Source organism: Bidens hawaiensis, unplaced genomic scaffold, assembly GCF_021521415.1.
Source record: "Bidens hawaiensis isolate Kalapana, Puna unplaced genomic scaffold, B.hawaiensis_p1.1 tig00009577_1, whole genome shotgun sequence".
NCBI lineage: Eukaryota > Viridiplantae > Streptophyta > Magnoliopsida > Asterales > Asteraceae > Bidens > Bidens hawaiensis.
In genome coordinates this window covers 112,426-184,514 of record NW_027491716.1, presented here as the reverse complement: position 1 = coordinate 184,514, position 72,089 = coordinate 112,426, and the positions used below count along the sequence as shown (strand labels likewise).

Genomic DNA, 72,089 nt, shown 5'->3' with positions numbered 1-72,089 from the left:
AACGAAGTTATCAATTTGGCGAACTTGGCCTCAGGCGAAGTTATCGCTTTGAAGGCGAAGTTATCGCTTTGAAGGCGAAGTTGCCCAGTTCGCGGCGAAGTTGCCCAGTCCAGCCGCTGTTTGGTTTCTATCAAGCATTTTGGCGATTTTAACACCCTTGTTATGGTTCAACATCACCCACTACGTTCCCCAACCGTTTTCGGTCGTTTATACACTATAAAGCTTGGATCTTTAAACTTCAAAGATCAAGAATCATACCTTTTTGAGCTTGTTTGGATCTCGTTTAACTTGTTTAATCACAACTAATCGCTCACCCTCTCTCGGATCTTGTTCGTTCCTCTCCTCGGCCGCCGGCGGTGTATGTGGTGTGTGTGTTTTGGGTGTGTGTAAAGATATGGATAAATGGAAGGAATGGAAAGGATTGGGGTTTAAGGGGGTATTTATACTCCCTCAAGCCCATGGACCGAAGGCCCATATTTCCTTTTGGTCCATATCCAAACCCATCTAATTATCCTACTAAGTCTTCATATTACGCTGTTCCACTAACTCGTTTATTTCACCCGACAAAATAATATATTAAATATTACTTAGAAATTTCGGGATGTTACAAGTCTCCCCTCCTTAAAGAGGTTTCGTCCCCGAAACCTAGCTTATTTCTCCAAAAGGAATACCTTTGTAAAAGGAATACCTTTTTCTTTATAATCGCACACTTTATTGAATCACCTTTGCTTTCTGGGTTATCCTTCTTACTCCTGACTTGTAGTCATCTAGCGGTGATCATGTGTTTTAGCTATTAAGGTAGCTTGTCCATGAGGCCCTCAATGTGCCAAGTCTCATCTCACCTTCCCGAGGAACCTTGTTTTATATAACAACGCTAACTCCTAAGGCGACGCTTTACCCTCACACAACTATTTATCATAACCAACACGCATTCAAGATAAATTCATAGGTCGTTCATACAAAATCACAAGAAGTCACAAGTACTTCATAACATAAAAGGAAATCATTCAAGCTTGCTAAACAAACATGGGTTCAACTGTAACATAAAACACTCTTTAACTATTAACATAAAACAACTGTGACATGCCACTTATTCTCCTGCAACCTCCTCAGCAGCTAATAGACCATCCTTTCACGCGTCTCCTCTTCCTTCCCCCACTGCCACGGCTTTTCCACACTCCCTAGCTATGTGACCTGACTTACCACACTTGTAACACTTCTGGTCCTCGGTGCATTCACGGGAGATGTGCCCCTTCCTCCCACATCGGTAGCACTGATTTGGACCAGCCTTGCATTCCCCCAAGTGCATCTTCCCGCACACCTTACATGCTTCCTTTCCTGCCATCTTTTGTGTCTTTCTCCCTGCACGCTCCACGACATCCCTAGCTCTTTTAGTTCCTTTCCCTTCTTCCTCATCTTCCACTTCCACATCATCCGCCGCCAGATCAACATAGACCATCTCCGCCAACTCGACCGCAGACTCAAAGGTAACAGGTTTGTTGGCCCTGACTAACATGCAGACCTTCTGGGGAAGTCCTCTAACGTAGCACTTGATCCGTTTCGCCTCGGTGTTCACCATGTCAGGAACCAGCCTAGACATGCGGTTGAATTCAGTGGTGTACTCACGATGTGTCATCTTGTCCGCCTTCAGATTTAGAAATTTCATCTCGGCCCTCTCAACCTCAGCATCAGCACAGAACCTTTTCATCACTAACTCCTTAAGGTCATCCCACCTCATGGCCTTAATCTCCTCTCGGGTCTTCCTTTGTTCCACAGTTTCCCACCAGTACATGGCCTCATCTTCAAATGACTGGGTGGCATAACCCACTGCTTGGTCGGGACGGCATTCGCTAATTCGGATTTTCTTGTCCATTGTGGTTATCCACTGGAGAGTAGCGATTGCGTCTCCCAGCCCAGTCAGCTTTGGCGGGTCGCATCCTTTGAAGGACTTATAGTTGCACCCATCTTGGCCTCTTTTCCTGTCATCGACCTTCACAGACTTATCCTCACTCGAGGCCTCTCTTTCTCCTTCCCCATCCTTCCTACCATCACCACCCGCCCCTTCAGCAGTTCGTTCGCGGCTTCCAGCAGATCTTTCGGGATTCAGGTTCTTCACAGCAGCAACTACAGCTTGAACGATGGCTGCTTGAACTGCAGGGCTAAGTTGAACCTCTTCGTTGTTGCTCGAGTTTCCTCCAGCTACGCCTCCTTCGTCTCCGGTGTTGGAAGCTTCTTCTACCGAGGGTTGCCGGACAAGACGAGGCCTGCCACGACGTCCAGTGCGACCCCCAGTTCCAACAATTCCTCCAGCTCCAGCCATTAGTATTCTAAAAGGTAAAACACAAACGTCATCACTCTAGGAAATTATTTAGCACATGATTTGTAAAGTAAGTAGTTAATGACGTTGATCAAGTGTAATTAACTATTTGCGTTACTCCTCAGGTTCTACATACTTCCCTTCATGATTTCACTTGTGCTTGTTTATACTCTTAAACAGTTAATCAGTTAAGATCAATTAATCCTATCCCTAACCTGCACTCATTCTTCATTTAGCAAATATGCCAACATTAACATACACCATTTACCATACACTTTACCTTTACTGAGCTTGCTTGAGTGACACATGGCTATCTTGAACTGGCATCTTCTTTCTTTCTCATTTTAAATCTCATTCTCTGTTCGAGTCTAAGCATGTAGGATGCTTAAATATCTCGAACTTATGCTCTGATACCAACTTGTAAGGCCCCGAACCCGGTAGCCCTACTTTAGCGTCGGATTTACTCATAAACACAGTTCTTACAAATCAGAGTTCATTAAAACTTTCGTAGAATATAAAAACTTTCATGAAACGTTACAGCAATTCAAAACTTGCCTTAATTAAACATTCTTGTCTTTCAAAATAAACGTCAATTACATTAAAACATCTTGAGTCTTCAGATGCCAGTCTCCTATTCGCCCACCATGTGCCCGCTCAAGCTAGCTGTCTCATTCTACTCACCTGCGTGCATACTAAAAGTCAGCTACGCTGAGTGAGTTCTAGTTAATCAAGCAACTTATCATACAACCACTACATACAATATATACGTATCCGAAGACACATAGTCCACAGTCTAACATGCCACTGCTTAACCACTTAATTACCCCTATAGCTTAGCCTCTTAATTACCCCTACAGCTTAGCCACTTATGCCACTTTATGCCACTTGATGCCACTTTAATAACGAATATCGTTATGCCACTTTGCCACTTTAATAACGAAGTCACGTATAGGCTTACCCTACCACGTACTATCGTCATGCCACTAACACTCTTACTAGACTCTGCCACTTCTATCACAATCTACCCCTACTTGTCTACAACACACTTTATATCAATACAATATTTACATAATAAGCAAGTCACATCATAGAATACATACACACTAACAACCACTTGACAATCACTATCCTTGGCGATACGTGCAATATCCGAGATCGTTCACGTACCGACAAGCATTACATAATAGCTACTTGTATAACATCTATACACTTACCACTTAAGGTAAGTGTATTCCCACTTTCACATCTAATCTGCTTACCTTACCACTTAGCCTCTTATTTACACCTACCACCTTGCCACTTTGCCACTTTAATAACGTATAACGTTATGCCACTTTGCCACTTTAATAACGTAAAACGTTATGCCACTTTGCCACTTTAATAACGTATAACGTTATGCCACTTTGCCACTTTAATAACGTAAAACGTTATGCCACTTTAATAACGTAAAACGTTATGCCACTTTGCCACTTTAATAACGAAGGCACGTATAGGCTTACCCTACCACGTACTATCGTTATGCCACTAACACTCTTACTAGACTCTTGCCACTTCTAACACGCTCTACCTCTACTTGTCTACAACACGCTTCATATCATTTACATAATAAGCACGTCACATCAACAATCATACACACATAATAACGATGGCACGTACAGGCTTTCCCTATCACGCGCTCACGTTATGCCACTAACACCCTTACTAGACTCTTGCCACTTCTAACACACTCTACCTCTACCTGCCTATATCACACTTCATATCAGTTCAGTATTTACGTAATAAACAAGTCACATCATAACATTCATACACACTATCAACCACTTGGAATTTACTATCCTTGGCGATACGTGCAATATCCGAAGATCGTTCACGTACCGACAAGCATTATAAAATATATACCTCGTATAACATTTATAGCATACACTTACCACTTAAGGTAAGTGTATTCACACTTCACATCGAGTATGCACACAGCCCCGAAAACATAACAAGGAAATGGAGCTAGAAACTCACCTGAACTCTGCTTCTTCCTCCGATAGTTGTAAATCCCTTCTTTAACTGAGCTCGGCTGACTGTATAAGTTACACGTATCAATACTCGTCTGATTTAATGTGGTGGCCTAGTATTAGCTTACTTTTACTTATCGTTTTTAATCTATTTTCTAATCGAACTTGACTTTAGGCGAAGTTAAACCTTAGGCGAACTTGGCTTTAGGCGAAGTTGTCATCAGGCGAACTTAGCTTTAGGCGAAGTTGTCATCAGGCGAACTTAGCTTTAGGCGAAGTTGTCATCAGGCGAACTTAGCTTTAGGCGAAGTTGTCATCAGGCGAACTTAGCTTTAGGCGAAGTTATCAGTTAGGCGAACTTGGCCGTAAGCGAAGTTATCAATTAGGCGAACTTGGCCTCAGGCGAAGTTACCAGTTAGGCGAACTTGGCCGTAAACGAAGTTATCAATTTGGCGAACTTGGCCTCAGGCGAAGTTATCGCTTTGAAGGCGAAGTTATCGCTTTGAAGGCGAAGTTGCCCAGTTCGCGGCGAAGTTGCCCAGTCCAGCCGCTGTTTGGTTTCTATCAAGCATTTTGGCGATTTTAACACCCTTGTTATGGTTCAACATCACCCACTACGTTCCCCAACCGTTTTCGGTCGTTTATACACTATAAAGCTCGGATCTTTAAACTTCAAAGATCAAGAATCATACCTTTTTGAGCTTGTTTGGATCTCGTTTAACTTGTTTAATCACAACTAATCGCTCACCCTCTCTCGGATCTTGTTCGTTCCTCTCCTCGGCCGCCGGCGGTGTATGTGGTGTGTGTGTTTTGGGTGTGTGTAAAGATATGGATAAATGGATGGAATGGAAAGGATTGGGGTTTAAGGGGGTATTTATACTCCCTCAAGCCCATGGACCGAAGGCCCATATTTCCTTTTGGTCCATATCCAAACCCATCTAATTATCCTACTAAGTCTTCATATTACGCTGTTCCACTGACTCGTTTATTTCACCCGACAAAATAATATATTAAATATTACTTAGAAATTTCGGGATGTTACATCATGTCTAAATCAAACTTTACAATAACAATTCGAGTCCGTCAATCAAACAATCCATAAAACTCGTCAAACACTAACAATTAACATCATTCCTAGGTAGAACTAACAAGATTAGCCTATGATCATATTTGGACAGAAGCATATACTCAATAAAAACACCATAAAACTCATACCAATCATCTTAACAATCGTCCAACAATCAATTTTAATAATAAACAATTCAATCTCTCAAGTAATTGCAAAACAATTCAACAATTAAGCAAGAAACTAAAAGTGTATGAACAATGAAAAAGATGTAAGGATATGAGATGTTCCAGGGCTGCTCTCGGCTGTAAAAAACAGTGGTGAATGATCCCGAGGCTTGGTTCTTGCGTCTTCTTCCTTCCCTAGCCGACAAAACCTTCAAACCCTAAGTCGAAAAAAGTTTTTCTCTTTGTTCCTTCCTGCTCCTGCTGCTACGATCGCTAGTAGGCTGCCCAAGTTAGGGGTTTTTTTAATTTTTTTATGTTATAATATCATATGGTCTTGGGCTTTTCCAATATGCAACCAGGCCGGGCCTTGAGCTTTGTCTTGAAATTGTATGTGTAAAGGTCCATTAAGCTCTCCGAAAAGCTCGGTTTTTTCTTCCTTTCCACTCATAACCTACAACATGAATAAAATTATATAAAACCTATCTAAAACGAGTTAAAATACATAACATATAATATAATAACGTGGATAAAAGGTGCGAAAAATGCGTGTGTTTTACAACACATCAATGAGTTTTCCGATGTTAATAGAAAATTTTACTACTAGAAAATGAGGCTGATGCAACTTTTTAAATGCAACATTTTCAATTATGTTGCATTTGAGTCTAGTACAACTTCACTAGACGTAAAGGTTGCATTAGAATATCTAATGCAACATTTTTCATAAAAAGTTGCAAAATTTTATATAAAATTGCAACCTTTTAACTAATACTAATATAAGTTGCAAAATGTTATAAAAATTGGGATATTGAATATTTTATTGCCAAAAGTTCCCGCTCCCTCCCAAGGAAAATATTTTGAATTCCCAACTCCCAAAAAATTAACCTCCTCCACCAGCCCTAATCCCCTCACATACCTCTCCCAAATCCAATCAATCAGTGTGTGCTGCCCTCTCCCCTCCCTAAACCGATCATCAAAAATACGGATTCGGCTTCTCCACTTACTCGTATTTGTACGTAAAGGTTTGTTCAATCTCTACATCTAACCCTAACCTCCTTGCCTCGCTGTCCCACGCACACAAAACCAACCCTTTATCAATTTTTGTTTGACCAGATTGTATTAGTTTGGTCATAAATTTTATTTTGGCAGTGATGTTCCTTTTGGATTTGGTTAAGGAAGGGTTGCCATCGAAAGGGCTTGTTTTATTTGGTGTATTCATGAACAGGTTAGATAGGGTAAATGCAAAATCATGTCTCTCTAATAAAAACTAGTGGTAGATGTTATATTTGATTTAGAAATCAATTGCAGGAATCAAGTGGTTTGACTCACTCCTATCTTAGTTTTAACTGTGTATATATAGGTGGGTATAGAATATGCAAATGGTGGGTTCTGAATGAGAGCAGACACCCAAAACGGAAACTCCAAGAATTGTTAGTTTCTTAATTTATTCTTCAACTTTAATTGGGGGAAAAAATGAATTATAAGACGCCATTTGCAGATTCAGCTTTGCTACAGCATCCAACAACCTTCTCATCTCTTCATGGGATAATGTAAGTAACCATTTTTATTCCAAATTTTATGTTTCTTCTATATACTTAATAATTATTGAATTATGAAATAATTTAAACATAATTCTAGCTTGTATGACAAAGATGGTTCTAAGCTAGATTTGGAACTTTTTGTGGAAGTGGTGCTTATGGATGGTTGTTTCAAGGAAAGGCAGGTACATTTAGTATGGTTTCTCATTGTTCCATAATAAGGTTTGTTTTCAGGTTTACGTTGTGTAATTAAATTGAGTTGACAAACCAATTTTAATCCACAAAATTGATTCCATTTTTTTAAGAATACCCGTTGATTAATGTAATTTCTCAGGTACAGTTTCGATTTATGGAATAATTAAAAGCGAGCCATGAAGTTGAAAAAACACAATTGTTTGAAATGCAAAAAGAAATTGGACAAGAACATCAAGGGAAAAAAAAGTTGAACAAGCAGCTACGTTGATAGATCTTGACAAAGCTTGTGTTTGTGATAAAAAAGCGAGCCTCAATTGAGAAAACACAATTACTTGAAATGCGAAAGTAAGTTTATGAGGAGCATTACAAGGAAAAGGCAGAGCTAAAAGTTATACAAAAATATTTGGACAACGTAAGAACAAACTTTGAAGCTGTGATGTAGAGTAAAATGGCAAAGCTACAGCTGACATACTTCATGATCTTAGAGATAAAAAGGGGGGGGGGGGTTGATACCTTTTATCATTGTACTTGACAAATTTACTTTATTATATTGTTGTTTTGAATTTTGACCTATGTTGAATTGCGATATATCTAATATACTAATGTTTTTATTGTTTTGGTGTAATTGAGATAGTATTCTCTATTAATAGATATTTTGGTACTTGAAACAATGATACGATAGAGTTGCGTTTGGTTATAAAAAAGGATGCATTTGTTGTAACTAGAAAACTAATAAATGTTGCATTTGATGTTAAAAAAAGGTTGCATTTAAATGTAGCAAAGGCTGCATTTGAGGTACCAAAGGTTGCATTTACGCGTTAGAAAAGTTGCATTTATATGGAAAAGAGTTGCATTACCATATAAAAAGAGTTGCATCATAAAAATGTTGCATTTAGATACTTCATGCAACCCTTTTAAAAAAGGTTGCATTATCTACCAAAAAGGTTGCATCAGGTCTAATGCAACTTCACCTAATACAGAATTTGATAAAAGGTTGCAGTAGGCCTAATGCAATTTTTTATCGGGGTTGCAATAGCTCTATTTTCTTGTAGTGTTTTATGGTATGTGATCGCTACACGATCTCATGGCCATATATATATAATCGTGCATGGAGTGGAGTAATTTAGGGCCGAGTTATATAATATTGTGGTATGTGATCTACTCGATCAGTCGATCTCATGGCCATAAACGCACAAGAACATACATAGTAACCAGAATATGTTAAACATAAAATTGTTATATTTCGCTTAAAAAATTATTAAAAGAAAAAAAGAAAGAAAAAAGAAATCCATTACTTGTGACGTTATGGTTCGAATTTTGACTAGAGGGCTGGCCCATATGAAAGTCTCGTGTGATTTTTATCTCATTTTTGAAGATAGACGTTAGGGACATGGGAAATGCCATCACATGCTCTAGAGGCCAACATCGATATATCACATCATGGTTTTATTAAATTCCAAAAGTAACATTGTAGATCTCTAGGCCAATATTGGTACATAAAACGCCATTCTATTTGGCAAGGAATATGTCTCGTGACACCCAAGTTATTGTCCTTAAAAGAAATAGGTTCAAAGCTAAATAAAGGTATATACAATTTACAGCTATTAGGAAGACATTGTTACTATTAGGAAGACATTATTACTAGGCTGGGAACTTGTAAGCGATGCCCATTTTGGTCCGATCTGACCTCATTATTGGTTGGCTCATTAGGGTTAGGCTCCATCCCATTCATATGTAATGGGATACAGCTGCCCTATGAAAGAATTTGACATTTCTCCTATACCCCGGCAACGCACCTGTCTCTTATGACACCCATGGGTGTACTTATCATTCATCATTCAACGTCACATCATTCTTTACTGTCACCACTCAACCTTACCCCATTCTTCACTAAACCACTCATCGCTCTAACATTATGTGAGAGAAATCCTTACGAGCGCCACACTTTCTTGACACGGTGTTCCCTATAAGATCATGCGGCCACATAGGACCACACGCCCCTGCATGAGTTGTTTGTCGCATGGTATGACAAATCTTAAATATATATAAATGAAACCTATTACTCTTTAGTCGCTCCCCGTCTCTTCTTAAGCCACCAGATTATTTCGTTTGTAAATGGAGGCCTCTCATGTGTTTGACCCCGAATTCACGAGTATGGGTCACACAAAACCAGATAGCCCTTAAATGGGGTATAACATTTCATTAAATTCAAAGTTAATCTCACCAAAAATTTGATACGCAAATTCTATAAAACAGGGTTTGGATATACTAAAAATTAATATTCGATTTAAAAAAAATGATATTATTTGTAATTAAGATATAATTTCATGGTAAAAAAATAAGTGGATCATCAGTTTCTTCAAACCCAGATAACTTTTAAATAAGTTATAACATTTTATTTATTTGTAAAACTCTTTCATTATCTAGCCCTAATTTTATTTACAATAGTTGTTTTTTTCTTAAATGAAATGTTTTACAAAATAATATTTAAATTATAACAAATGAACATAAACGAATAAATATAAAATTAAGAAAATTATTAATATAATATTTCATCTAAAAATGAACATAACCTAACATAAATGAACCAAAATAGTTTCACCACTCTCAACTTTCATCTTATTTTCTTCTATCACTCCCTAACTAACGGAACGCTAACTCTGTTAGTTTTTTTGCTTACGCGGATTATTTTTACAAGAGTGGCATGTTTATGTGGAAAATGGCTATTATTATTTTTATATAAAAAAAACCCCAATTACATATACCACCACTCCCTACAAGATTGGTGGCCATATAATTTGAACCTAATTTGAATCGTAATTGGAAGCTAGCTGATAAAAATTCAACATATAATTGTAGAGATAGAAAGTAGAGAGCTTATGATTCAATTTAAGTAATCGATGAATCAATTGATAGTAATTGGTAAATTAGATTGCGAAATTAGATTTAGGTTATTTATGAAACTGCTACTGTGTGAAATTGAAGTTAGACGCTTAATAGGGTCACGTAAATATTACATGATATATATATATATATATATATATATATATATATATATATAGGGTTAGGTTCAAATAAGAAGTTTGATTTTTCTAAGAAGGCTAGGAAGGAGAGTATTTTTGTCTTAACACTTTTATATCCACTTACTTTAATCTCAAAACCCACTTAACTTAATTTCAAAAACCAACTTACATCTTCACTCATCTCCTACATCCACCACCACTCCACCGCCCACCGCCACCACACCCGTCACCCATCGTCACCACCTCACCGGAAAAGTCCGAAAAAACACAATGGAAAACACTATGAAAAATACAATGTAAAAAACACAATAGAAAAAAACACTATGAAAAAAAAAACACAATGATAAAAACACAATAAAAAACACAATTGTATGACATAATGAAAAAAACACAATGAAAAAAAAATACAATGAAAAATACTATTGTATAACACAATTTTGTAAAACACAATTTGTAAAAAACCCATTATTTTTTTTTTAATTTTTATATTACAATATGGTACTCATATTAAAGATAAAAAGACACTCGTTATTATGGTGAATTTGTTTTTCAATAAAAACGTAGTAAAAAAAAAGTTATGAACGTTTTAAAATGATGGGGGAATTTGACATGTGCCTTGCATGTGGAGAGAGAAAGACAACAAATCTGTTATTCCTTTTATACCCTTCCCTTTATGTTCACACTTGATTTCCTCCTAAACTAATCTCAACCCTCCATGTTCAAAATCAATGGACAAGATTACTTTTTATCCTTCCTATAAAAACTATACTTTCTATTATAACCTAACCATATATATATATATATATAGCAAAGTCCTTATGAAACACAAATGAATCATATATGTACGTATGTATGATGGAGTTTTCAGATAAAAACCATTAAATATTTGCATGATAGTTAGAAACCACTATGAACTAAAAATTTATACTCCGTTTTCGAAATTCTGAACTAAAAATTTGTTCTGCATTAAACAATCCTATATGTGTGTGTGTATATTCTGTGGTGAACGATGCGTGTAGATTCGGCATCCAATAAAGTTGGAACTGATACAGTGGATAATCTGATTATAAATCCATTCGTAACGGTAAACTATTGTCCGATTACTTGAAATATGCCATTTTTATGACATAGGATTCTTTTTTATGTGAGTGAAGCTAGGTCACGTGAGCAACACTAAAACTCAGAAAGTACATTCACATGCAAATTCGTTTTTACACACTATGAAATGCTTACAAAAGAACGAGTTTTAACGTTTTTCACAAGATTTTACTATGGTGTAATATTTATTTTTCTGAACTTGTTTTTTAGTGTTAACAGTTGGCATGCAAGCGGTATGGACGGGAATGCCGCAAGCAGTGGCGGACCTACTTCATAAGTAGGGGTAGTATCCGCTACCCCTCAACTTTTTGTCGGCGTTGTAAATTTATTTTTTTTGGGCCGGTTTTCGTATTTCGTTACCCCTGAAAAAAATATTACGTTACCACTATTTGTTTAAAGACCAACCAATTTAAAAGTTCAAATTAAATAAAGCCCAAACAAATTTATAGTTCAAAGCAAATAAAAACAACTAATTTTTTTTCTTTTGTTTGAACGAGAAACATTAAACAGAAACAAACTCAACAGAAACGTCATTTTTTAAAAGTTCAAATCAAATAAAGCCAAAAAAAGTTTATAGCTCAAAGCAAATAGAAACCATTAACCTTTTTTTCTTTTTTTGAACGAGAAACTTCAAACAGAAGCAGGCTCAACATAATCATCATTTTTAGGTTGATATTTTTAATACGGTTTTGGATATACAAATTCAATAACTTGGAAATAAATTTAGTGAGGCCTTAACTATAGTTTGCTTGAAAATATGCCTGGTTTAAATCTTGAGATTCGTTTTCCAAGTTTGACATATCTAAGATAGTGGCATTTTCGGAAATGTATCCGAATAATTTTAGTAATGAAGAAAGATGGTGTATTTCGGGTGATCGTACGACATTTTATCACACTTTAAAGGAAGATAAATTTTTGAAATTGGGTGAATGTGTGACCTTGCTTATGTAATGGTGGAAACCAGGAAGCACATCACCTTTTCTTTTATATTTATCAAATATTGAAGCTAGCGCTGATTCTACTGATTGCAAACGCAACCGTTGAAATATGCTTTTCTAAAATGAAACTTATCAATACAGGTTTGCGTAAGCGAATTGGTGATGAGTATTTGAACAATGCTTTTATGTAGTCGAAAGAGAAACGTTCAATAAAATAAAAGAGCATGGTGTAATGGCTCGATTTCAAGATTTCAAAAACCGAATAAGAGAAATTTGTACCCTATGTATCATGTTTCTATTTTTGTTTCATTTACATTGTAAAAATACGGTTTCAAGCTTTCATAAACAAAATACGGTAAAAAAATATTTTTTGAACGTTACCCCTGAGATTTTTTTCTAAATCCGCCACTGGCCGCAAGACTCTATGTTAGTGGTTTATTTAGTTAAAGCGTTACTTTATTATCATGTAGGCAGTGGACTTTAACTATTAACTAACCAACCTAAATAAACAAATGTAATGATGGAGTTAGTTAATCATGGTGATGGTTGGATAAATAGAAAACCGTTCAGTTACGTAATGATGGTGATATTGGGGTGAGGCAGGTGCCATTATAATTCCGTGAAGCCGAGAAGAGGGGGAGGGGGGTGTTGCCCTCATTCTTGTTAGTGTAATGGTTTGAGGGGTTAAAGTGGATGAGGTGGTAGGGAGTGGCGCCTCATCACCTCTCCACAACACTTGGTCTAAATGAATAAATGGAAAGGTCTTGAAGCATAGAAGGAAAAAAAAAGTGACGGGGTGAAGAGGATGGCCTAGCGACATGAAAAAGTGATTTGACACAAAGGTAGATGCAGGAACACCGTCCTCACATTCGATATCACCCTATCCTTAAAGATGGAGCATTTAAAAACCCTAATTTTATAAACACAAAATGGGGTAGATGACACGCTAATGGAAATGGAGCACCATTTCAACCTAGGCAATGAAGTCAAGCACCTATGGAGCCGAACAAGCTGGGAGCCATTACATTGAAGTTAGCCACCTTTGGAGGCACAATTTGTGCACCATTTCAGCATAGGCATTGAAGTCAGACACCTCTCTAGCTCACCTAGTCGGACACCATTATAGCATAGGCGTTGAAACTAGACACATCTATAGCCCAAATCCTTGGCACCAATATTTCAACCTAAATATTGAATGCCACGCACCAATGGAGCCTAACCATTTTGAGAATCGATCGAGCTTTTAAGGTGTTGAGCGTTAGGCATCAATGGATCCTGAATGGTTAGGCAACTTCGTGGCTTAACCAGCTTTGTCTGGCACCATTGTAGCCTAGCCGTCGTATATGTAGCCGACTTGGAAGATGGGCTTGATATTTAGCTTGCATAGCTTGTATATGACACATGTTATATGATATGCCAACTCATTTTGTTTGTAAAACCTACGAGGCTCCCTTGATGTCCAGTGAAGCCCAAAGAGGCTTAGCGAATGAATATTAGGTGATGGTGCCTAAATTGGTTAGGTTACAAAAGCTTGTTTATTTTATTAATTTCTTAGTCAATTTTGCCTATTTTAATGATTTTCTCTTTTGCTACTAAAATGCCTACATGGATTAGATGTAGCAAGAGGCTATCATCACTTTGGTGGGGTGGTTATGATAGAGGTTTCCTTAATGATTTTCTTTATGGAAAGGTTATGGGCTCGAGTTTTGAAATGGAGATGTTTTAATACTCTTTATAGGATTAGGAGTGTTGGTTGTTAAAAAAAATGATGTAGGCTATAGAAATAATTTTTAGTTCACTTACATGTAATTAAAACTTGTGTTTTATCCGAATCCATGGCAGCGCAATCTAGTTTAATAAAATCACTTAAAAAATAAAAATAAAAATTTGTTTCACTAGAACCCAAAGACAGCCATTTTACTTTTGACAATGAAATTAGTATGACACACATCACTTTCGGAAAACAAAGTTTTTACTTCTCTACCCACCCCCACCCCCTTCATTTTATTAGCTTTACACAATATAGAAGTAAATTTAGAGTATATCACTAAAAGAGAGATCATTTCATCACTATATTCTAGTTTAAGGTATCAATTAATTTGTTTCAACACAAAACCTAAAGTTTCAAAAACATCTCATTTACAGTATTGTGATAAATCTAACTTTTGTGTTCATTTCTACAGCTAAAAAATTCAGCTGGTTAGTAAGATATTATTTTATTTATTTGTTTCTATCAAATTAATTCTTTAATTAGATTTATCAATTATTAGTTGTTTGCCTTATTGAACTCATTTATAATGTCGTTGACACAACTGATCGATGAGTTTTGGCAATTTGTTCTTAGTGGACAAGAGACTACCCTTTCAACATTTAATTTTCAGACGTGACTGATTATGATCAGTATTTAGAAAAGCGAATCGGTTATAATTTTTTTTCTTTTCAAAAAGTCGGTATCTATTTGTTGCTATATACATCACTAGTATTGTTATTCTATAGTGAAGTGGATGTAAATTAGAAATTGGGCTGCTCAAAAACTCGCATATGATTTGATAGATACCACCCGTAGTTGTGGATTTTTTCGGCGTTTTGGGTCAACAATACCGCCCCCCGGGCATTTTGGGTTGGATTTTTTTACCAGCGTTTCCTAGATAACGTTGGTGCATGTGGCACACTTTTTAAAAAACCATACCATTGAACAACAATAATATTAAAAAATACATCTTTTTTATTAATATAAACCACCTACTTCAACATGTTCGTCATCTTTCAATTTCTCGTGCGCCATCATTTTCTACCCACAATACGAATCAATTAAACAATTCTATATTCGGTTTCAGTCAATACTCCCAACAACCCGACTCAAACATTCCTGACCCAAATAATCGACAACCGAGCACCACCCAGCCGACCCCTCAATATCCATACCCGGTCGGTGTTAATAATGACCCGAGCATGAGGGCATACATGCATCTGCTTGGTTCCAGTTTTCCATCACCGAACATGATGGTTGGTTTCCAAAATCCGAGCATGATGGCCGGTTTCGAACAAGATAAAGAAGAGACGGTACCGGAGACACAACCCGATTCGAAGACTCGTGCCGGTTCGAGCCAACGTAAATAAGGCGGAGGCTCACGTGAGAGAAAACACACAAAGAAACCCCTCGGCGAACCTCGGGCTAAAAAAAACTATAGAATGGTTATCGGACGAGTGTGAATACCTTGCACGGGCGTGGCTAGCGGTATTGGAAGATCCTGAATGTTGTAAGTGTTTAATATTATTCTTATTGTTTTATTTATTATTTTTTTGTTGAAAAATAATATTAACTTTGTATTAATATTTATTTAACTATCTTTTGTAGCCAACTATCAAGCGTCCGGCGTTTTTTGGAAAAAAAAATTTGGGGATCTTCAAAGAAATTGGAGGAGACTTGCGTCGCAAAAAAGATTCAACAATGTCAAAATGGACCAACATAAACTCGAGATGTCAACTTTTTCATTCAGTTTACGCCCGGAATAGAAAGTTGTAGGGTACTGGTGTCAGTCAGTGGCGGACCCAGGATTTTTTGTCAATAGGGTCCCATATTTTCGGTGTTCAAATTTTTCGGGTCGGTCGTTGTTCAGGTCGGGTCGAGGCGAAGAACATAATAAAAAACAATATCATAATAAAACTTTCTTTTCAATCATCACTACCTGAACGGGTCAAAATGGGTCGGGTTGACACATAAACACTTTGTTTTCCCTTTCTTAAACATTTTTGAGATAGAACCTAGATCCACCCTTTCATAAGCATGTGTTGAAAACCATTAACTTAAACTAGTGAAAAATAAAACTGATATTTTAAAGTGTTTGAATGTTTCTAAAGAAAACCATGCATAAAGTTGAAAACAATGATATGTATTTTAGAGGTGTTTGAATGTTTCCAAAGTTATCATTGCAACATTAGCAATCAAATGATTGATTAACACTAAAAATTAACACAAAAAACCAAAAACTGAGCCTTGTAAGACTTGAACCCATGACCTTTCAAAGATAAAACAAAGGACTTTCCACCAGACCACATCAACATTAATAGTATGGGTTCCAAGTATTAAATCTTATGGGGTCCTCAAAAAATTTAATATACCACTTCTAATAAATTTTTAAAAAACATTGGTGTCCCGGGACCCCGATCCACACTATGTGGGTCCGCCCCTGGTGTCAGTGATGCAGATATCATTGAAAAGTCTTTGATAGAGTTTCAAAGTAGGTCGGGGACCTTCCACTACATGGGTTGTTGGAATCGTCTGAAGTTTCACCCTAAGTGGTGCCCAGTAACCACCATAGCCTCCGGAAGTCAAAGGCCATCAAAAGGGTCTAAGACCACGTCTTCAGTTGATACAGAGACACCGAGGTCCGATGCTCGTAACAGCTTAAACGATGATGATGATGTCGAGCATGCCGTTGAGAATGCCTTTAAGATTCCTTGACCGACGTGTAGGAGAAGCAAGGCAAGGGGGAAAATTCGGGTCATCGTCAACGAGTGTGTCGATGGCATGACAGTTCGAAGAAATCAACTGTCGACTCCAAGATATGCGCGACCTTGGTTATGAAGGTCTTCAAGTCAATAAAAAGATTGGCCGGCGTTATTTTAGTGAGGCAAATTTTCACCGACCTTAAGGTTTTAAGGAGAGGCCTCCCCAAATCCGACCCGAGAATTTAAACGTCTGGCCGAAAAGAGAAGAAATTAAATTTACAAAAAATACGACCTTGAGTATTTTTTATTTGTTTTAAGCAATTTTATGTTTTTTTTGGTTTTCTTTTGTAGTTTATATTTTTAATTTTAATGTCATTTTTTTATTAATTTATTTTTTTATTAAATTTTAATTATTAAAAAATATAAAAATAAATGGTGGAAAAATTGACTGGGCGCCACATGACGTAAAATGCCTAGAGAGGGGCATTTTGACTACACCCCCTTTTTGCAAAAACTGGAAAAGCTGATTGAACGTCACATAGTGTAAATTGACAACGGAGAGGCATTATGACTATACATGGTCTTATCAGGGTAAGGATATTGATTTGGGTTGCACATAAAAAAATAGGTTAAAAACGGTGTCAAATTGCTCAAGTATCCTAAGGGGGTGTTTGGCCTAGCTTTTTTAACAAAGCTTATAGCTTTTTTAGTTTTTTTTTTACAAAATAAGTTTAATTTGGTGTTTGGTTTGGCTTTTTAAGCTTATGCTTATAAGCTTATATAAGCTAATTTGAAAAATCTTATTTGAAGATGGTTTTTTAGCTAATTTAAAAAAGCTTATTTGTTTTAAGGGTATAAGTTACTTATTTGCCTTCAAATTGTGGTGAATTAATAATTATTGAAACAACTTACTACTCTAACAAATTATTGAATAGTGGATTTAACAAGTTATTAAGAGTTTATCAATTTGTAGAATATAAGCTAATCCAAACACTTATAATAAGCTTATCAAATAATAGAAAATAAACTATAAGCTAATTTAAAATATAAGCATAATTTAAAAAATATAATCTAGGCTAAACACCCCCTAAAACGGTCATTGTTTCTGACACATGCAATCTATTTAATTATTATTTTTTTTAAAGATTTAGGTTAGTATTGTAATTATATTGTTTCTATAAAATTACTATCCGGTCAGTTATACTGGATGGGAAGGATGTGGTGGAGTTGAAAGTGCAACGATAGTGGTTAAAGGAAGTGATGATTATGGATACGGATTCAGATTTCGTATACGGATTTGGATTTTTTTGAACACCCCTAGTGATGATGATAGTGGTCAGTGTTGATCAACAAAGAATGTGGACACTGCCGACAATGCTAGGCGAGGGAAGCGTGAGGGATGTAGAGTGTCGTGTGTGGGAACGTGAATGGGCAATACGGTTTTGTTGTAGGTGTGAAAAGACGATTTTACCTCTCGATTTAACCGTGTTAATAAACCGAGAGACGTACTTAATCCTTCCTTAAAACCAAACCACATGAACACAAACGGTTCATAATTTTTGAAAGGGACGCGACCAACTCACAAAATACAGTTGTCTCTGGATAAAATTATGGGTCCATGGGTTAAAAATGAAATGTGGAGAACGGAAAGAGAACAGTAATTAAGGTTTATCGCGTCATCGATCGGTGCACTCGTCACAATTGGTGAGAAACTGTTTCCTCTTCTTCGTTAGGGCTTGATAAAACTGTTTATATGTTCAAATCCAAATCATTTTCTTATTCTTAACTGTCTGATATATGCTACAACAGAGTATGATTATCGATTCCTTGATTTGAACCAACGAATTGGCGGGAAGAATTTTCAGACCTAGGGCTTACAATACAATACAATTGAATGCAACAAGTAAATTACATACTAGTCCCTAAACTTTAACCAAATGACCACAAGGCCCTTATGAACAAACTGTTTACTATGATTTGCATCTGAACTCTGCAGAGAAAATACGCACTTACAAATTGTTGATTGAATGCATATTAACTTTTGTTGTGAATGTTGTTTTTAACTGTTTATTAGAAACATTAAATAGAATTGTAAGCTTTAGTTATATCATTTATGTACATCTTTAACTGTTTATTCACCTTTAATTTTAACTACAAGATGAGGTCAAAACATTTAGAAAAGTAGGCTTTATGATTCACTGATAATATTTTTTTATTGTCTCTGCAGAATCTGAATTTGAGCCGAATTTGATCATTCTGAAATGGCAACTATTGACCTTGTTGGGGAAGACATTCTTCTAAACATAATTGCCCGACTTCCAGCCTTGTCTTTCGCCTCTGCAGCTTGCGTTAACCGCTCCTGGAACCTTGTTTGCAGTTGCGTCCTTTGTCGGCCCAAGCTCTCCTCTGCCTGCTCATACAATCCTTCTTTACAGGTAACCTGTTTTCAATCCCTTAATTTAACAGCAGTCATAAATTGTATTCATAATTTTCCGTTGTTTCAGCATCAGGATGCTGTAGAAGAAATGGTGACTAAAGTACTATCGGAGCCCATTCGTCCTCATTTTGCTATTGCTTCTGTTGGTCCCTTGTTTGATTTGCAAGAGGCTCATCAACTCGTGTGTTTTTTTTTTTTTTGACTTTAAAAGTGACGAGTTTAAAAAATAAAGTTCATTAAAGCTTTTCTTTCTACTGATAAGTTGTATTGATTTCATAAATGAAATGCAGATTACTGAAAAGATAGGTTCCAAAGTTATACTCGTTAGTCATCGTCCCTCTGGGATTATTGGAAGAAACGTGCTTTATGATGAATTCAAAGAGGTTTACTTTGTTTTCCATTTTTCGTTTTTCAGTAATATTTTGTTTTGCTTAACATGATGAAAGTAATAAATCAAATGACCCCTAGACTCGGTGGAAGCTTACTGAAGACGATGATGAAGACTACGACAATGACTTTGATGATGAGATTGCAAATAGAGGAATCATGTTAATCGTTGGATTTCTACCAGGGATAAAAGTTGGAAAAGTCCCGCTAGTAAACAAACCTCTGGTAATAAATCTCATCTTTGTAAAACACAACATTAAACATATCATGTAATTGTAAATGTTCATTTTAAACTTTATGAGATTGTGTATACATGCATCAGGGATTCAGTTTTGAAACAACCAGGTTTTTAAGAGATTTTATGGAGTTCTCGACTTCTATTTCAGGATGTGGCTCCCCTGCTGCAATATTAATGTTCGGTGTAAGTCACCCTTAAGTAAGTTTTCATGATTGTGTTTTTATTGCATATTTTTGTTCTCACTGGGTTTGTTAACAGCTTCTACCAGGCGTAGAAGCGGGAGATGCTAGGAAATTAATGGGTGAGTTTTGTATAGGAAACACTTTGTCATTGCTGACTTACTGTAATTAATTTTATATATCTATTTTTTTTCTTTGTTTTAGATTATCTTATTTCACCGGAGACTGTCATTGTTGGCGATTATGACAATGAGTTTCGTTATACTTTGCGCAACATGACAGTCCCAGAGAAGAGGTTTGTGCTGTTGCCTTGGTATTTGTCAAGGATCCGAACAAAGCTAGTGGTAACTTCAAACATTCACTTATATTTCCACTATTTTCTGTTTTTGTCATTTTTTTGTTCAATTTTTTATAATACTTTTGGGCAGGCATTGGAGAGATTAAGTTTCATACCGCATTATCAAGTGGATTGCTACCCGTAGGCACTGTGTATACAGCCAGCATACTTGAACAGTATAAGGGCGTGACTGACCTCACTGCAAGAAGGGAAGGATCTGCTGAGAATCTTTTTGCTGGCGGAGTTTTTAGGCAAGAATATGAGGAAGTATGTTATTCGTTTCCCGTTGTAGCTAATATGCTGTTTATCTATCTGCTTATTGGATTTAGAACAACTTATCTCGCTCTAAACTGTTAAATATCAAGACCTTCGAATACATTGCATGGCTTTCTTTTGCAAATTGCAAAATAAAAATAACATTACTATTTAGTGGATGTAGTACTTTTTCTTATAAAAAGAACTCAACTTTAATAAACCTTTGATAATTAAAAAGGTCTGGCTGATAATGTTATGAGTGGTAAGTATGATCATGTTGACTTTTTGCTGATGTGGCACTAGCATGGTGTTGACTTGGCATATGAGTTTTGGTCTAACTTACAAGATAACCATAATTGATAAATGTAGGGTTTTATAAGTTTATTTAATCATTCATAAATAATGAACAGCTAAGAGACCTGATTTACGATGGTCATGTCTTCGTTGGGATAACAAAAGGAAGACCTGGGCAAGTAACTTCTCTTGCATTCCCTCGAGTTTGTCGGTAAGATAACGTTCTTTTTCTCTTTTTATGACATCTTTTTCTTTAAGCTATAACTTATTAATAACTTGATTATTTCACCCTAAATTGAGAAGATAATAATAATAATAATAATAATAATAATAATTATGATGATGCTGCTAATTATAATAATAATAGTAGTAATAGTAATCAGATTGCTACATTCAAACACTCAGAAATTGATTATCTGCAATTTGATCAGATAGTTGATTTGAAAACACGAACCACCTAACTGTAATCATTGTCATGCAGGTTTACCGAAGAGTATTTTCGTGTTCTATATAAAGACATCAGAACAGGCGACGCATTTCGGTTTTACAAGCTAGATTCCACCACCGCTTTATCTTCTATCGCCAATGTCTCTAACCACCTGAGATCTTTCAAGCAGGAGGTGTTTGGCGGTCTTATGTTCACTTCTCGTGAACGGGGCGGAACATTCTTCAGCCAACCAAATATTGACAGCTCACCGTTTTTGGACAACTTTCCTGGTGTGACATTTGCGGGGATATTTTCTCGCAAAGATTTTGGGCGTGGCGATTTCATCCCGTACGCTAAAGAGAGTGAGAAACAAAAGTCGGTGCAATGAAAGGCGCATACCTTAGGTGTTTTATATTTAATCATGTCTTACACTCCATGATAAGGGAAGTATAGTGTTTTCGGGGTCTTTATCTGTATACTTGGTTTTACTAGATCATGTATGTGGGATTGAAAAAATTTTGCAAACAGTTAAGTATGTGTGGATTGAAGAAGGGTGTATGAAATCTGACTTTGAACTCTATATATGTTTTCCTATGAAATATTTGTTTCTCAGGCATGCTAATTATCAGGTGCTGACGTCATTCTTCTATTATTCAGCCTTCAAAGCTGATCAAGCTGTTCTTGCACATGCAAAAATTGACTTGTTTTGACTTCTTATCAATTCTGCTGATTTGCTCCTAATATAACTACTGGTGTTCATGTTCCGATTCATCCTGTTTCAACAAAAGTTACGGGCCAACCTACTAACTACGGTTTTGGGGAATGACAAATCAAACCGGTCGGGTTGACTGGACCGGCATGTTGGTAGACAGATATAGCTGATAACACATGCACACAGCCGATTCTAAGTTCCAGTCCAGACCATCAAAACCAAACCAGTAAAATCTCAAATCGGTCTACTTGCTTTGGTATGGACAACTCAAATCTGTTTCAGTATGGGTGAAATGAATCTTAAAAATAAACAGTATATTACTCAACTAATTGTTTTTATAAAACGATGAATGTAATAAACATTTTACACTTTCAGAGTTTTATGGTTAACCAAGTTCCTCACAATAAGCTATCTTTGTTCACGGCGATTCTTCCTCCATTCCCATGGTTTTTCAGGATTTGATGAAGACCACAACCCAATTCTCTTATCTCTAGCATCTTTCTCCCACTGTTGTTACAATCAATATAGCCATTTTCAGATCATATAACAGTAAAGTAAAAAAGAGAGATGGTGTTTGTTACCTTTTCTAGTTCTGGTCGTTTGTCATAAGCACCGTAGTGCCATACAAGTCCTTTCTTCAACATCCGTTCCTATTCGATATTCATTAAAAATGACTTTATGACAAGATGCAAAATTCATATAACTGTGTTTATTTAGTATAAAAGTATAAAGGGATTGCGGTCAGTTTTGGGTCGAACCCACAAGCATGTTTAGCTAAATGGGTCGTGTTTGGTTCAACCTGGCAGATTCACAGCACGACCCATTTATTTTATAATTTTTAAGATATATGTTTTATATTTGAATGAATAATTTATACAAAATTTTAATGTTAAGAAAAAAATATTTTGAGCACTAATACGCAAAAAAAAAAAAAAAAAATAAATAAATAACAGATTAAATGAGTTGTGTTCGCGTTAACTGGAGAATATACAAGTCGTGTTTTAAATCATTTTTTTTCAAAAAAAAAGCTTAGACTATTGATGAAATAACTTAATAATTTGAATAATATTTGAGATCTACCTGGACAAAGACGCCATTGCAATAAATATCACCAACGCAACGGCCATAACGATCTTCATCAAAGATCAAAACTTTCAAAGACTTCCCAACAACCAATCTAATCAGTTCCTCTTTAGCCTCTTTCCCATAAGGCATTGAGCTTTCTGGTGCATCAATTCCCCTGCTCCATGTTTAGACACATTATTCATAGTACAAACAAAAAAAAGGAACACTTCATATCATACAGAGTATCTTACCGTAGTCTGATTCGATACTTTCTCGCTAAAACTTCCTCGTTATGTATATTTAACATCCTGCATTATTTAACGTTCATAATTATGCAAGTTAGTTGATTAGTGGCAATTAGGGGGTCAACCCGAACACAACCCGTTTAACCCATTTATCTAAATGAGTCAAATGGGTTGATGAATTATAAGTGGGTTAGAGGTATCGTGTTTAATGGATACTCAGTATGAGTGTGACTAATAGATGACATGGTGTTTTAACAAGCAACATTATGATAACTAACCATATAATATTGAAATCCAAGTCATAAAGTCCGAAATCCAAATCCAAATCCAATTCAAATCAATTTTCTCAAAGCCAAAATGTTATCTTTAAAATTTTGAAATGTAAGTGAGTTAACAAGTCAACCCAAACATGCCCCTTTTATTAAACAGGTCAATGAGTCAGTCCGAACATGGCCCGTTCTCGAATTGTGCCAAGCTTAAACAAGCTCGAGCTCGAGCCTGAGCCAGCTCAAACCTTCAAATGATACTAACCCGAGTCTGTGCTTCAGTTATCGAGCTCAAGCTGGCTCGCGAGCTTAAAAAAGCCTATTATTTATATAGTTTTTTTATTTTTTAAGTTCACATGTCAATAATGAATTTATTATACATTAAATTATGCTAAAAGTAACTAAACAATATATTATTACGTTATATAAAAAAGATTTTAACTAAAAATGTATGTAAACTAATTAATAAATAATTACGAGCCCAGCTCAAGCTTGAAAAAATGACTCGCTAGCCCCAAAATGAGTCAAGCTCGAGCTCATAAGTCAAAACAAGCCGAGCGCAAGCCTGCCATGCTTGGGCTCGGCTCGAGCCTAGTCGAGTAGTGACAACAGAATGGTGGATTACCGATAGCCCGCATCTATAATTTGTTTATGGAGTGCATCCGCCTTGGTGTAGTTTCTTTGGGCTCGTGCTTTGGCTCGTTCGACTGCTGCCACTTGTACATCTTGTGGAACACATGCTGCTTCTCTAGGATTTAAGGTACTAACATAAACCGTCACTGTATCCCCGTCTGCTACCGCCTTTTCATCCACCTTTGTTCATTAAAGTAAATTTCATAGCATGTTTAGAATAAAGTATATAAAAATGGTATAAGAATGTGAAGATTTAATGTGTGCATTCTTACAGGAAGTGTGCTTAATTCATACTTGGCTCCATTTGCAACTGGTGGAGCTTGACTTGTCGTAACTTCAACGGTTGATTGAGATAAAGGGAGACCGTAAAACGATAATAAGCCCTTCACAAAGATCATCAAAACTATACTATTTAGTGTTCTGTGTAGAATTATTTGATACATTTTTAGACTGCAGCATCAAAGGTTGGGTAACGCGTCAATACAAGTGATACTTTAGGACATGCTGACCCGTGATCGTGTTGGTTAAACTGGATTTTAATAATTCAAACTATAACTTATTGGCCAATGGGTCATAGCTTCGATTATTAAATTCTAATTTACCTAAAATATAACTCAACTTATATATTTTCAAGTAAACATGTGTGTCTGGGTTGAATTGTCTAACCTGTTTAATAAACCGCTCGTACTTGGGTGTATTTAAAGTTATAGCGGTCGACCCTTAGAATTAAAATTTTTTAAATTATAAGTTTAATCCACCAATCCATTTACAACTCATTTAGAACCCGTTTTAACTTGTCAACCCGTTTAAATACGTAAGTCGTGTTCGGGTCATATGACCAAGACACGACTGATGGATTGAAATCACTTCATCTAACCTCGACATCGGCCTTTTTGTGCCTCTTCAAGGTGTTAACAACAAGCGTGGAAACCTCTTCGGGTGATTTCGGGGGAGGTTTCGATTGCGCCCACGCCTCGGAAAGTTTGGTATACCAGTTACACTGAGCTTTCTTGGATGACACCACATGCTTACTCAAACCTTCAGGAACCTACAACAACAACCCACAATTGAAGTTATAAATTCAATTTTAATTAGTCAATTACAACAGAGCTAATTTTATGGTACCCGGGAGGTCAATTCAAACTGGTGGATATCCCGAGCAAGAGCCGTGACGCCCGCGCCGGAGGCGGACGCACTGTGATGGGCGTGTTGATTCGTCCAACTACCATCACCACCAGTGCCTGCACCGGTGGTGGTAGTTGAGCTGGAACAACACTCACCATACAAAAACCTTAGTGCGTTACCCATATCTTGTTGTAAATTACAGTTTTACCCAGATATAATTTGGTGTGATGGGTATTGGATTTGATGAAGACAAGCAAACTTTTGAAAGAATTTGATGAGGAACGTTTATAAAGAAAGAAAGGGATCAAATTATCAATTGTTATTAATTATTATAAACAGGTTGGTGGACACGTGTAGGTTTATGATTTGTTAAAAAACTGACAGGTTATGTTGTTTGACACTTTTATTTATTATTGTAAGGTTAAAGTTAAAGTCAGTAGTAACGTATGTTGGCAAATTATGCAGGAACACGGCTTCTTAAGGAAAAAGACAAAATTGACCTTGAGCTTGAATCTGAAGTCACACGGAATAATACCAACATTTTAGCCATGAATAATGCAAGACAGGTCAGCAGCACACATGACAATTCACCGTCCAGATTTGTGAAAGTTTTGTCATAAGACTCGAACTATCACAATGATTGTGATAAAAAGCCGCATTTTTTTTTTGAAAGTGTATGGCGGTTGAGGTATAACCGTTAGTAGTTATATGATGGAAACATCAGCAAAAAAATTCCATTAGTGGTAACTAAATTAACATTGGCTTGCAACTAATGATCAATTACCACTAATATTGTTTAAGCTTCTTGGCAATGCCGAATCTTATTGTCGCTAAAGATTAGCGGATAGTCGGATATAATGATCGATTTCAATGACCATAAGTATTTAATTGCTTACACATGACCGCATGCGTTGACTGGTTCGAATGTTGCATTAGTGATGAAGTCAATCGTACTTGTTGGAGTTTACATGAAGATAATAATATTGAGTAAGGTGAACTAGAATCATTACAATTTTAGTTTGCATTATTACCCCAACCCCCACAATTTCTTTTTTATTGTTATACCCCTCAGCTATTGAATGTTGACCTTTGACTTTCTTCTTCCTTAACCATGCTTTGACAGTTAGGAGTAGGACTTTAACAAGATGCATAACATCTGTCCAATAAAAATAGCACTATCCCACCCTATATTTGCAGCGTTACCCTTTATACCATAAGACAAATCAAGTTCATTATAAAGAATCTGACTTGTGAAATTTTACATTATTTTGAATGACTTTTCTATTATCATGACAATTGACTTCCCAATTTTGACACCAGCTGTTGCCAATCAAATAAGTTGCTGCAATTAATTCAATAAATTCATATGGTTACATGTAGTATCATCATAATTCCCATAACAGAATCTTGAAATTGAAATGCCCTTCTGAGTTCTGACTCCCAACCCCAACCCACATACACATGATTCATGATTTAGTATTTGTAAATCATATTTATTTTGAACATTTATGAACTACTAAAACTTGGGTTCTTAGGTATTCTGTCATCTTCTCTTTCCACACTTGTAAGCTTTTGCACGACTGTTCGCAAACGAGAATCTTGTCCTACATTTGGGATAAGATGTAACACCTCTGGAAAAGTAGTAGAATCAGGCAAGAAACCTCGGTTAATCATTTCATCAAGATAATCCGCCGCCGCCTCTTGACACCCATTTTTCCTACACAACTCTTGAGCAATGATATTGTACGTGACCCTATCCGGCAAACAACCACTCTCTTCCATCTTTCTTAGCAATTCTTTACCTTTAACCAGTAACCCTTCTTGGCAATATACACTTATCATTACCGTATATGTCTTAACATTTGGTTTCAATCCTTTTAATAAAAGTTCATCAAACAAATCCAAAGCCAAGCTAGGCTTTCCACATTTTTTACAACCATCAATCAATATATTATACAGCCCTACGTCTTCCATCATTTCTTTGCTATCCAGCGATCGGAAGAGAGCCAATGCATCAGAACATAGGGAGTTTTTGCACATTCCATGCAACAGGATACCATATGTGAATATGTCGAGAGCCTGACCCATTGCTTGCATCTTGTTAAACAATTCTCTAGCAGCTGCAGGATTTCCTGATTCAAACAAACCTTGTATCATGCTGCTGTAAGTGATAACATCAGGAATCAAACCCTTGTCTTGGATTTCTTGAAAAAGATTCCAGGCCTTATCAATTTGCTTTGTCTTACGGTATCCATTTATGAGGCTGTTATATGTGATAATAGTGGGCACAATATCCCTCTCCATCATGCCATCAAGAATTTTCTTTGCTTTATCTACTTGACCAATTAAACAATATCCATCAACTAGTGCACTATAAGTGACTACATCTGGATGCAGACCTCTTTGTACCATTGCTTGTACAGCAAGCTCTGCATCTTTTACAGATCCTTGCTTGCAAAAGGAATCTACCAGGATGTTAAAGGTAACCACCGATGGAGGTACTCCTTCCTCCTCCATATCCATCAACACTTTTGCAGCTTCCGTCTCTCGACCAAAGTTACATAGACCCTGAATCAAAGAGTTGTAAGTGTATACATTTGCAAGGACACCCTTTTCAGTCATTTCAGTAAATAGTTGGATTGCATGATCAACCATACGATCTTTGCAGAGGCTATCAATGACTGTACTGTACTGTACTGTTCTACCCCTGGTTTACACAAGCCTGTCTCCATGAACCTGAGTAATTCAAGGGCCTTGGTAGTATGACCTGCTTTACAAAGCCCATTGATAACGGTTCCGAACATAAACTGATCAGGCTGACAAAGTTTCTGTCTAATCAGTTTCTTGAACAAGTAAAGAGCTTCGGAAACGCGATCAGCAAGAACAAGGCCATGAATGAGAGTGGTATAGGTGGCCACATTAGGTGGATGGCCCAACTCGAAGATGGTTGCCAGTAAGGCAAAAGCATAAGGAAGTTGATTAAGGCGGGAAAGACAGTTAATAGAGATGTTCATTGAATATATATCACTAGGAATACCCATCAGCTTCATTTGGTTAAGGAGCAAAAGCGCGGTGGAATAGTGTTTCATCTTTACAATAACAGTAATCAGCTGAGTAAAGTGGATGGTGGAAGGTGGAGGTTGTCTTAGAAGCATTTCATCAAACACTTGGAGGGCAGCATCCACCGTCACCTTAGAAGCATTTTGGAGATGCAGAATTCTTTGATTGAAATGAGAGGTTAAAGCGGTGCTTATTCTTGTGTAGTTCATCGACTGTGATCAAAATTGAACATTACTTCCATTCATTAGGGCGTAATTTGGTGGGAGAGGAGGAGTGTGTGACCTAACTCAAAGAAGAGGAGAGAGGGGTATTTTTATTGATTTATTACTTTTAACATTTTTATCTAATAACCATTGCATTTTCCTGCAAGATGCGACATGAACTCGGTCATTATTGGCTTGGATGTTCGATCGTAAACGGTTGTACCAAGTTACCGGCACTAACAATTTCCGTACTTGTAACAATATTATAAAAATGTTCGCTTGGATTTCATTCAGTTCATCACAAGTCTTGATTTATGTGAAACAAATGCGCACATGTAGGCAACCAAATTGACGTGCTAACGAGGATGATTGCGAGACTACAAGTCTATTTTAAAAGATTTACATTTTTCAATAGATTTTTGTTAGTTTTAACAAGATTCAACTCGAGATTACGGGTTGTAAATTGCAAAGCCAAACGAGTCAGAATTGGCTTTGGAATCAGCTAGGTCTGTAAACGAATCAAACGAACACAAACAAATTCGTATTTGTTCATTTAACTTTAAATGAACAAAGACACTTAATTGAACAAATAAATTTATATCCATGTTTGTTCACTTAAAAAATGAATATGTTCATGCTCATTTATGTTCATTTGTTTACAATTTAAATGTACAGTTACGAACCCAAACGAACATAACTAAACAAAGATATACGAACGTAAATGAACACAAACAAACAAAATTAAACACAGTTAAATGAACACAAACGAACAAACATAAAACCATTAAATAAATGACCTATCCGGATTATATTTAATTATCTTCTATATTATTAATATCTAAACAAACATAAATAAATATATATATATATAAATGAACATTCATGAACATAAATAAACGAACGAGACATGTGTTCATGTTCATGCGTTTAATTAAACGAACACAATTTTTTTTTGTTCATGCTCGTTCGTTCATTAAATAAAAGAACGAAAGCAAACTTCCCGACGAATAGTTCAGGTACCGTTTACTAAATGTTCGGTTCGGCTCGGCTCGTTTAAAGGCCTAGAATCAACCCTAATCATCAAATAGCTTTGGAAACAATCAGTAGCATCAAATATTTCCATAATTGCCCTTGGTCATAAAGTTACAAGTTAGGATTTCGGGAGGGATGATTCATCAATTGTATAATATGATTTATCAGTTGCAAGCTTGCAAATTATATTATCGCCAGTGACATTTTTCCCATAAATGTCAAGACTATTATAATTGTCCAAATAGATAATAATACTTGTTACAAGACCAAGTAAAAGGTTGATGCTATGCTAAGTGTTAACTACATAGTCTTGGTGGCTCACCCAAAGGTTTATGATCTATTTTTAGTAGACTATTTTTGAACCCGAGAAAAAACAAAACCTTAAAAGGACAACCCGAGCTGAGAAAGGCTAACCGGGAACCTGAACACGACTCGTATAGCAAGTCTAACCCAGGAAAAGCAATTACAAAAGGTAATTTAATAAGTGAAGAACAAATCTGTTTTAACTTGTCAACATTTCACTTCCAATTCTTGAAGCAACTCACTTTTATTAATAAATTACAAACTAGTTACAACCAAAGCAGAGAAGATATAGTCCCTATCTCCAGACACTAATTTCCTCAATGTACATGTAACTTTAAACTGAAATACTTACTTAACAGACCTGTTAATTCAAACCCTAACCCGCCTTCCCCAAACCTGCATGTCACTCGATCTACCGTGGCTGATGAATCGGCCTTGGGCTCACTTTCACATTCACAATCTTCGGAGCCTTCTCATACAACCTCGGCAACTCCACTGATCGCGCCTTATGCCAGTTCGACAATCTTGCTAGGATCAGATCCTTTTGAGCTTTCTTCTCTTCTACAAACACACATTTTAAGGCAAAATCTGATCAACTACTAGAAATTTGGGCAAAATCCGATTAATTACTCAAATTAGAGCTAAATCTGATCAACTGCTCACTTAAATGATTGATCAACCTATAATTTCAATTATTCAGTCAACTTGAACTACTCAAATTAGGGCAAAATCAACATATTTACCTACTCAAATTAGGGCAAAATCATATTAATCACTCAATTAAATGATTAATCAACCTCTGATTTCAATTATTCAGCCAATTTTACCACTCGAATTAGGGCAAAATCTGAAGAACTACTCAAATTAGGGCAAAATCCAATTAACTACTCTATTAAATGATTATTCAACATACGATTTCAATTTTTCAGTCAATTTAACTTCTAAAATTAGGGCAAAATCCAATTAGATACTCAAATTAGAGAAAATATCCGATTAACTGCTCAATTTAGGTCAAAATACGATTAATTACTCAATTAAACAACTAATCAACCTGTAATTTCAACTATTCAATCAATTTACCTTCGATTCCACGGACTTTACCGTCGGCACCGATCAAATCATCAGGAATGAACGAATCGAAGTCATAGTCATCAGAAACCTCAAACAGCGACTCCGAGAAGCACTCGCGAAGCCAGTAATCACGAAACGAAGGAGACGACTGCACCAACGACCACCACTGGTCGGAGAAGTCCTCCACGTTGCGGTACGCCGCCGGTACGAACATCGGAGCGTTCGGATTCAGAGATGACGTCAGCAACCCGTTCTCACGCGCCATCACGTGCATTTTCATTGTTGTTTTATCAGAAAATATCTGAAGTGAGTGATAACAACACACAGTGATGGTATTTATTAAGCGGTGAGTGGTAAATAGGGCATGAATGTGGAGGTTATTACGGAACTGGCACTGGGTAAAGTTAACGGCGTTGATGTATGTATCGGTTACGTGGTTTGTGAAATTACGGTGTTGTCCCGGGTGATGAGGTTTGGGGGGTAATAAAAGGATGGGTAGTTATGGAATTTTGACGTCACGTGGTTCTGGAGAGATCCTTATCTGAAACTGTAAGACAACGAGACACGTCATCGTTCTTATCCTGTTTAACTGTGTATGTGTTGTGTTGTGTGCTTTCGGTGCCCCATTTAATATTGTTAAATACTTAAATCTGTAGAGAGATTTATGCATTTAGAGTTAATAATAATATTAATTTTTATTAGTGATTGTGATTTTAAGTAGTTATATTAATTCTAAGTTTAAAAGATTGCATGTTTAGGTTTTTTTTTTTTTTTTTTTTTTTAATTTTAGAAAAAGTGTGAATTGTTTCATAAATATATAAGTCGTGAAATAATCAAATAAATAAAAATCAGCATGGCTTGGATTCATTGATTGAGGAGAGTGACCATATAGAAGATATTTTGAATGGACCCATGTGGTGGGCTAAAAGGGCAATAATGGACCATAATATTACAAAAGTGAAGAGTCTAGATAGTAACGTGTCAAAACAAAACCAAACAACTTGGAACTCTTGAGAAGGAATTTGAAAGGAGATAGCATTAGACCTAGGAGAGGAATGAGCTTTAGTTGAGTATTGGTATTGTTCCGGTATAGTATCAAATCGAAATCGACTGAATATCATTGGTATTGGTAACGGTATTTGTTTTTTATGGTTTTGATTTTCATACCCTTTGGTTTTGGTTTATATATCCACGTGTTTTTGGTTATTGATGAAATTTTACTGGTATGGTTGTTATTATTGCTGCATTAGGAACCAAATCAGCACTTCTTTAACAGATTCAGAGCAAGGAAGTGACACCAAACCCAACAACACCCCCAAGTTTCTTTATCTCACGTCAGCCTAGAATATATTTCTTGAAACCTAATCGCCAGGTTAATCCACAACAAAATAAATGTTGTGATCTTCTAATAATCTATCTTGGAAATGTTAATCAAGTCCTTAAACTCCTTGTCTTTGTATTGTTTTTGCAGATCGACTAAGATGCCTAGACATTGTTTTGATGCAACATCAATCTTATGTGGACTTTTTATGGTATTTAAGACCGACTTGATTTGTCAAGGTTTCATGTTTCAACTCAAATTGACCTGATTCAGCTATTAAAGATTTCCAAGTTAATGAGTGGTGAAACTTTCTATTAGACCAGTGTTTCATTACCTTGGTTGGAGTAATGGTTAGCTGATGATTGTGTGAATGGTTAAATATATCCACTAACCATTTTTCATCTTTATTTTTTTGAAATGTGAGAAACGCCTTTGCATTTCATCCTTAAATTTCCCAAAGTTGCTTAACATCTCCTATAGAATTATTACACTTCAAATCTTTGAAACCTCTTTGTTACATTTGTTGCATACATAGTTTTATCGATATAGCCAGTGACGGAACCAGAAATTTTCAGCGAGAGGCTCAAATAAAAACGTTTTGCATGCATTAGTGTATATCATGGCTCGAGTAAACGGTGTCTTTCATTAGTTATTCTCTCATTTTTTCTCTCTAGTATTAATCGACTAACAATTAATTGGTTTATGCCAAGACGGATCACGATATTTATTTTAATAATTCAACAACTTATCGTTACTTTTAATACTTATTTCATTAGTATTTTAGCTTGTTTCTACACATGATACATGAAAATAATAACAAATAAATATTGAATATGTTAAATTAAAGAACAAATTTTAAAGTAAATCTTATGATGGATAAGTTAAATATTATACATTAACTTAATAAAATCCAATAATATTATAAAAATCCATGTATATTTTTGGCTAATACAAAGGAAGCAAAACATTATGATTACAAGATATATCTAAAAGAAAAGTACGCTCTGCTTGCGGTGCGCGCATATAATGTATATATGTGTGAACCCTCGGGTGGGCAAAAGTAAAATTGCACTAATTTTGACGTTATTTTACTAATCTCGTGAAAATAACGTTAAAAGTGGCGGAAGGTTAATCAGGCATCATGTGGTGGCGTTGATAGCCGAAAGACAAGGGCACATGCACCGATCAGCCGGTGTCCCGATGATTGAGTGCTATGTGCCTTATGTCCAAGGCTTGATGCAAAACTACTATCGAGCCGGGGGTCTCACCGGAAGCAGCTTCTCTATCCCTATGGGATAGAGGTAAGGCTGTTTACATCTTACCCTCCTCAGACCCTACCATAGCATTGCTATTGGTGGGATATACTGAGTACGATGATGATGATGATGATGATGATGATGATGATCTAAAAGAAAAGTGATAGTAAACATAGAAATATAATAAGTATTTAGCCTGATCTATCTCTTGAATGGAATTGTAAAATACTTTAATAAATACAAAATATTAGGGGTATCCTGATTACAAGTTATAAAATATTTAATTTCATATCTTGAGTATTGATAAAGTTACTCTTTACCTTCTTTTCATCTACCCTTCCTCTTCAAACTTCAGGTGCAAAGCGTATTCCCAGCTGTCGGAAAAGTTATACATCAGATATAGATTATATTTTAGCTTCTCTTTTTCACTTCAGATACGGAAAGAAGGATAATACAGAGGGTCAAACTGAACAAATGATTCTCGATTGCATGCTCCGGTTAACATACAGTTTAGCCGGCCGGAGGGTCAAGTGACCCCCTTGACCCTCCCCTAGTTCCGATGATGATATAGCTCATTTGTTTTCTTATATTTAATAGTCGTGAGAATTCATATTCCAAATCCATGTAATAACACATATCAATTGTAGAAATCATAAACATCATCAGGAGCATTGAAGACCTTTCCAATTACACCACTAGTCGATGGGTATCGATGAGAGTACCGACCAACGGGATAACAATATCATACATACAAGAAAGTAAAAATGAACAACAAGAACGCGAGATTTACGTGGTTTGGCCAAAGGTGACCTACGTCCACATAACACAATTGTTAGCTCAATTAGAGTAAAAATATTACAATTAAATATCTAGGGATTTACATTTGATAACAAATTAGGGTTTATAACTTAGACCTCAAGAAAATAACATGGACTAAAAACAGATCCAAATCTTCTAAAAGTCTTCACCAACCCAACATTAGGGGAGACGGGGTGGTCCGTTATGGAAGGGCCATCACGAGTGATGGCATCACGAACACCGCCGCCGGTCCCCCCATCACATGGTGAATACCAAGAATCCGACCGTTGGGTGTGTAAAAAAAAAAAAAAAAGTTAACATTATAAATTAACAACCATTTCAATCCAACTCAAAATCAAATCCAACTCAAAACACTCTCAATCTTCTACTACAAAAATCTATTTCTTCACCACTTCAATTCAAAACAAAAAAATATGGATTTTCCCAACAACTCGTTTCCGCTAGATACCGATAGCTCTTCATCTTCGGACAATGACATTGTTGAATGGTTCCTGTTGTTATATAACAAACTTGAAGGCCCGAGCTGTCCAAAGAAAAAAATGGTGGATCGTGATCGTATACATACCCACGAAGTGCTAATGAACGACTACTTTGTGGAGGATCCGAAATACAATGACGAGACGTTCAGGGATCGGTTTCGTTTGCCGAAGTCTTTATTTTTAAAGATTGTAGCGGACGTCGAAGCAAGCGAAGAATGGTTTCAACAATATTACGACGCGAGGGGCAAACGAAGATTTACGGCGCTTCAAAAATGCACATCCGCTATTCGTCAATTAGCGACAGGTAACCCACCCGATCAATTCGATGAATACTTACAAATGTCTCAGAGAACTTCACGTGAATGTCTGCAATTCTTTTGTAACGCGATTATTAAATTGTATGGCAAAGAGTTTCTACGAAAACCAACAAGACACGACATTACATGTCTTTACGCCGCGCATGAGGCTAGATGGCATTTTCCAGGGATGCTCGGTAGCATCGACTGTACACATATCGAATGGAGGAATTGTCCACGGGAGTTTCAAGGGGCGTATGTTAGGGGTGATATCAAACGACCGACTATCGTACTTGAAGCGGTTGCGTCAAATGATTTATGGATTTGGCATTTTTATTTTGGTGTTCCTGGCTCAAACAACGACATCAGTGTTCTATACACATCACCGTTGTTTCAAAGCGTGACAGATGGTACCGCACCCTTCTGTCCGTATTTTGTCAACGGAAGATATTACAGACGTGGCTACTTTCTTGTCGATGGTATCTACCCGGCATGGTCTGTTTTTGTGAAAGCCTTTTCGTTTCCTGTCGAGGTCAAGGAAAAGACGTTCAAGAAGTTGCAAGAATCGGCAAGAAAAGATGTCGAGAGAGCTTTCGGTGTCTTAAAGGGTAGATGGTGCATACTTAGTCGACCGGTTCGTGCAATGAAAAAACCCATGATCTCTAGCATGTTATATGCATGCATCATATTGCACAATATGCTAATAAAAGAAGATGGACGTGCAATTTCTCCAGATTGGGTGCCGGATCCTCCTACTCAAGTTCCCGTTCCTGAGAACGTGCAATTAAACTTGCGGAACGAAGATATTCACCATCGGTTGAGATATGATCTAGTTGAACTTGTAGGTTCTTTAGGTTTGGAATTTCCGAATTCGGACGAGGAGTAGATTGTTTAATGTAACTTTTATTTTTTTTAATTTACTATTGTTTTTAATTTTTAAGTTGTAAAAAAATATTAAAAAAAAAATTCCATCACACCACACCACCCCCCCCCCCCCCACTAAAATTCCATCACTAGTGATGGAAAGTGGTGGGGTGAGGTGGCACACTTGTATTGGTGGGAGCAAGTGATGGTTTTTAAACCACCCCTACCCCCCTTAGCTTCTGTCTCATCATCATCGTACTCAGTATATCCCACTAATAGCAATGCTATGGTAGGGTCTGAGGAGGGTAAGATGTAGACAGCCTTACCTCTATCCCATAGGGATAGAGAGGCTGCTTCCGGTGAGACCCCCGGCTCGATAGTAGTTTTGAATCAAGCCTTGGACATAAGACACATAACACTCAATCATCGGGACACCGGCTGATTGGTGCATGTGCCCTTGTCTTTCGGCTATCAACGCCACCACATGATGCCTGATTAACCTTCCGCCACTTTTAACGTTATTTTCACGTGATTAGTAAAATAACGTCAAAATTAGTGCAATTTTACTTTTGCCCACCCAAGGGTTCACACATATATACATTATATGTGCGCACCGCAAGCAGGGCGTGCCTTAGCTTCTGTCTCATACCAAGAATTCATGCCTACTTCATATTCATGCCTACTTCATATGTTTTTCTCTGTTTCAACATCCAAACCACCACTGATGACCAAATGCCCTTTTCAATCAATTAGATTTGTTTCAAAAGTCTCCTCAAATTTCTAAATTCATTGTGTTCTCTGTGTCATGTATCACCAAAAGATGGGTATCGGTATTCAAATCATATACAACATATTTACCAATATGAATAAAAAACACAGCAAAATTCATAACAGATAACATTATTTTTTGTTAAACTATATTCCATATCCTGATGATCGACATGGAGTATAAAGAATCAATTATAAAAATCAAATAACAAAATATTGGATGATTACCAAAGACAGGTTGTTACAAGTGAAGAGTTAGGGACTGAAAGTGTCAAGTACTGATTCCATAGTTTGGCTTCCTTAGTTCATTGTAAATCTGTAATTGTAGGGCTGGTTATGTCAAGTTAGAAAGTTAGTTGGTTAAACAACCTGTTGTATGATAACGAACTCAAATCAACAGAATAAACCGGCTAATAGTTTGACTAATTCTGTCTCTGTACTTTCTTATTTTCATTAGCCATCACAAATTGGTTACTAAATTTATATATTGGACTATAATTGACCTGTTTGACCAATTTCACATACAAGGAATAAAGCATACCCCAAATCAACCTCCACATAGTTTAAATTCGCCACTCTCAGTAAAAAATAACGTGTTAAGAAAAGTTTTGTAGCCAAGTATCAACTAATTAGTCGATCAAAATTTGCGCTCTTTACCAGCAGATAAAGGCAAAATTTTATTCAAAGAATGCTGAAATTTAGCCTCTATCTGCATCTTGTGGTGTATATAAACATAATATGCTCAAACTTATATTGTAAATACAATAAAGAACATATAATAATATTTATAAAAAAGAGAAGGCAAAAAAATGCCTTAAGCAGCTATAGCTTCACATCATCTCATTGACTGTTGATTTTCAATTTCCTCAACACCAGCTTCTTCTGTAGTGTTGCAGCCTACAGTAGCAGGATTCGCAGATTCCATTGTTTCGTTTATGGCTGGTTCGCTTTTTTGAGCCTGTAGACCCGTAAACCGTGCAAGATCTATCCATTGCTGCAGAAAAGATAAAATACGTTACATACAAAATTAAAAATAAAGTAGACCATTTTCTTGTAAATGGGTCAAACGTGTTGAATAACAAAATGTGTATCAACCTGAGTTCCCCAGTAGGAATTGACCGTCCGTGCCACAAACGATACCATATTTACAAATAATGTTTGATCAGCAAACATATCTGAAAGGCGATGCTCCACCAAACCAGCAATGATCTGCATGTGTAAAATAAACGATTAATAACTACCTAACAAAAAGATTTACACCCAAATCCATTATTTTGAGCCATTTTGTTTTGCCCAAGAATTTTAAGCCCAAATGGTAAAACCGAAAACAAAAATCAAAACGGGTTTTCAAAAGCTCAAAAACCGATTTTTTGGTTTTTGGTTAAACCGACCCATACTAACCCATGCACACACCCCTAATTAATGTGTTAATTATGATTACGTAAGTAATATTGTTACAAAGGGATACCTGATATCGTAGATTTGCTGATGTACCAAGAAACCCACTATAAACCACCGCGGTTTTCAAAATTGGTGATCGTTTAGTCTGTTGCGTATTCACAAGCGTGGGATTAAGAACCTTCCGTATAGTATACAACACATTTGATGAAGCCACAGCTCCAATACTAGAAATAAACCCAACACCCGCAAGTTTCACACCACCAACAACCACAGAAGCAATTCAATGGCTCGCATCCCAGTCCTTCCCAGCAAGTGCCTTTTGAAATGCATTATCGGGTATGGAGCCCAGCAGGCCCGTTAGTGCATCAATGCTATCAGGCCCGTTAGCATCATCCGCAAATGAAAGGAATGATAATGTAGGTGCTGGAAGCCAAACTGTGAAAAAATCTACCACTATTCCTCTTAATGTGTCGGTCATGACATAATCGATTTCTTCAAAGAATTTTCCTTTTCGTTTCTGGTATTGTGCTATGAGGGTGGTGGTTATTGATATTGTTTCTTCTATGGCTAATCGGTTTAAGAATTTGGGGTCTGCTAATAGTCTTTCTCTAAAACCCTGTTAAAGAAAGAGAATGAGATACTGTTGTCATATGAATGATAGATTTGTTATATATATAATTACCTGAAAATTATGAGTAAGTTCTGATAAAAGAGGGTACTGCTCTAGATCAAAGAAATTTTGAAGTACTTCTGGTGAAACCAGACCAAGATCCAGTCCTTTTTGGATATCCTGAAAAAACATACAATACAATGTTACGTATACATAACAATTGCGATCCATTTGGGTTATATTTAGTGTCAAGCGGGTCACATAAAAAATTAAACTAATATGGCCAAAGTTCAACGCACGAACCCGAAAAATTGACACAATCAGTCCGAACACAACATGGCCCAGAAAATCATGTCAGTCGTACAACCTGAACACGACAATAATACTCGCGGGTTGACACGAATACGACCCGTTAACCCGAACTTTTATTTTATTTTTTATTTTTTTCGCATATTAATACTTTGGAATTAAAATTTTACAACAAAACATGCAAATGCATATAAAACTGTAAAATTTTAGTCATAACAACTTATTCCAATTTTTCTTAGGTTACAAATTTTCGCATAAGATACCCAATTAAAATTATGACATAAAACATAATTAAAAAAAACAGTTGGGTTAAACATGCAAACCCGTTGAATTGACACAAACACGACCTGTTTAGCCAACCTCAAACTGACCCAAACCCGGGTAATTCGTGTCAAAAATTCACACCAGGTCAAACAAGTTAAAAGTCAGCCCAAGTGTATTCTCACTCATCTCCTAAATCGTTTGAGTCGACGACTTTGACTCTTGTAATGATATTGTTCTTTGCACTCATATTTCATGCACTAATTATATAAGTGTTTAAGAAAAGGAATAAAGTCTTTTCAGGCCATGTTGAATGCTGACACTAACTAAAAGTCTAAAATTTATCTATCCCAATGGCAATTGAAAGAAACTAACTAGTAACTGAAAAAATGAGCCCACTAACCTGTGGCAAAGCATCTCGCCTTCTGCCAGCTGCATTCATAACCCGAGCAATTTCAGCCCGGTCAAAGCAATTCCTGGTGCAGGGTCTAGCAGCCGAATACCATAAAAAATCAGCAACAGGAACTTCACCCTCCCGTCTTATGTACTGCCTTTCGGGATCAAGCAATATAACAGATTGATTTTTCTTTTGCATCTTCTTTGCAATTCTTGCAGGCACCCCAGTCCCTCTTGACCCATATGCGTCATGGCTTGCGCCCATCACCACCACCAGCAATCCTGAGGTCCCACCATTTGTAACCGCCTGCAAAATTATCTGAGACATATTGTACTCATCAACAACTCTGGCTTGTGCAGATAGATAAGAACTTGGCCCAAAAGGAATAGACTGATTTGAGAAGTTGATTTCTTTTGAAGGTCTTCGTGTGATAGATGGAAAACCGGATATAAAACCTGATCCAGCTGGTGGAGCGTATGCTTTACGTTCATCCTTTGTTAGCCCGCGAATTCCATCTGCTTGAACAGTCCTGAGAACCTAGAAACATCATGGCACATGTTTTTTTATTAATAAATTGTGTGTTATATATGACCCGATTCTTTTTCAGTGAATGTTTTAATTTATCTATTGACCCGTAAACATCATAAATAAGGTGAATCAATATTCAATCTGTTCATAAGTAAATTGACCAAAATTGTCATTTCCACCCTTAAGTACATGAGTTCATTATTAGGTTATTGTTAGTTAAAAGAATACCTTAAGTGGTGTACCACATGCAACTAGTTTGATTCCATTATCACGACAGTAGTTTATAAGAGGCTCGTATTCCTGCCACCGCTGAGATGGCCAATGTGGCACAAATGACTTTAACGCCTCTCCATTAATTCTGCCATTCATGATTGGTTTCATTAACAAACATTAATCAAAACAGAATCAATAAACAGGAAATATATATATACTTAGATACAGTGTTTGCTCTTTGCAGCTTAACAGATGTTAAAATGTTAAAAACTTTAACATAAAGCATTATGAACCAAGACTTTGAAATTGCAAATTTCCAGCAAAAAGTTTATGAAAAACAGCTGCATTGATGTGTAGTTCATGTTTTCTATGCTAAGACCTTTTAAACCATTTGTCCCGCAGAAACCTAAGATCTTGCATTTTCAACTTTAATAGAACCGATATATATATTAGGATTATTATTGTATTTATATTAGGCTATGATTCTTGTATAATTATCTCAAAATATGAGATATTCTTGTAATTATTATCCATATAAGGAGATGAATGGAATGAGAAACAATTAAGCCAAATTTTATATCTTTCAAACTTAACAAGAGACAACGATAGATTAGTAATCTTATTGATGTATGAATTCTAAATTTCTAACTATAGACAGTTAATGTAATCAATATACAAAACAAGGCTCAAATATACAGGAACTGAGGAACACTACCTGAATACAAACCGTAATAACAAATAATAAAAAAGCTGTAACTGTCTAACTGTCTAAGAGGCTGTTTGGCAATCTTGCGCTAAATTAATAAGAGTCATGAGTGACTAAGAGATAGCCTCTGAATCATTCAGCATGTCTCTGAAACTTAACCATTAAGAGGTTCCATGAGCCTCTGACCAATTCAGAGTACACAGAGACTCCGGAAGCTCTTATTTGTCATTTGTTCACAACACGGAATCAATACACTACAATGATACTATAAATTAAGAGGTGGCAATAATAACTAATATAGAAGCAGACCTTTTATCAATGAATTGATTGAGTTGCTCTTGCAAATCAGCCGAAAACGCCTCCAGAGCCAACGTAACCTGCCTATTCGCCTCGGCACACTTCTTCGCTAAACTCTTGACAATCTCAACCTCCAATTCCTTATCATCTCGAGTCGGAACCTGCTCCGCTTCACCTAAATAAACAATCCTCCCATTCATTAACTTCTCCCACACCTTTCCTTTATCCTTCCCCACAGCCAAAGGCTCTCCGATAACCGTCGCATCATAAATCCTCGAGTTTATCACCTCCTCCTTCTTCACCTCCACCTTCTCCGGCGTCACTGCTTCCGCCTTCGTGTTCGTATTCGTCACCGGCGCCACCGCAGCCACCGCCGTAGTCTCAGTGTCTAATTTCTCGTCAGCTCTAGCTACCACCGACCGGAGCACACAAGCTCCGATGGCAACCAACGGCATCACCAGCACATCTCGCCTTCTCCGGCGAACGGAATATTCGGTAGTACACTCCTCGTCATGATTCGTCCGGTGAAGAGCTCTGACGCTCTCGTGGCAACGGCGTTTGGTAACACGGATAGCGTGATTAACAGTTTCCGGAGAATATAGCTCGTGATGTGCACGGAGAGTATGGGGCTCCATATCCGGGGCCGGCGAGAATCGGCTACAGGAGGCTTTTGTGCAGATTTGCGGTTGAGAATAGATAATTAAAAAGTCAAATATTATTAAGTGAGGTTGAAGGGGGTTGGTCCATACGTTTTTGTTTATTTTTTCTATTTTTAGAAATTGGGTGTTTCTGATGTGGCAGATATGAGTGGTGAGTTTACACGTCAAAATTATGTGGCATCTGCACCCCCAACGTAACCATTATTCGCTCCTACACCTACACCTGATATCATGATTTTTCCTTAGCCTCATACAAAAATCAACATATTTTATTATTTATATATTAAATAAATATCAATCAGTATGATTTGTATAGTGTTGAGAATATGCTTATGTAGAGGATAATAAACAAATGATCATTTGTTCAACCTAATATCATATAGATTTGTTTTCAAAATAGCCCTATTTTGAAAATAAGTTCTAGTTTTGTTCTCAAAATTTAATAATTCCATAAATAACATTCTTTAACTTATTTTTGACCATGTGTTAGATTTCCTAATACATGATTAAAGATGAGTTAGGCCTCTAAACACATAGTCAAAGATATGTTAGCATCAAACGCATAGTCAAAGATATGTTAGTTTTTTGTTTGTTTTTTTTAATATTATATTTTTATAACTAGTTTTACTTATATTTGTTTTTCTTTTATAACTTTTAATATATAAAATTTTATATTATTTCGAATATACGAAAATGTTTACTTTTATCTACGGACCGACATAAATTTTATTTAAAACCGAGCGGGGTCAAATTTTATTGAACGTTTCGATATTGTTTTGGCACGGCTCGAGTTTAAGTAAGTTTATGTTGGTCAGTAGGTAAAAGTAAGCATGTCTTGTTGGTATATTCGATAAAATATAAAATTTTATATATTAAAAGTTATAAAACAAAAACAAATATAAGTAAAACTAATTATAAAAATATAATATAAAAAAAACAAACAAAAAGTTAACATATCTTTGACTATGCGTTTGATGCTAACATATATTTGACTACGTGTTTGGAAGTCTAACTCATCTTTAACCATGTGTTAGGAAATCTAACGCGTCTTTGACAACATGTTAGCGTCTTTAACCATGGTTTAGGAAAATCTAACGCGTCTTTGACGACGTGTTATGCGAACATGTCGTCAAAAACGTGTTAAATTTCTTAACATATGGTTAAAGATGAGTTAGAAATGGACATTTTTGGAATTATTAAGTTTGATGGACAAAAATAGAATCTATTTTTTAAATAGGGCCATTTTGGGAATTTTCCCTTAATTTTTTATAATTATCGATATAAATTAATGAAATGATATTTTATGCTATTAAAAAATTATTCACATCAGTATTTTAAAAAACTTTAATGACACTTACATTTTTTACTAGTTTTAGAAATGCGTCCTCATTTTATAAATATATAATACATGTGGTTCAAATTTTAAACGTATTGTATGGCTAGTGTAGTAGTGTATTAGATTTGTTATATTTAAAATAATAAAAGCATGTAGATTTTTTCATTGGTATAGTATAGTGGATTTAATAATTTTAGATGTGTATTTTATTATGTAATCTCATACTAGAGACGTAGGCATTTTGCACAAGTGACAACCATGATTAATTTGTCAATCATAAAAGAGAAAGGATTATGTATCAGTGTTTATATCTGATTTATGTTATGTTTGCTCAATTTAGCACCAAAAAGAAAAGTCTGAAGTCTGAACTCATGTGTTGACAACATAGATGGTGTTTTTAAATCTGAACAAAAGATAAAATATTTATATTCCACAAGCAAATGTTTTGAGTCGTCGTTCTACTGATTCGCTAGTCAGACCGATTGGATCTGTTTTAAAAACCGGAGAACTTATTATTAGCCTACTTATTGAAAAACTCAAACTGCCTTTTAACCTTTTTGACTGACGCTAAATTAAGCACGCAGGTTTGTGTTGCTTGGTTCTTACTAAAATTTCCCGGGTTTTCCAAACCAAGTTCTTTGATTCGTTTGAGATTGGTAGCAGTTATAACAGTTTCTGGTTTTTGATGACTTTATTTGGTATACATGTTCCTTCACTCATGTTCGGCATCGTACCATTGACATAGCCTGGAATCTTATTCTGATAAGAAATATATAAACGGAATAACCTTATTCCGTCAAAAAAGATAATTTGATGAAGAAAGCTTGATAATAAGCATGTATGGTAATTAATGTAACAATTGCTAAAGTAGCATAGAGGGAAACATTGTCGATAAGCTGGGAAGAAAAAAAAAAGATATTTGAATTTGTTAAGAGTGATGCCATATGGTGTATGAAAATTTACAACAAATGAATGATATGTTATTGATAATAATAATAATAATAATAATAATAATAATAATAATAATAATAATAATATAAAGCATGAGAAAATTTAATCAATTACAATACAAAATAATTTTGCACACTAAATAAAATATAAATAATAATTTTGTTCCAAGCAGTTCTTATTTTAACAACAAATTCAAGCAATAGTAAGATGAAGAATCTCACGAAACTCCAATCTTCTAGTTTCAGTATAAAACGTCTTGTACTTATTTGGCCAATAAGTCAACCAAATCCACCCTCTCGCTTCCCACTCCATCGTTTCACCGATCGCATCTCTTCCCACCTTCCACAACACACTTTCCCCGTACTCGTCTCGTGCAAAAATAACCCCGCCCTGCCTCGTAAACGGCCGGTAAGCACTCGAATACCGGTTCCTAAACCACGCTTTCGGTTTAAGCAGCGCACATTTTGATGGTTTCGATGAGAAAACCTAAAAAAAGATGTTTAGGTTGATGACCTTTTTTAAATTAATTAAAGAGTTATTAGATTTTAATAATCTCAGCTTTCACATATTCGCAAGGGTTAATCAAAACTCAATAAATGCTTATTGTTTACAGACAATCCTAACTTTGAATGTATTTTTATTCAGTAGTCTCATATTTAACTGAGAACAAATCTTGTTAGCCTTTTGCCGATGTTGAAAATACGTATGCGATTGTGGAAGGAAAATACTTCTAAGTTTGGATCGTCTATGAACATTTTCTGAGTTGAGATTAATCCCGATCAATGGGTAAAAATTAGGATATATTATTAAAATTCAATAACCAATTGAAAAAGAAGAAAAAATGGAAAAAGAAAAAACCTCGCGACCATTAATGCTATCATGAAGGAACCAGCTAAACGTGCTGCTATTACCATAAACAGACTGTTCAAATTTCCATGGTTTGAGGTTGGTTGTGACGGTTTCACCAGCGGAAACTGATATTCCAATGTGAGGGTTTGGTGGTTCAAATGAACCTTCGATGGATCTCTCTACGCCTATTTCTCGGGTCGGGTTTTCGGAAGATCTGCTAACGGAAACGCTCAAGACTTTGGTTTGGATTGTCGGGGTAAGATGTAGGGAAATGCGTGACGGGAAGTGTTTTTCGTCGATTCCTGCTCCACGTTCTTTTAAAAGAGTATCATTTACAAGTCGCATAATATCACACCTGAATTATAAATGAAATAATATTAATCAAACTTAAAAATCATGTTTCTCTTTTTACTTTTATATATTAATATTTTAAATTTAGATATAAAAATAATTTCTTTTTAGTAGACATCACAAATCCCTCCAAAAGGAAATTATTTTAGGCACTGTATACAAACAGTATACATGCATACTTTTTATAGCTATGACTTGTATAAAATGAACATCTACCGGGAGTCACTTGAACGGTTGGTCCACCTATTTACAAAAACATTTTCCACAAGCATCACAATCATTTATCTTAATATAAAAGATGCGGTAAAAATTTTTATTACAATGATAAAAAAAAACTAGCGTTTAGTGTTTACATTAAAACTAAATAAGAAAAAAGTAGTTAATTTAACATATATATTATATTTAACTAGGTTAGAACCCGTATGATACACGGATGGCTAAAAAATACAACAAAAAAGAATGAATTTAATAATATTTTAATAACATATCTTATGGATTTATATTATAATCATCAATTTAATAGATAATTTTACATAAATATGTGGTGATAAAAAAAATAAAACTAATAAAAACGGTTTAATAACACAAATAATAAGATATAAACAAATTTGTGTGAAATATAAACCGACTGAATCGATAAGGTTGATTATTTTAATTCATTTTGATTTATTATATTAAAAAGAAATGTTAGAAGTTGAACGTAATTTATTTTAATTTTGAATTATTTTATTAATAAAAAATTATAAGAATGTACGTTATTTATAGAAAAATGTATTGTTTTAATAGTATAGTAGATTTAATAGGTGTTTAAATTTTAAAAAATGTCTATTAACAAAAACAAGTTGATTCACATAAGATAATTGGATAAAACAATGATCGTCTAAATCATACTTTTTAATGTATAAATTTCTAACCCGTCTACTCAATAAATAAATTATTATTGTAATAGCATAATAGTTACAATAATATTAAAACTCAAATGTTTTGTATTTTTTTTTTCTTTTTTGCAAACTGTTTTTTAATAATGAAAAAAGAGCTAGTTTATAAGCATCCGGGTTCGGTTCATAATTCATATCTCAACCACAAACCTAACTCCATAATAGTGTCCTTTGCTTTCAAGCAATCTAAAACAAGGTCATTGACACTATTAATATGCAATTATTGATTTTAGACTTGTCGATGTAGTCTTTACCCACGCATTTTCTTATGTATCGTAACCGGTGGATAACAACGGTTATGACTTTTACTGGGGGACCAATGACGAATTCTTTCATCATTAAGCAACCCGTTGAAAAACCTAAATTCCACTTTTACCAACGATTATCACTTTCACCAAGGGACCGGTTGGTTCGGAAACCAAGCAAATAGCAGGTCCGGTTAAGCCTCTTTGGTTGTTCCTCATTCAAGCCGGCAAACTAGGTGAACCGAATCGGGAGGTCGGAACGGATTTCCGGTTTACATAGAAAATATATTTCTACAAAATCTCATTTTATAGGTTTATTTAGTGCTCTAAACTTTATATTTTATTTATTTAAGTCTTAACAAGCATAAATCAAGTATTCCTTACAAAAGTAGTGAATTCTTAAAAAAAGAATATGCTAACACATCTTGTTTTATTGATGATAATCACAACACGTTATAAAATAATATTTATTATGTCATCCAGTTCTTAAATCCGATCAGACAATCAATTCTGAAAACATTGATTAAAAGTCTTATGTTTCATAGTATGTGTGGCGTGTTAAAGAGATTATATGCTTAGCCAAATCCTAATTCGATCTACCCTAGTTACCTAGTTAACTTGTTGTGTTAAATTAAAATTTAATTCTAACACACACACACAAAACAAGTATTACTTACAAAAAATAGTAAATTCTTGAAAAAGAAACCTTCCATACCTCACGTTATCAATGCTAACTAAAACATCAATCCACTTCTCTCGGACAGTCACCTGATAATTCAACTGAATCACCCCTTCAAGTTGATGATAATTCAAAGAAAACCCAAGTTTCTCATCATCTTGTCCATTACTATTACACTTTTCAATCTCCATAGCAATCACCGGACAATACAGCTGAATCTTCCATAACCCTAATGCCGAAACAGCCGAAGAATACATGGGAGATGGCGATTTCAGCGCATGGTTCATCGCTCGTAGCTCGATCATCCAGTTTGTGATGGCAAGATTCATGGATCTCATCCATTGTTCTTCCGCGTTTGATCCTATTAACCTCATTAGTCTTTTAGAAGTTGTCCGTGCCCATGAACACGCGAATTGATCTTTAATAGTGTTAATACAATCACACCTAATATCTTGTGGTGCTTCGTATATAGATACGATGAAAGCAAGCGCAAGAAACGCAAAATTAACGATGACTTTGAGGTCGGGGATCGAATTTGGTTGTGGGAGATAAAGGTAGGCATTGGAGAATTTTATAGGGCTGTAATTGAGAATATCTTTGATGATACTGGTTAAGAGTTTGGAGATGGTAACTTGTTGATCAAGTAAGGTGGTGTTATTGGTGGATTTGAGTGGTTTAGAGGTCCAAAGAGAGATGGGTAGGTTGTAATTTGCATCAATGGATAAGGAGAAAGGAGAAGGGTGGGTTAGGGTTTTGAAGGTTATGGAGAGTTGGAGAGAAGGTTGAGATGAAGAACAAATGCATATGGATTTTGTGTTTGTTGGCCATTGTGTTGGTGGTGGGAGGCTTTGAATCCAACCCCACACATCAGGAAATGAAGAAGTGGCCATTTTGAGAGATTTTTAGGGTTGAAGAAGGTTAGACAGCTTATAAGAACATGCATAGCAGTCTACACACGATCTAAGGGAAACAGAAACACATGTTTGCATAGATGGTATGTGTGTATATATAGTGTGAGAGAGAGAGAGAGAGAGAAGGCAAGGAAATGTCAATTACTATGGAAGATAATGCATATTTCTTTAAGCAATTAGATACTCATTTATGAGATTTGTTTTGTTTTCTTGACTATTTTTTCTTCATGGACTAAGATTCATAAAAGAAATTAAACCTTAATAGATAATTTCAAGTAAAATAACTAAATAAGTTTAAGTAGCCGAGTAATTTAATCAAACAAGCATTCAATGAACTATTAAATAAGACGTTCGTTTATATTTGTTTATTTAATGTAGAAACAAACATAAACCAAAACTTTTATTTATCTTAATAAAATTATAACGATTACATGTCAAATTTGTTCATTTATATGTGTGAACAATAGGTCGTTTATATTTGTTCACTTACTGTGTTGATTCTCTCGTTTCAATATTTATTTAATTTTTTTGTTATTCATTAGCAATACTAATTGGCTCGTCATATATGCATCATTCATCATCCAAATCAGATTCTATACACAAACTTTAGGTAATTGACTAATGAGTTGAAAAAAAAAAATACACGTTCATTTTCTTCATTGATTTACGTCAAATGTGTTTGTTTTATTTGTGTAAATTTATATTTCTTTATTTATGTTCATTTAGAGCATTATCAAATAATAAGCGAATTGAACACGAACGAATATGAAAAGAAAGATTTACTAGTGTAATTAAAAATATATTATTTATCTAAATATTATAAAATTTCGACTGAATATATATATAGATTAATAATTTCTACAACTTCATTTTATCTATAAAGTTTTTTCTTAAGAAAAACTTTATGTAACATATCTATTTATTATCGTTCTTTAAAAGTTAAAACAAACTAATGATGCTGAATTTAAGTATAACACTTATTAATTTATTTTATTAATTTTTACTAAATAGCTTTTTTAAAGGTTTTATTAATAGTTAATCTCTTAGACCATGATAACTGGGAAAAGGTAATCATATATACATTATCTATATACATACGAGTACGCAATTATAGATTTGTTACATACGTATTTGAAACTAATAATAGTGACGATGATTTGTAAAAAAGATAAGAAAATGATAAACCTTCTCACAAATTCTAATCATTCGTAAGTGTTAATTAATCGTGTAAGTTACAATAATAATATTCTTAAATCTTAATTAAATAACACTTATTAATCTTGCCAAAACAAGGTAATTAATAAGAGCCAATAAGGTCATTGCATGTAGTATTTTGGTGAAATACACAATGGATGATTGGATAGAGAGTGGGGGTGTGTGAATAATGATAAAGATATCGAATAAAAATGCTTTAAGAACATGATTCTTACCTTTTGCTTCCTTGTTCAAATTGGTGAATGTATATAAAAATTAGTTTGGTAACATCCACTCTAAGGTTGTGGAATAATTCAAATTAATGGTCCTTTAACTTCGTGGCAGAATAAGAGTGGTTGTTTTAAACTTTTAATGTTTATCGATTTGATTCTAACGTAGAATAGAATCTATCGAAAACAAGGAATGAAGAGTTAGCCATGTACCTAATTGTGTTATGGTATGTTCACGTGTTTGGTTTTACGATTGGATTCAAGGGACATGTTTTTATGTAAAAGCAAAGTGACAAGTAGAAAACGTTTTCGTATGATGAATTATTGAAGTGTGTTGAAGACCATAGTCGTCTAAAGTTTTCAACGCTCAAAGCGAGCATTTATAAGGTTACACGACTCTTATGTTCACCTCTGAAAAACATATGATATGTGTTTGATAATTAGAGGGGTCAAAAGTATTTAGCCATTTTGGGATCAATGCCTAACTTATGAACAAGCCATTTAACTTTATTGGATGCTTGTTCCACCTTTCCTCTCCTTAGCCGATGCAAAGTGAGTTGTGATCGACAAGACATCTCAGCATAAGTCGTAGGTTAATCCCAATATAAACCATTGTCTTTATGTTTATCTCATTCTAAATTGGATTTAATTTATTCTATGGATAATGAGGATCCTATAGGCATCATACTTCATTACTTAAAAAATTATATATGCTTATTGGAGTTAACCCAAGTTAGTCGATTAGTCAAATTTGATATCTTAAACTTAGTTAACATGTCAAATAAACAACTATGATAAAATGAACTTGTTAACTTAAAAAGATTCAAAGAAGTTAGCATCATCTAGATGAGTTAACTTAAAGAGTAAAAATGAAACTGTTTAATTTATTCTTCAAATTAACATCATTATGATGTTGCTATAGATGTCAATCATGGTCCATTGTTTAGAAAATGGGTAGGTCAAAATAAATTGTATTGAGTTTAAATGAATCAACTCAAATTAATTAGTGAACGATTCATTTTAGATATATTTTAAATTAGTTAGTGTGCCAAAACAAACAACGAATATAAAACTTAACTTAAAGGTCCAGATAAATTAGTATAATCCATGCCATTGTTTGTCACTAGAACATAAAAATACTCGTTGTCGTTGGCACCGTCATCACCGTCATTGACACTCATCGACGTTCTCACATAGTGACCAATCTAGAAATTGGTTTATACGGTTCATTGTTTTTAGATGCTTCAATTTCATAAGGTCGGTCATAAAAAATTTTGGGTCGTTTGACGCTTTGTTCGGCCATTCGGGTCATGCACGGTTCAACAATCGCACAAACAAAATCGATATTTTTATTAAATAATAATAATAAAAAATAACACAAATTTAATGATCATGAATTTGTACTCTTTGTCTCATGTACATTCAACCATGAAACAACTATTCAAAATGCTTAAACTTCTAATAAATTAACAAACTAGCATGTAAAAAAAGAATTAAAGAAATTAACATGTAAACAAACTAACAATTTTAATTTAAGAATTAAAAATATTAATATAACAAAGAAGTCAGTATCAGAAACCTGGTGGTCCAAATGGTAGGGCAGCGGGGTGAGGCCGTGAGATGCAACGGCGGTCCATGGTGAGGTGCGGCGGCCAGCGATGGACAGAGGCAGAGCGGAGGTCAGCCAGAGACGGACTGTGGAGACTGGGGTACTAGTAATTGAGACTTGTGAGGGTCTGAAAGTTTTATAAAACCCAAAAATACTCCATTTAGCACATGTATAAAAAAGTTTTAAGAAAACACGATAATTAAACCCGAGACCATATACTTAATAACCCATGTCTTATACACTACACCACTTGTTTAGTTTTGTTAAGGGTTCATCTCATATTTTATAAGTGGATTAAGTTTCCCGTGAGCCCACGACAGACATTTGTCCGTCCATGGTTTTAACCTGAACCTATTGTAACCCAAACCCACTTTGATCCATTACCTATCCCGCTCAACTTGTATTGACCATCGAGATATGACAATTTATGGAAGATAAGTTGTTCTTATAATCCATCAAAGAGTAAAATTTTAGACGAGGAGTCGAGGAGTTCAAACGGGAATATATGCACCTCACATGAAGGAGATATGCATAATGAAACTTTTGTTTCATATAAAGAGAAAGGAAAATGTAGAATTTCACTCATCAAGGAATTTAATCAAATAAAAGAGATTTTATAGTCACACAAAAGGAGTACAATTATTAGTCCATGGGCGACAAATGGTGTGAGTTTGGGCAACAAAGGAGCTACAACACTGTCCCCAGGCTACAAAAGGGCGATAAGTCAGGGGGCAGGTCTTTGTCACCGGGGTGTGTTTTGGGTTAATATTATTATATTATATGTGCATGTGTGTAATATATATATATATATATATATATATATATATATCTTATCTTATTTTACCATACTAATAAAAGAAAATGTTAAGCTTAGATGTCAAGCTACATTCCTTATAATTCCTAATCAGGATAACTTCATAGAATAGTAACCAAGTTTCCCTGCTGTTTCAAATAGGTCACTCATTCTTTTCTTTGTCCCAATTAGGTCACTAAGTTTAGTTTAATGTTCTAATTTTAGATTTTTTACCTATTTAATAGGTTACATGCTAAAATGTCAATTTCTATTTTTAAATGCTTTTTTTATTGATGATGTGGATTGATATTTGAAAGTTCAAATTAGTGATGTATTCAAAAGTCAAAAGTCGAAGGGTATGTTTGACAAAGAGCTTTTAGGAGCTTTTAGAAGCTTCAAACTTCAAGCTTTTTTAAAAAAAAACTCATATTCAATAAAAAGCTATGTTTGGTGGAAGAAGCTTCAAACTTTTAACTTTGGAGAAAAAGCTTCATGTTCAAATGCTACTAGTAGTAGCCTTTGATAAAAGCTACAATCTTTTACAATTGAATTTATAATCTTGGTACCTGAATTTTTATCAACTTTTGTTAATTTTTGTAATAGTTACATATTTTATCCTTATTCAAAACTAACTACCCCCATGACTTTTTAAAAGACTATAGCTTTTTCACATGTTAATATTTTTTTTGAACAAATTACATCATAAAAAAGAGCATTTTATTCTCTTTAATTTGAGTATTATATTGCTATACTTTTTTTAACTTTAAAAAATTAGTATACTACGTAATTACCGGTTATGATTGACAACAAGTCGAGTCAGACGAGCTCGGATCATGTGTAAGACCAAATTAAGGTCGGAACAAGTCGACACAAAAAGGGTTAATTTAATTCGGTTCGTGTCGGTACGGTTTTGAGTCGAAAGGGGCCAGGTCATAACATGTTTTAGATTAAAACGGTGCCGGGTCGGAAAATGTTTCAATTCAAAAGAGGTTGGTTTAAAAATTATCTATTTAAAATTACTGTATATTTCACTTTTGTTTCTTAATTTTCGCCACCGGTTACACACTTAGTGCCTTTGCACGAATTACGTGTCTGCATTCGGGTTATGTGTGCACTATTATCAAGTGAATCACATACCGACACTGATTATGCGGTTGATGTCAGATTGCACGCGCACTTGACCGCACCGCGCGGGCGCCCAACTAGTTTTATTAAAAGCTTCAGTTACTCTGCCAAACACCTAAATATATCTAAAAAACTACAGCTATCAGCTTCCAGCTACCAGCCACTGGCTTCTAGCTTCCAGCTAACAGCCACCGGCTAGTTTTACCAAACATACCCAAAGTAACAGGTTGCCTTTTTTTAATTTATTTTTTCTTTTAAGTTATTATAATTAAATAAAATCACCATCATCCCTACCTTCATCAGTTAATCAGTTGATAGCCTCACCACCTAACCTCTGATCATCTTCTCCGGTGACACATGTAACATCCGAAGACATTCAACTTTTCTAATCTCTCTCACAAGCCGCTAAATGAAGCATCTAAACCATCAGCATCTCCTTGTTTCAGATTTGCAACTGTTTTAAACAAAAGGGGTTTCAGATCTTCATAAAGTTTGTTTATATGCATCTCATAATTTCATATCCAACTTCAAAATCCGACCCTATTCTTGACCTGCTACTATTCTTGAGTTGCAATCGCATCACAGTCGCCGTCGGAAATGAAGATGTAAGTGGTGGTGATGGAATAATTAGAGGGAGGAGAGAGTCGGCGACAGGAACCGATGAAGACGGTAGTAGGAGAAGACAACAGTTGCTTGCTTATGAAAGAGTTGTTCAAGTTGCCGGTGGTGGCAACGTAGATTATGGTAACGACGGAAATTTTGAAAGTTACTGCTAATCAATTGAGTTGTAATAGCAGAAGGTTTTTCAATAAATTTCATCTTTTGAATCAAAGATTTTGCACCATCAATTGTCAGGTGACAGTGAGAAATTTTGGTTAATATATTGATGCTATGTTGTATAATTGAAAAACATTTAAAAAATAGGAATTGACATGTCAGCATGTAGCTTATTGAATTGGTAAAAAATCTAGGATTAAAACATTAAACTAAACTTAGTGACCTAATTGAGACAAAGAAAAGAACGAGTGACCTAATTGAAACAGTATGAAAACTTTGTTACTATTCTATGAAATTATCCCTTCCTAATCCCTCATGTCATTATTTTAGCTATCCATGGGTTATAGGCCAAAACCATTTAGTCAATTGGGTTATAACACAGTGTGAATTTTATTCATTATTTAGTTAAGTGTCATTTTCATACCTGAGTTTTAACCAACTACGCAACTTTAGTACATTTTTTAATATTTCTAGCAATCAACACCCAACGTTTCCAAAATCATGCTATTTTAGTATTTCTCGTTAACCCCGTTTGTTTTTTCCATTAAGTCATGGATAAAATAGTATTTTTATTTCTTATTTACTTAATGTGGTAAAAAAATAAATGAACAAAACTACTTTTTAGCACAATTAAACGAATCGAACTACTTTCTTTTAACAAAAGTAAATGATTTGAACCAGTTTTTTAATAAAAATAACAGACCGAACCACTTTTAAACATTTAACAAAAATAAAAAAACTGAAACACATTTTTTTAACAAAAATAAATGAACCGAACTACTTTTAAAAAAACCGAACCACTTTTTGTAACAAATATAAATGTACAAAGCCACTTATTTTTAGCAAAAATAAATGAACCGAGTCAATTTTTTTTTTAAATATCATTAAGTTCACATTTCCCATTATGTGTAGTACAGGGTAACACATGGAAAAAAATACATATCATAAGTCGGGAACTAAAAAAAATTAATTCATAAGTTTTACTTTGTACGTTAAATTAATTCATAAGTATTTTAAGAATCCCAATTAAAATAATGGACCTTGAAATTTTTTTCATTTGGCAAATCTCGTGTAATACACAGATTCAAAAGCTAGTACATATACATATACACATACACACACACACACACACACACACAAATATGATGGGGCTCCAAAACCATTATACCCCTAAAATAAAAATTACCCCTTTGTTGATGTAGCGCCACGTGTCAAAAACCGCCCCCAATTCGTAGCACCCCACTACACATAGCCTTAGAGTAAGCGCTTTAACGTGTATTGAGCCCGATATACGTGTTTAAAATATGTAAAGTTAGAATTATATAAGACTATGTCTAGTAGGGGGCTACAAATTGGGGGAATATTTGACATGTGACGCCTATAAGCAAAGGGGCAATTTTTATTTTACAAGTGTAATGGAGTTGTAGCCCCATTACATCTCACACACACACACACACACACACACACATATATATATATATATTACACACAAATACTAATATAATAATATGTTCCAGAAATACTTACCATGCGACAAATCCGTGTCCCCCCCCCACCCACCCCCCACACACACAAACACCCCACCACTTATCGCTGAGGGGGGGGGGGGGGAAGGGGGGGGGGTTCTCGCCCAATATCGCCCCTTTGTAGCCCACTACACATGGCCTAAGTAGAGGATTGGAATTTACTTGCGAAATGGGTCAAAATGGTGGTTAATCAAGTAGTAGACAAGAAGCATACGGAGCCCAGAGTACCATACGCCCCTAGTGTATGGTACGCCTACTGAGGATGGTGTACTACGCTATTATCGAGCTCAATTGCATGTTGCCTACTTCATTATAACTTTATCATCAGCTTGTGTGATATCTAAACTGCAAGTTTGAAAGCCAATACAAGTGCACTGGAGCCTAAAGTTAAAAGAACCAATATAATAACATGGAGATTACAATTACAAGTCTTGAAATTGTGTACTAACCCAAAATAAGATGTGTAAAATTGCTGGCCTGAAGAAGTGTACATAAAAGTCGATGTAATAAGTAGAATTAACCCATAATATTGTTTGCGGTACCTATGAGCTTTTCGCATATCCACTCGTTTCGTTTGCAACTGTTTCCCACACACTTGCCATCTTCTCTGCATATCCTGCCTGTAACAATAATAACCACAATGCACTTGCTTCAAATAAGTTGTACACACTTTTCACTCATAATAATATAAAAACAATACCTGGTTAACGACAAATCCTTTCAACATGCCAAAAAAATCATCATGTCTTTCTTTGTCCAATCTCTCAAGCTCATTCTTATTATTCTCCTGCTTACATAAGAATTCATTATTGTATATTTAACAATAAGTTACGTTAAATTGATGGCAAGCCAGCAGTACAAACTGTGTTACCTTTATGTGTTCGTATTCTCTATCTGCACGGTTTTTAGCTTCTTCGGTAACTCTCATTGTTTCTTTCAGCTCCTCAATTTTCCTAACTCTAGATCTGTCACCACCAAATATCTTGGATGCAGCTGCTTCAAGCTTTTCAATTCTAATATTTAAATTTGACAGCTCGGATAAAAGAGTCTGTATAGTCAACAATGCATTTGATCGATCTGAATATGCGTTGTTCACAGTTAACATCACTCCAAGGTATTCATGTAGCTTATCCTGCAATAAGTCAAAACAGTAAGCCGATTTTTTGACTAACTGTTCAATATCATATAATGCAAATATGCAATATGCAATAAGCTAAGAGAAGAATTAAGAAGATACCAAATGTCTGACTGTTTGTGAATTTAGCTCTCTATACAGTCTGCTGGCTTTAACAGCAGAAGTAGCCACATTTTTCATATCCGCAGCTCTTACTTTTTGAGAGTTGAATTTAGCTTCTTCTGACTCGAATTTGGTTAGCTTCACAAATGACAGCCCTAATTGCCCCAGGGTGTCCCCAATATCTTGCTGAGCTAAAACAAGAGATTCAGCCTACAATAGTTTGATCAAATAAATCAGAATATGAAGAAAATCAACTCATTTAGATGTGTCCTGCTATTGGTACACCACCCCCAAAAGTGTACACCAACCTATCTGCCACATCATACATCACATCATACAGAACATATTACCTTTTTCGTTATCATACGATCTGTATAGAACGAAAAAAGTGTCAGAATCAGTCATTTCTTTACAAGTCAAAAATCATTTGGGCTGGATGATTTGGCCCTCGTACGACCCGTGTGACCTTTTTCGCTCTATAATACGACCCATATGACAATCAAAAACAGCCCTTTTGACCACTTTTCGCCCTGTAATACATGATGTCATTCGGGTCGTATAAGACAGCAAAATATAAGGTTATATAATCAGTCATTTCGTTATCAGCCAAAAATCACATGGGCTATATAATGTGGCCCGCAAAAACACCGTGTGACCTTTTTCGCTCTATCATACAACCCATAATGACTATCAAAACGGCCCATTTAACCACTTTTCACCCTACAATTCAGGACGTATGACACGTCATTGGTGTCTGCATAAACATGTCACCGGTGCTTGAATAGACATGGCCTTTCAAACAATTTTAAGATCAAACAACAGACCTGCTGCGACACATTACTCAGCTCCTGCTCAAACTCCTGCAACTTCTTCTTCTTCTCCAAAAACTCCTTATCCTCTTCCACCACAGGTGGCTTCGTCCCGCCCCAATCATTACTAACCGACTGCCTTAACTCCTTAAACAACCTCAACAAATCCCTCCCTCCTTTTGCGGGTTGCGCCACCTCATCCGGATCCACAACCGACTCCGCAAACAACTGTTTCGGCAGCTTCACCGCTCCATCAATCACCCTCGACGCCACGTCAGTCGTCCTCACCAACGGCAGCTTCCCCTGCACCTGCAAAAACACTCTCAACTCCTCACTCCTCCGTATCACCGGATGCGCCGCAAGCTTCCGCAAATACTTCTCCAATGCCGCTCGCCTCTGCTCAACAAACTCCTGCTTCTGCATCACTTGACTCTCCACAACGCTCTTATCCGGCCTCAACGGGATAAAATAACCTCGGTACGAGTCCGATAACCGGTCCGATAACGTCACGACGTCTTTAAACCGTCTCCGGACGCTAAACTCCGTTCCGTTAAACTCCGGAAGGTTCGTCCACGTGGCAATCAAGTAGGTTACAAACGCGTTCTGCTCCGTTTGCGGATCGGCTACCGAGATCTTCAAGTAATCGTTGGATAACGTGGACACGGCGTCATCACCGTCGGCGTCAATTCGCTTGCCGTCGAAGGATCTGAAGACGGCGTCGGCGTACGACGGAGGCTCAATTAACGAATTGAATGAGTTAGGGTTTTGATGACGTGGCGGCGAAGATAATAACGGATCGTCGATGTACGGCGAGGATGGAGAGAGAGGGTGGTGAATACCGTCTCCGTTTGGTCCGCCGATAGATCTGGATGACGGAAATATATCGTTACCGTTAGGGCTGTTATTATTGTCATCGTTAAGAGCTAATGATTCCATTTCATCAGGGGGGTGGGGTTCTTGAAAGCCGGGATTGTCTAATCCCCTCATCGAGTTATGAAAGTTTGAAGATTGGGAGATTGATTGATTTGATAATTGAGGAATGAAGTAACCGCGTCGGAGGTGGTTGTTTCCGGTATCAACAGCACGGGGTGCTTGTCCAGGATTTCTTTTCTTTTCTCTCTTTTTTATTTTTATTATTAATAAAGTGTAATTTACGTTTTACTCCACCTTTTTTTCTTAAGAAAACAAACCAAATTTGGGTGTAAATAGATTAATTTTGTTTTAATACATCTAAATTCTTTAGTTTAAAATAATTATATTCGTAAAATCAATGTTAAAGGTTTGTTGATAGAATAATCGTCATTGGGTTAATCGAGCAACAGAGACGAAGTGTCTTAAACATATAAAGATAATGCCGAAAGTAAAATAGTATCTTGTGTTTTAAAAAAAAAGTTAGTAGATAATTAGTTAATTAACACGGAAAAGGACACTAAATTCACTTACTTTTAGTTAAGTGTTTTAATTTTAAAAAAACAAAGTTAAAATGTTAAGGTTTTTAACCTAAAGAGATATAACTGGAATATAGTTAAGAAAAAAAAAATTAAAACCGTAAATAAGTTTAATAGTTATTCCTTTTATGCCAACTTAAAAAAAATTAATCATTAAATAATAGTTATGATTCATCTATACTTCATTTAAAGTAAACTACAAAAATCATCAATGAGGTTTGATCAAAATTTAGAGTATATAAAGATGAAAATGTTGAGGTGGATGCATGGATACATAAGATTGGACTATATAAGAAATGACATCATTTTATAAAAGACTAATAGTAATTAGTATATCAGATATAAAAGATAATAGAATAAAGATTGAGATAGTATGAGCATGTAAAGAGGATACAGATGACGGAGTTGGTCAGAGGTGTGGATTCCCTCACTATGGAGAGGAGGACGAATAGAGGAAAAGCAAAATTGACGTGGTGAGCTAATTAGACCGCATTTGATAGATTTGCATCTCTTTGATGGTATGGTCAGGGATAGGACTTCATGAAGACGTAAGCTTCATACTAAGGATTTTTAGGGGATGATACAAATTTGTTTAGCTTTGTTGCAAGTGATTAGTTTTTCGTTACTTGTAATGATTTTCCACAGTATCTTCTTCATGCCTTCATTTCTATACGATGTTTTAATAGTTACTCGCATGTGTTTTGTTTTGTTTATTATTATTATTATCACTTTTATAGTTATTGATAACCAGAGGCGGATCTACTTGCAAAATGGATGGTTTACCGGAACCACTTGAGTTTCAAAATAATAGTTTATCGATATATAGAAAACCACTTTATAAATTTGGAAAGAACCATCTTACTTACAGCAAAAGCAGTTGGTCTAGTGGATAAATCATTGATTTTGTAAACTAAAGGTCACAGATTTGATTCCGTGTACCACTACTATTTTGTAAAACTTTGTTTTTTGTAATCCAGCCTTTTAGAATTTTAGGGTTTCATAAAACAATTATATAAACGGGTTATACAAACTTAAACGCCGCTCTCTGCCTCTCTCCTCTATCTACACTCCACAACGGCACACCACAGACCACCGTTGCTCCTACCTTCGGCCTTGCTACCGTGACGGTAAGTTTAGATTTATTTGTTAATTTTTCATGATATTGTTAAGTTGTTTGTTAAATTTTAGTTTATACTAACAAATTAAACCTGTGGTAAAGCAATACTATGTGGAGGAACATTAACACTCTGATTATATAGCAATTATGTGTGTGTAAATAATGGATATCCGTTGACTTTGTCTACTAAAGTTGAGTGTAATTCAAAATCTTCAGTTTTACTCGAAATCTTACATTCAATCGTCTCAAACTAATTATTGAACAATTTTGTAATTTGCTAGTTTGTTAGTTTTTAATTTGTTAGTTTGTAATTAACTTTGCCAGAATCATCGAACCGACACAAAAATTTTTATATCCGACTCTGTAAAATCAATGCATCTAAAAGCAATAGTACACCACATGAAAAAAGTATCGGATCCACCACTATTGATAACCTATTGATAATATATGTTTCATATGGTTATTGGAGTTGAATGTCTTTCTTAAAGCAACCTCTCTATCTTTTAGAATATGGTGTGTTTACATCCCATCATCCGAGACCTACTAGCTGTAGATTTGAGAAAAGGTAGGAAATATACAATTTTGATATACTGACTATTTAAACTTGTTTAAAGTCATATTATTCAAACTTCATTGAAATATATTGAATTATTACAAGCAACCTTCATCAGTTCGTTGTGTGGTCAACCTTTTGGAGCTTATTGGCTTGATGAGATCAAGCTGAATGCTTAGTTGCTTACTGTTAGGACCCGTACACACACGAACTAAAGCAATAAATAAACACAAGGATTTAACGTGGTTCGGTCAAAACTGACCTACATCCACGGTTGGCTACCAAGTATTATTTATCGAGTGACAAACGATTGCAAGTATATAACGTGGTATAAATAAAAACTGAACTAAGGTAATTTGTATATTATTAAACAAGAAATCTTAACCGGGTTGGGCTTAGGTTCGGGCCGTTCGGCCACCCTGCACCTGTCTTCTCTTGTAACTTCAATTAATAAATCATGCCTAAACAAAAAAACTACGAACCCAACACTTACACGATAAAAGCGCCTTATGAATTTTGATCAAACGTAGAGTAAAAGGATAAGAGCCCTTTGTATACGAAATTCACCCATTTTAAAAATTAAAATAACGAAGTTTAATGTAATTTTGGAACATTATGGACAACTGGTATTTCGACCCCCGCGTTGCGGAGGGTGTGAAACCATAGCCGAATACAAAAACAAAATCAAATGACAATTCATCGAACACATGCACTAAGAAAAATTTATCTAAAATCCTTATTCCAACATCTTAGTTTCACCAATACAACCTAACGTCTAATTTAAGAACCCACAAACCATATAAAAAAGTTTGGCTTTGATAACAAACACTTAAAAACAATTTTGGAACCCACAAACCATAAAATTTTTTTGGCTTTGATGACAAACACTAAACAACGTTGAAACATCATACGGCTTCAACCGAGGTTGCCATGTCAAATAGCTAACCACCCTCATCTCCAAATAGAAGAGGAAACAAACTAATCTTCAAACACCACAACACAGTAATAAGGCATCATGCCTTAAAACATTACGGCCATCAGAATGGTCATCGGAAAAGCTTTGCAAACCTGCAAATAAACAAAAATGATAAGGTAAAGAATAACTCGAATTAGAGGCTACAATATTTAGGAACAAATACATACCTGAATTGAAACATGAAAAAAATATTCTGAAACCACCATCTCCACCAAGTGTTCTGCTTCTTGTATGACCAAAATTAGAGAACTTCCTGATGTATAGAGAAAAACAAAAAACTTGTTAAAAGTAATAGCAATATCCAAAAATATATGACATAATTAAAGCTAAAAAAAAAAGTGTGTATAAGTTAAACGACCTTCCATACCTTGCATTGCATTCATCCATAAATTTTCTTCTAGAAGGTTGAATGGTATATTTGATAGTTGATGTTAGAGATCCATCATCACTAACAGATCTCGAGGTTGGACGGACCACGTTTTCCACATATTGGTGTAAGGGGTCACACCTAACCACAAAAATACAACACAACATTAAACGCTGATATAGTAGCATGTATCTGCAAGCAATGTAAACCCAAAACATACTGGAAAAATATTATTGTGTGAATTCATCATACGTGTGATCTAAGAAAGAAAAGGAAAAAAATGGTGAGTGAATGAATAATTTAGTAAGATGAAGTGAGTTGAGTAGGTATACCTAGGCGGCTATTTAGAAAGGTGTATTATGAAATGATATATTAGCATGAACACCATTATTGAGTTTGCTTCTCCAGCAGCTCCTGAAACATTAACACAAAAGATGACTTTTATACAGTAAAAATAAAACCGATTTTTATGCAAATCAAACTAAACACTATACAAAAAGAATAATTAAATAAAGCACCATCAAAAGCACTTTAAAGCCATTGAAAAAATGTGGTATGCCTAATTTACAGAACTCCTTATCCGCTCTCTAATCATATTCAAGTTACCCGTAGCATTCGCAATGGTTTGTGTGGCTTTCTTATGCCGCCCCTGCTTGATTAATAAAAATAAGCACCACCACAAAAAGGGTAAATTAAATAAGCACCACCACAAAAAGGGTAAATTAGTATTTTTCACTTGCAAAAAAGTTCAAATGAAACAATCTTACCCGGACAACTCGAATAGATTGAGTAGCGTCTCCACCAATGCACTCTACAGTGTATTTAGAAGCTATTTCTTCATACTGAAGCAACAAAATTAAGATGGCAAAACGTTAATGCAGGAAATAAAACGAAGATATTAGGTTGGAAAGAACCAAATCAAGTGACAATAGCACAGAAGAGAGACAAATAAAACACAAAATAGTAAAGAAGATAGGTTCTATTCAGAGTTTGATCAAAATAGTGTGGTTCAATAGAACTTTTACCAACTTTCTAACCAATAAAAGAGAATATAAAATCAATTTACAAACATTCCAACCAATAAATGCACAGTGATTCAACAGAACTTTTAGTTGTAGGTGTTTCTTTATCAACAAATTCTTTGTGGCATTCGCCTAGGGTTTCTAGATAGAACCCGGCAAGACATGAACAATCGGATGTCCAGACGTGATTGGAAGAGAAAGCATATTTCATGAAGACAGAGAGTGTTTGCGATTAGTGATAAAGAAAAGAAGATACGAAAGACAAAGCAAGTGTAAAGTTATTTTCAAAAATAGCAGATGAAGAGACACATGTAAAAGTAACTATGGACAGGTGGAGTAGGCCGAAAGAAAGTTGTAATGTGCAATAAAACAAACTTATAATGCAACCTCAAAAGCATAATGCACACTAAAAGAAATCAATGGTACAACATTTGAAGCACGATTTTGGTCAAAGAAGTTGTAAATACTATATAATAAATAAAAATTTATTTTTGTCACATGTAATTCTCTTACTCATTTTTACTTTTTTATCCCGCCTCTCTCTCCTATTTATTATACACTAGGTTAGAATCCTTGTAAAACACAGGTTGATAATATAATAAAAGTTACAAATAAATATCTTACAATACTAATAAAAGAAATTTTGGTCAAAGAAGTTGTAAATACTATATAATAAATAAAAGTTTATTTTTGTCACATGTAATTCTCTTACTCATTCTTACTTTTTTATCCCGCCTCTCTCTCCTATTTATTATACACTAGGTTAGAATCCTTGTAAAACACAGGTTGATAATATAATAAAAGTTACAAATAAATATCTTACAATACTAATAAAAGAACATATGTGTCAAGCGTACATTTTTTCTAATTTCTAATATCTCATCTCATTTATTCTAGCTATCCATAGGTCATGGGTCAAAATCATTTTGTCAAGCGGGTTATAACATAGTGTGGATTTTATAACATAGTGTCATTTTCATACCTGAAGTTTGATCAACCACTGAATTTTAGCACATTTTTTAAATTTCTTACAAATCCACACCTGACGTTTTCAAACAATGCTATTTTAGTAATTTTCGTTAACCCGTTTGTTTTTCCTTTAAATCTACATTAAATGAATTCATACGTATTTTGAGAATCACAATTAAAACAATGAACCTTATTTATTTTTATCATTTGATAAATTCCGTGTAATACACGGGTTCAAAAGCTAGTAACCTAATAATATAAAATACTTACACATGGTGAAACATGAAAAAAACAATACAATTTAGAGTCGTTTAAAAGTGTTTCCTTTTTATGTTACAATGGAATTTTCGAAGATATTTTGACCATTGGTTTAACCATATAAACTGAGATGAAGACTATTTTATCCACATAATATTAAACATAAATAGAATATAGTGGACACCTTGGTTTTGCGGCTTGTATCCAAAATTGGTCGTTAAATGCCGAACCAGGCCAATAAAGCATCGAGTTATTTCATACTTTTTATATATTTACAACTGAACTATAGAATTAACATGAATCTAACAAAAAACTAAAACAAAAGTTTTAAACCACAATGGAATTAGGGAACTGAAGTGACAATTAAATTAACATAAACTACCGATCATTGTCAAAAATGATGAAATTGAAAACTAACACCTTACAACACCAAAATCAACCATCTTTAACCAAAAAACACTAATCAAACTACGTTAAACATACCCTATTGCATCTCATGACCTGCATGAACTTTGCTAGCTGATCCTGAACTCATTTCTTGACCTGTTTTTTAAACCTCTGATTTGTCTTATAAACCAGATATCTTCATTTTCTTATCATTCAATCTATCTTGCAAATTAGATAGCTTACAGAAAGATAATAAATTTTAGATATTTATGCAAGATTTTCAATCCTTACATCGAAATATGAAGAAATCGAAGTGCATGGGATTTTACGTATAGCCCACAAATCAAGAAACAAATTCAAACAATTTATATTAATAACCCTAAATCCTAACTAATAATTTTGAGCATAAGTGTGTAACATGCTTTGTTCTCCATACAGTAAAAAATGCCTTTTAACCCATACAAAGTGCAGCACCTAAAGCCTTCACTATTTTGAGAAAAAAAAAGGTTAAAACTTTAAAAAATGAATAACAATCCATTTATAAGTAACTGTGCTGACATTGCAAATAAATTTAACTTACCAATCTAATTATGACCTTTCGTTCATTGATAATTCTTTTTTGTCTTTTTCTTAGATATGATTACTTTTGCATCTAACTACATGCAAAGGGCAGGAAACAAAAATTAAATCTAATTTTCATAAAAAATTGTAAACTATTTATAAGAACCTAAGAAAGATTTACCCTCAGAACTATTAGTTTGCGATAACCCTCATAATAACGGTCCAACACTTTGAGTCACTTTCCTTCTCATAATAACAATGACAAAACATAAAAAAAATTATGCCAACTAAGTAACTGATCTAGTGTAAATAGGTTTCAAAATTCAAACAACCAAAAAATTTAACTACTAAAAACTAAGAAAAGGCAAATTCAATGTTACCTTAGCCATAATATGTCTTTTCCTGTTCAAAATTTTGTACGATATATCCCCATAATTCCATCAACACTGAAACTTGGCTCTTTAGACATAACAACCTACATGACAGTGATCAAAATTAAAAGAAAAAAAGGATTATATTGATGGTTCTAGAAAATATACCGCATTAACAAAGATGACTTACAGTAGCTGATCCTTCTAAGAAAGCTATTGCTCTTGAAGAAAAAAGAAAAAAGACATTGCCAAAAGAACCACCTCTTTGAAACACATCTTGAGCATGAATCCCATTCATCATCATGGTAAACAACAAACACCCAGTCTGTCAGTCAGAATATATAAATTGATTGACTTCAACACTAAATCATAATTTAAAAACAGTGATTAATCATGGCATAACTACGGAAATTAATGTACAAATTTGAACGACCTTGACCTAGAAAGTTGAAGGTGGATAGAGTGACTTGGCGACAGAGAAGCTCCAATTTAACCGGAGATAAAGTCGTCAAGACAACGACCAATAATCAACATAAACTATAAACAAGGAAAAATTGAAACCCCAGATACAATCAATTGAAAACCTGAAACAAATCGAATGTGTAAGGTAGTTGAATCAATAAGAGAAGTCGGCAAGTCGCGACATAGATTAGAGAAAAACGATGAAGGAACTTGATGAATGCTGATTTCTTGTATGCGGCTGAGTGAATTAGGGTTACAAGAAGAATTGTACGTGAAAATTGAAAATGAGGAGATACTATGTTTAATAAAGGATCCATTTAATTGATGATAACGTCGAGTTATAAAAAAGACCCCCGACTTATTTATCAACATTTTTTAAAAAAATGAAAATATTAGTAAAATGCCATGTGGCATATTAGAGCTATTTGATGAAAATCATATTCTTTTATTAGATAGGAAGATATAAATAATTACAAACAATTCAACTGTCAATTTTAAGAAAACTAAAAGTACCCATCAAAGATCTGACGATTGGTGAACGAAATTGAAAGGGGGCAGGGTATAGAGTTGCGAATCGGTGATTAGGGTTGGAGTGATGGTAGGTATTGTTATTTGAGAATTGAGATGTCATGATCCATGTAAGGGTTAAATGGGTCTAAACCAGGTGGGTTAAATCAATGAGATCTTGGCATTATGTGAGAGCATATGACGGATCTAGACCTTACGATTACGACGATGATCTCGTTGATTATCCATACGATTAGGCTAGTATTACTTTAGTGTGTGTGTTGTGTGTTTTGAGAGAACAAATGAACAGAGTAACGAGAGGATTCAAGGAATAATCAAAACTGTTATAAATAGAATAGATTACAGGGGTATATACAGGAAGATGACCCTATTCGTTAAACTTAACTTAACGAATAGGTCATTCGTTACAAATACTTTAACGAATAAACATGCTTATTCGTTAATACTTTAAGTGATAGCGAATGGCCCTCATTCGTTATCTCATTTGTTAAACAGAGTTAACGAATGAGCTTACATTTAGACGAATATGTTATATTTGTTACAGGGTAACGAATGTAACTTACAATAGAGCGAATGGTCTTTTAACCATATTTACATTATAACCCCTATACATTAATCTATTACATTAATAACCCTAATAAAGATCGAGACGTACAAAACATGTATTAACACATTAGAAATCAAACAATCTGGTGATTTCATGGGAGGCAGGGAGAGATCAGAACGTGAGACGTAGAATTTTTTGGTAGGTAATTATATAGATATTTAGATTAGATTATACATGCAAAAATGTAGATAACACATCTAATCTAGCTTATACAATAATAATAATAATAAAACACATACAAACAAAAAATAGCATTATGAACATATAATATGTATCGAGCAATTACGTACCTTAGAGAACTTTTCACAAAACTTCACTGTAACATAGACTTCACGAAGAGGCAGCTGGTAACTCATAGGTGCAACTCTCTGTATCAGTTTAGCAAATAGATCAGTAACCTGAATTGAAAACGAAAAGTCAAAAGCATCAAACTAACGGCGTGCTTAGCAAGTCAAATAGTCAAACCTGAATAGGCAAATTTGATGCACTTTTTTCTCGATATAAGTGCAATACACATAAAGCATATGACCAGCCTTCGATGATATATCTCCGTATAAACGGTACCCGAAAAAAACATATTGTATTAACTATCAATATTTGATATCTATATCATAGACAATATAAATGCATAAAATTATATAAACATCTATGGGAATTTAAATGGGTTGAGCATTACATTTAGTTTCCAACCTAGTTAAAGAAAAACCCAAGACTTCAAAATGGATAATAAGATTCGGGTTAGCATCAGAACGAAATTCTGAAACCTAAAATATAATGTTTATCTTCGTAAACAATTATCCCCCATAATTCATTTGAACTTTGCTAAATACAACTCATGTGCCAGTTGGATTTGTTAAAAACTTACATCTGAAGCACCTGCATAAAATGTATATAAAATTAAAAATTTAATATTTGCTATATAAATAAAAGCAAAGATTGATAAGGATTCATATGATCAAAACTAATTATATAAATGAAAGAGTAATATTTGCAAAATCATTACACATTAATCACAAACCAATACCAAGCAGCATTGGAACTAAATACTTATGCCATATATCCTTCCAAATTTGTGTGACTTATAATATGCTAAATCATTCACACGATTATATCAAGATATAAATTCATACTATTTCAAGATATTCATCACATATATATGTACCTAAGAGTAATAGAAATATGATACGGAGAGAAATTGGGATTGCCCACTCACCATCATCCTAGCTATTTTAATAAGAGATTAAATGGATACAAATTATTAATTATAAGAAGTCATATAAATCAATATTGTAAATTGCATATCTTTATGGCATCTCGATCAGGGATAACCATAAGAAAGATTCAACTATAGAATCTCATTATATTTTAGGAACAAAATCAGAACCAAAGGATATTGGCGAGAAAGATAGAACTGAATGAAAAGAAGTACAATCACCAGATTGTAACCTGGAAGAACTTGGATGAGGAAGAGGAAGATTGAGTTGCTATTCGAATTTTGTTAGCGGCGGCAAGGGAGCATGTTGAACGTGGTTTTGAAATCCTCAGGATCAAACATATCCTTTTTGAAGTTTTGATTAAATGAAGAAGGAACTCGGATGGATGATCGTTGCAGATTTTAATAGGGTTAGGATTAAAAATGATTTTTAAATCATCCATTGGATTTCAGCCTCTGCTAGATGAAGAAAATATTAGGGTTGTAATGAAAGGCGATTGTGAGATTTCGTCTTCAGATGATCGTGGGATCACAAAGTAGGGTTTGTTGAGAATGGATTTTTAGGTCTTCCTGGGTTAGAATAATGTATTTTTTCTATAAAAAAAAAATTAAAAAAATGGGTATGCTAAGATGAGATGACACGTGGTAAATTAAAGCAATTTGATGAATTCTTTGCTCAAATCCTATTCATTTATTAGATAGGGAGATTAATTATACATTTTTTTTAAGTTATTTTTATATATTTTTTGTTTAATTATTTATCTAATTGCTTTTACAAAACGTATTTTATTTTTAAAAAACGTTAGGTATGCTTATAAAACATTTATATAAACTGAGCATTTTCATTATTTAACTTGTCTAATATAAATTATATCGTTTTTATATATATAAGAAAACATTTACATATATATAAAATATTTTAGCTCCTAAAACTTAATTAGCAAGTTCATTGTTAAAAACACGTGGATCTTTAACTGAACCCAACCTTTCTTCTTATTTTCCCCTGTGACCGTAATTTGTTTCTTTCTATCCATAAAACTGTTGCCGATCAAAACCTTATTGATTCTCTTTTATTGCACATTCTTCGACTGATCGAAAGCTTTCTTCTATTGATGATTGTATTGTTCCGTTTATGCTCTCGTAATTCTATTTTCTTTTTGTTGTTACCATATTTTTAGTGTATCATCTAATGTTGTATCGAAACAAGTATTCATAAATTTATGATTTATTTTTAAGATTGTGAATATGAGTTGTAATTTAACTTCATACTTATTTAATGTATTACTCAACTTTATTTATCAAAAGTTATCACTTACAGAATTTAAGTTATCAAACTCATGTAAGACATGGATACCTAACCTAGTTAATATATATAATAATAATAATAATAATAATAATAATATCCGGTCGGTAGCTATGTGAAACACAAATGTGGGCCCGGGATGGTCCTACATGGGCTGTTCAATTCGCAGAAGATCATGTTTATAGGCCCACGTTTATCATTACTGTATCGTATTTATTTATTATGTAATGTAATGCCTAACCTTCTTGTAAGCCAGCCCAACATGACGCATTATGAAAAGTTTTTCCTAATCCTGTTAAAAGTACTTAAACTAAATAAATTTCGAAGTGTGCTTTATATTTACGGTTAAGCTAGAACAACTTCATTTATACAGTTATAATGCAAGGATCTTTGGTCGAGTTACTTGAGTATTTACTCTACTCACCTATGCCGTGGACATTTTCATTCTATACCTGAATAATAATGCATACACGAATTTCTACGTGGATAAAAGTGTATACACGATATGACGTCGCATATCACGCCAACTTCACGTGTGAAATAAAAAAAACAACATACCTTTTGCTATTAATATTGCAAATAATTTTTTAATGACATTAGTCCAGTTGACAAGTCCCTGAAGGGAAGTTCCTGCATCAACCAATTCTTAGCCGAGTTTGAATCCCCAGTAAGTAGCTTACACTTGTGAGAATCGAACTCGGGACCTATCAGAAGCCTAACCACTCGAGCTAGCATGTGACAGCAAAATAATGAAGCTTTTTCTAAGTAGCTAATCTTTAACTCTAAATCCACCTAAACCGTTTACTGCGAAATGTGAACCCTAACCTTTGAAGGATGAATTTTCTATTACACCATAGTTGCAAATAAATGAACAAGAAGCTATTCAAGTATAATTCAATTTCGCATTATGACATATATATATATATATATATAAAACTATTGTGCAAAGATATTAGGTCGCGTTTAATATGCATGAATGACAGGGGGAATAGAATGATTCATTACGTGGGAATAAAAAAAGTGGTGTTTGGTTGCTCAATAGAATGGAATAGAATCATCCATTACACATGGAATCCCATTCAATCAAAACCATTCATTCCCACCCCCTTCTTTTTTTTCGTTTCATTCCCTCTTCACCCTACTTTCTCAACACCACCACCACCTAACAACGACTACCACCACTACCATTGCTACCACCTGACAGTCACCGGCGTCGTTGCCACCACCACCTGACGTCCACCACCGTTGCCGCCGACCTACCATCGCCATCACTACCAATGCTACTAGTGCTTGACCACCGCCACCACCACCATCATCGCCACCACAACTACCGCCCTACCGCCACCACCACCGTCGCCACCCGCCACCCACCATTTCGTCACTTGAGCTACCACCACGACCATCAGCATTGCAGTTTTTTTTTTTTTGTAAAAAAAATATTTTTAGATAGGAGTGTTTTTATTATTTCTATTTCATTCATATAATTTTTTTTGAATACCAAACAACATAAAGTAATAATTTATTTCATTCCTACAGGCTAACCAAACAAGACAAAGAAATGGTAACGATCCATTTCATTCCCTTGTCCATTCCATTCCTTCTCCCATTCCATTTCCCATTCATTCCATTACTTCCAACCAAACATACCCTTAAAAGTATCCAACAACTTGTCGTTTTTAGTTTATACTTTCGTAACTGTAGGAATGAGTCAGTAATTGATCAGTCTACAAATAAATATAAATTACAATTTGCTATTTAAATTAGAAATGTTTTTAATAAAATACCATTAGTATTCACTTTTCGGTGTATATTTATATAACAAAAGTAAAAGCATATATATTAAATCAACCTTAAAAACAAGTTGATAATTAATTAAAGAGAGTTCATGGAAATGTAAATACCATTATATGGTTTAAAGCCTCTTTACCACCTCATTATGTATGTGTGTATGAGAGAGGGAGAGAGAGAAACACATGACCGCACCATAATTCCTTTTACGTACCGCCGGTCTTCACCACGCCGCCCCTCTGCGGTGTCCCCCCCCCCCCCCTCTACAGCTCCTATACCTCCCTGGACCACACTCATAGCGTGCAGTCTAAGGGATAACCAAACAATCCTTATTTTCGATTTTAACAAG

General features: G+C 35.0%; 5 protein-coding genes and 2 pseudogenes across 8 annotated transcripts; 1 reads left to right on the top strand and 6 right to left on the bottom strand.

The window, feature by feature from the left end:
• Nucleotides 1-18,944: 18,944 nt before the first annotated feature.
• Nucleotides 18,945-21,816, top strand: LOC143532988 (F-box/LRR-repeat protein At5g63520-like). The gene is made up of 11 exons (XM_077027885.1): nucleotides 18,945-19,232; nucleotides 19,308-19,415; nucleotides 19,525-19,617; nucleotides 19,703-19,846; nucleotides 19,944-20,042; nucleotides 20,118-20,160; nucleotides 20,243-20,295; nucleotides 20,328-20,382; nucleotides 20,467-20,642; nucleotides 21,041-21,135; nucleotides 21,406-21,816. Exons 1-11 carry the CDS (start codon nucleotides 19,059-19,061, stop codon nucleotides 21,737-21,739), a joined length of 1,374 nt encoding a protein of 457 aa, XP_076884000.1. The 5' UTR covers nucleotides 18,945-19,058; the 3' UTR covers nucleotides 21,740-21,816.
• A 626-nt stretch (nucleotides 21,817-22,442) lies between these two features.
• Nucleotides 22,443-25,601, bottom strand: LOC143533011 (staphylococcal-like nuclease CAN2). Its single transcript, XM_077027900.1, has 8 exons — nucleotides 25,398-25,601; nucleotides 25,150-25,320; nucleotides 24,545-24,655; nucleotides 24,265-24,452; nucleotides 23,380-23,436; nucleotides 23,144-23,303; nucleotides 22,645-22,713; nucleotides 22,443-22,570 (listed from the first exon to the last, which is right to left on the bottom strand). The coding sequence occupies exons 1-8, from the start codon at nucleotides 25,578-25,580 to the stop codon at nucleotides 22,472-22,474; spliced, it is 1,038 nt and encodes a 345-aa protein (XP_076884015.1). The 5' UTR covers nucleotides 25,581-25,601; the 3' UTR covers nucleotides 22,443-22,471.
• Nucleotides 25,602-26,825: 1,224 nt separating this feature from the next.
• Nucleotides 26,826-28,684, bottom strand: LOC143533010 (uncharacterized; annotated as a pseudogene).
• Nucleotides 28,685-30,252: 1,568 nt separating this feature from the next.
• On the bottom strand, nucleotides 30,253-31,369 carry LOC143533009 (protein EARLY RESPONSIVE TO DEHYDRATION 15-like). 2 transcript variants are annotated; one of them, XM_077027898.1, is made up of 2 exons: nucleotides 31,076-31,369; nucleotides 30,253-30,553 (listed from the first exon to the last, which is right to left on the bottom strand). In XM_077027898.1, exons 1-2 carry the CDS (start codon nucleotides 31,344-31,346, stop codon nucleotides 30,408-30,410), a joined length of 417 nt encoding a protein of 138 aa, XP_076884013.1. In that variant the 5' UTR covers nucleotides 31,347-31,369; the 3' UTR covers nucleotides 30,253-30,407. The 2 variants fall into 2 exon arrangements, with proteins under 2 accessions (XP_076884013.1, XP_076884012.1); XM_077027897.1 differs by having other exon boundaries at nucleotides 30,264-30,556.
• Nucleotides 31,370-37,662: 6,293 nt separating this feature from the next.
• LOC143533035 (protein RETICULATA-RELATED 6, chloroplastic-like) lies at nucleotides 37,663-42,082 on the bottom strand (annotated as a pseudogene). The gene is made up of 7 exons (XR_013135282.1): nucleotides 41,604-42,082; nucleotides 40,604-40,733; nucleotides 39,854-40,384; nucleotides 38,953-39,060; nucleotides 38,338-38,886; nucleotides 37,965-38,078; nucleotides 37,663-37,863 (listed from the first exon to the last, which is right to left on the bottom strand). The product of XR_013135282.1 is annotated as a protein RETICULATA-RELATED 6, chloroplastic-like (transcript).
• Nucleotides 42,083-44,651: 2,569 nt separating this feature from the next.
• LOC143533037 (uncharacterized) lies at nucleotides 44,652-48,493 on the bottom strand. The gene is made up of 3 exons (XM_077027921.1): nucleotides 47,636-48,493; nucleotides 45,396-45,741; nucleotides 44,652-45,023 (listed from the first exon to the last, which is right to left on the bottom strand). Exons 1-3 carry the CDS (start codon nucleotides 48,487-48,489, stop codon nucleotides 44,730-44,732), a joined length of 1,494 nt encoding a protein of 497 aa, XP_076884036.1. The 5' UTR covers nucleotides 48,490-48,493; the 3' UTR covers nucleotides 44,652-44,729.
• Nucleotides 48,494-56,100: 7,607 nt separating this feature from the next.
• On the bottom strand, nucleotides 56,101-58,797 carry LOC143533036 (sorting nexin 2A-like). Of its 2 annotated transcripts, XM_077027920.1 has the most exons (6): nucleotides 57,826-58,797; nucleotides 57,002-57,211; nucleotides 56,636-56,896; nucleotides 56,465-56,551; nucleotides 56,307-56,384; nucleotides 56,101-56,145 (listed from the first exon to the last, which is right to left on the bottom strand). In XM_077027920.1, the coding sequence occupies exons 1-5, from the start codon at nucleotides 58,795-58,797 to the stop codon at nucleotides 56,307-56,309; spliced, it is 1,608 nt and encodes a 535-aa protein (XP_076884035.1). In that variant the 3' UTR covers nucleotides 56,101-56,145. The 2 variants fall into 2 exon arrangements, with proteins under 2 accessions (XP_076884035.1, XP_076884034.1); XM_077027919.1 differs by lacking the exon at nucleotides 56,101-56,145 and having other exon boundaries at nucleotides 56,169-56,384.
• Between the last annotated feature and the right edge of the window lie 13,292 nt (nucleotides 58,798-72,089).

Bases quoted from the DNA above. Each gene is read 5' to 3' on its own strand.
- LOC143533036 (XM_077027920.1), bottom strand. From the start codon at position 58,797: ATGAGGGGATTAGACAATCCCGGCTTTCAAGAACCCCACCCCCCTGAT. The intron at 56,897-57,001 runs GTATCTTCTTAA...GACTTATTGCAG, and splicing joins CACAAACAGTCAGACATTTG to GATAAGCTACATGAATACCT. The intron at 56,385-56,464 runs GTATTGTTTTTA...TTATTGTTACAG, and splicing joins AAGGATTTGTCGTTAACCAG to GCAGGATATGCAGAGAAGAT.
- LOC143533011 (XM_077027900.1), bottom strand. From the start codon at position 25,580: ATGGGTAACGCACTAAGGTTTTTGTATGGTGAGTGTTGTTCCAGCTCA. The intron at 25,321-25,397 runs GTACCATAAAAT...TTGTTGTTGTAG, and splicing joins AGTTTGAATTGACCTCCCGG to GTTCCTGAAGGTTTGAGTAA. The intron at 22,571-22,644 runs GTAACAAACACC...TTGTAACAACAG, and splicing joins AACGACCAGAACTAGAAAAG to TGGGAGAAAGATGCTAGAGA.
- LOC143532988 (XM_077027885.1), top strand. From the start codon at position 19,059: ATGGCAACTATTGACCTTGTTGGGGAAGACATTCTTCTAAACATAATT. The intron at 19,416-19,524 runs GTGTGTTTTTTT...AATGAAATGCAG, and splicing joins TGCAAGAGGCTCATCAACTC to ATTACTGAAAAGATAGGTTC. The intron at 19,618-19,702 runs GTTTACTTTGTT...AATGACCCCTAG, and splicing joins TTTATGATGAATTCAAAGAG to ACTCGGTGGAAGCTTACTGA.
- LOC143533037 (XM_077027921.1), bottom strand. From the start codon at position 48,489: ATGGCCACTTCTTCATTTCCTGATGTGTGGGGTTGGATTCAAAGCCTC. The intron at 45,742-47,635 runs GTATGGAAGGTT...TTTATAATTCAG, and splicing joins GTTAGCATTGATAACGTGAG to GTGTGATATTATGCGACTTG. The intron at 45,024-45,395 runs GTTTTTTCTTTT...ATCTTTTTTTAG, and splicing joins ATAGCATTAATGGTCGCGAG to GTTTTCTCATCGAAACCATC.
- LOC143533009 (XM_077027897.1), bottom strand. From the start codon at position 31,346: ATGAAAATGCACGTGATGGCGCGTGAGAACGGGTTGCTGACGTCATCT. The intron at 30,557-31,075 runs GTAAATTGATTG...GTGTGTTTGTAG, and splicing joins TAAAGTCCGTGGAATCGAAG to AAGAGAAGAAAGCTCAAAAG.